The following is a 72,089-nucleotide window of genomic DNA, read 5'->3' on the forward strand; positions in this document are numbered from 1 at the left end:
CTCGCTCGAGCCATTAAGATTGAGTCCTAGAACGTGAAGATCCCATCATTAGGTCAAAAGTAAATCAAGGTGGCACTTTTTTTTTAGTTTTTTTTTTATGTTTACAGTACATCCCAAATAACTTATAAATAATCACGTACTTGAATTCATTGATTAGATGGTTCTTTTAATTAAACTTTGAGAATTGAATTGCGTACCGAATATTATTTAATTGTAACAGTTAAATTGCTTCGTTTTGAATGACTCAAAATCTAAAAAAACATGAAAGATATTTTTTTGAAACTAATAAGCAATAAGATAGAACACAAAAGTTGTTCCATACCTTCCATTGTTTTTGGAAGCGTTGCTAAATTGTCTTACGTGCAGTATTTTGATGTTTTTAGTAAACATATAAATGAAACAGATTAATATTGAATTATTTCTTGAAAAAAAATAATAATTTTTGTTCATGCAACTCATCGTCATTATTATTTTATTTTAAATTCGACATTTTTGCATACTTTATTCACTAAATAAAGAATGGAAGAATTGTTTTCCCCTGTTTCTAAACATTTCAACATTTCCCTTGTAAATGTCTCGAATCAAACAAATCCGTTATGGGTCCCCATAAAAAAGAATAAAAATACGATGATTATAATACAGCCTTGACTGCTTTTGAATATTACTGATCTATTTCTTTTTAAATGAAACTTATTCTAATTTTATACAGAACTTTTTTGAATAGCAATGCATTCGAAAAATGGTATAAACTAGGAGCACTTCACAAAAACAATATAATTATCAGCTATTCCAAGCATACATATGTGGGTCATGAGTAGGACTGGGCGATATTAGAAATTATATATCGTGATATATCGTCAGTTTTGCATCGCGATATAGCGATGTATCGCGATATAGTATTTTTGAATTTCATTTACTTTAAGGCACAGAAAGTCAGATTTCTATCAAGACTTCATACGCATATTGATTTAAATCAATTTATAAATTTGAAAATATATATGTTTTGCTAAAGAAAGATATTAAATAAATTGACTAAGATGTACAAATCTTACTTAAAATATTTATTGAAAAAATGTGTGTAGATACAGAATGAAATATTTGCACTTCTTTATCGTTTATAAGGTATAAGCAGTCTTAATTTAAGTTCACCCCTAAAACACCCTTAATGAAAAAAAAAATTGTTATTAAACAAAAGCTGATTTCAAAATTTCAAAATATATTTTAATTAAAATAAAAGTTAGATTGACTAAAAGCCGAAGTTTAAAATTAAAAATGTTCGAATTTTAAACTAAAAAGTAAACATAAGATTTGTAATAATTTCTTAAAATTTTCGTTCTCTGAAAGATTTCTCAGTTTAAAAGTAAAAAGGGAATTTTATAAAGATATCTAGCTGAAATTATTGAAAGAAAATTTAAAAAATTAAAAAAAAAGTTTGTTAAGAAATTCATTATACACTTAAAACAAAGTGTTAAAAATATTTTTTTTTTTTTAAAAAAAAGAAACTTTTTTTAACAAATTAATATTTGCTTGTACTATTATGCGTAAATAATTACAGAATTATTTAGTTCGATCGTAATGTTCAAATTCTTAATGAAGAAGTAAACACAAGTTTTGTTATATTTTCTAAAGATGATCACGCAAATAACAAAAGATTTCTTAGTTTAAAAATAAAAAAATAAATAAAAGTGAAATTTATCAATATATTTACCTAACAGCATAGGAACAAAATTTAAAAAATAAGTTCGTTAAAAAATTATTTGTATGCTTAAAACAAAGAGCTAAATAAATTTTAGAAAAAAAATGCTTCTTAAACACTATTTTTATTATTATTTCATATAAATAATTAAATTAAATTAAATAATGACCGAATTATAAACGAAAAACAAAGTAAGGCAAAGTTTCTTAATTAAATTCTTAAAAATAAAAACAAAAGAATTGTGATATTCGGTAATATATTTAGCTAATTAACTAATAATATAAAACGAAAATTAAAAAAAAATAATGATTTTACTCTCTAATAAAACGAAGTAGTAATTAATAAAAAAAAAAAAGAAATTAATAAAATTCGCAAACTTTTCAAATTCTTTTGAACAAATAAAGTTTATTGACTTATGTCCAAAAAATAAGTTTTGTTTTAACTTTATTTCTAAAAATAAAAACAACGCAAGATTTATAAATTTAAAATCAGTAATAGAAGCCCATTAAATAATTAGAAGTTTTATCCGAAAAGTTTTTAATAAATTTAAAAAAAGTAAAAAAATAACCTAACAAATTTATTTACTTTGTAATTTAATTCCTTATGGGTGCCTTAAATTAGATTTCCGATAATTTTCACATTTAAAAATATAAAAAAAGTTTTGTCAGAAAATAAATAAAAAACTTACCTAATTAATGAAGAAACTTTTCTTTATAAATTCTTTTCAATAATAGATTGCGTTCAGAACAAGGTTACGACGGCGATCACGAAGTTAATCCCATTGAAAATAATCTACAAGAAACGATTTCAAATCGCGAAGGTGCGAAAACGAACATGTGATATAACGATATAAGGTCTCAAAAGTGATTCTGATTCTACCGCTCATCAGTCAAGGCCGTCTCAACATAACGAAACAATATCGTCTTCCACAGCGCGAGTTGGCATCGGAACGTAAGAGAAAGTCCTTGCGTGTATCGCTATATCGTTATATCGTCTTCTTCACTCGACGGCTTAAATCACATTTCTGATGTATCGCTTGGAATGAAAGTTGCTGTATCGGTTTGCCGATATAGGCGTTAAATCGATATGTCGCGATATATCGATTTATAGCCCAGTCCTAGTCATGAGCATATCAAAGGTATATGCCCTGATGGCTCAGAGATACAGCGTTCGTAATCCAATGAGGTGAACCAAGTTCGAATCCTAGCGATGGCTGGTCGATACGAAATTGCGTATGCACCGTCCACAGTGCTGACGTGAAATATCCTCAGTGGTAGACGGATCATGGGTTGGAGTACCTTCGCCGCCAGGCTAATCGTGGGAGATTCTCTTGGTCTTCCTCTCCATGTAACGGAAATACTGGTTAGTTCCATTAAAAAGTCCTCCACGAGGTCAAATTTCTCCTAATACTTGATCCAGGAGTTTCCTTGTCTTCTGGATTGGGTTCAAAATGACAAGGACCGTATGGTCGTAAACCCAAAAATTGGATCGGTTGTTCAGTGATGCTTAGAAAATGAAATAAAGCATCTGAATATGTAGTCCTCTTCGGCAAAAGATGCAATCAGAATGGCGCAAAGATCCACAAAAGCGAAACCTAAATCGAGTCATATAATTCATGAACATGAATCGACTCATATAGTTCATGAACATCCTTGAACCCTAGATTCTCGTGTCAAGCAAGTTAACAGTGTTTACATCAATTGTTTTAAATTATCTTGACATCATTCAGTGTGTGAGTTAACAACATCTGCAGGAAATTTTTATCGTTTTCTTGGTAAGTATTTAGAATTATTATTATTACAATTCAAGTTTTGATTCAAATAGTTAATAAATGATTTGGGGCAGTGAGGGGTCCAGAAATAGAGCGTTCACCTTCCATTGAGGTGAACCTGGTTCGAATCCCAGAGGTAATTGGTCGAAACGAATTCCTCAAACAGCTTTCACCGACCCCAGTGCTGACGTAAAATATTCTCAATGGCAGACGGATCTTGGAATAAAGTCCCCTTGCCATCAGGCTAACCGTGGAAGTTTTTCGGGGTTTTCCTCTTCGTGTAACGCAAATGCGGGTTAGTTCCATCCAAAAGTCCTCCACAGAGGCAAACTTTCTCACAATACTTGATCCAGGAGTCCACTTGTCTTATGGATTGGGTTCAAAATGACAAGGCTGCGGATTAGAACGTTAGTAGTCGTAAACCCAAAAGATAGGGTCGGCTGTTCAACGACGCTTATAAAATATAAAATTATAAAAAAAAATGATTAGTGATAGATAATTTTTTTTAAAAAATAGTGCGTGGAGTCCCTCCGCGCGGAAGAAGTTAAACTTCGTAACCTGCGACGTTAATTGTAGAAGAATCAGCAGTCGTAGAAGGATCACTAGTTCTATTCAACGACTCTTTTTCCTGCCTCTCTCGCTTCCGTGCTCTGTGATCACGGTAATATTGTGCACTTTTCCCTCGTGGACCTCTTGCACTAGTGGAAGTGCTTGTGGTTGCCTCATCGTCTTGCCATGGAAAATGTATTTGTATTAATAATGTATGTGGATGCGTCATAATGTAATTTCAGAAGAGAAACAATCAATTGATATTCACAAGAGACGTACCTTGACATAACCTTAAATCCGTCGCATTGTCCGTGGGATTGTTTTCAATCATTTTTTACAATTGTTATCCACTAAGTTTGAAAATAAAAAATACTATCCTATTAAATTATATGTGTATCAAATCAAATTAAAAAAAAATTTATAGAAAAACAATACTTTTATGACTTTTATTATTTTTATGCTAGTGAGAACCAAAACAATATGGAAATGAATGAGGGACAACTGGATCCTACCACGTGTTTTCCCGGTTATTAAAAATGTAGTGTTAAACGTTTAACGCAAAATTGTTTGAAGTCGCATAAGAAGACATTCAAAAATACATTTCCTTGTTTTTTGTTCAATAGAAAATACGTCTGCTTTCCTGTTTGCATCCCTTAACAAACATTTAAAGAAACTGCAGATGTTCTTTTTTTTAAAACGCATTATTGTTGCAAAATTATAAAATGTTCGTGATTTCTGTGAAGCTCCTAAATCGGAACTGAAAACAATGAAAACAAAGCATGCCTTTTGAAAGAGGGAAAAATTTTTCTTTGTCTTCATAGGAAAAAAAAGTACATTTTTAAAATTCGAGAACATTTTCCTTCTTTTAAAAAGATTCATATGTAATGAATTTGTATAAATACATTTTAAAAATAGCATACCGCAGATTACAGAATTAATATATAGAAAAATATAGCCAAGATGAAACTCATCATTATTTTGTGCCTGACTGGTGTGGCTGTTTCAGCTCCCAGTCAAGAATATATTTGTCCTTGCTATAATTGGTTCACCTGTGATAGCGGTAAGAAATAATAACTCTTAAGCTAATGTTTGAATTATTCTACTCTAAGGACTTAATGATCAACCTTAAATGTTCTAATTAAAAAGTGTTTTTTCAGTACCTGGCCATATTAATAAGACGCACTATAAGATTCTGTGCAAAATTATAAGTATCAGGTGATACTATACAGTTGCATTGTTTTTACACGGTTGAAACCGGTTTACGCTCCTTTATCAGTTGGTTTACATTTCACTGCAATACGTTAAAAATAAATACAAGTACAAAATATATAAAAAGTCTCCAGAATAAAAACCCATTACATGTACGTTTAAATTTGCATAGTAACTCGTGCAAATCATGCTATTATTAAAAAAACTACAGTGCGTCTAATAATTTGATCTAATTATTATAATATACTAATATAGTGCTTGATATAATAAATATTCTATATTTATATAATACATAGGCTAATTTATTCTATCGTCAAATTTATATTATGTATCGTCCAATTTAACCAATTAATATTTAAATTTGCATAGTAACTCGTGCAAATCATGTTATTATTAAAAAAAACTACAGTGCGTCTAATAATTTGATCTAATTATTATAATATACTAATATAGTGCTTGATATAATAAATATTCTATATTTATATAATACATAGGCTAATTTATTCTATCGTCAAATTTATATTATGTATCGTCCAATTTAACCAATTAATATTTAAATTTGCATAGTAACTCGTGCAAATCATGTTATTATTAAAAAAAACTACAGTGCGTCTAATAATTTGATCTAATTATTATAATATACTAATATAGTGCTTGATATAATAAATATTCTATATTTATATAATACATAGGCTAATTTATTCTATCGTCAAATTTATATTATGTATCGTCCAATTTAACCAATTAATATTTAAATTTGCATAGTAACTCGTGCAAATCATGTTATTATTAAAAAAAACTACAGTGCGTCTAATAATTTGATCTAATTATTATAATATACTAATATAGTGCTTGATATAATTAATATTCTATATTTATATAATACATAGGCTAATTTATTCTATCGTCAAATTTATATTATGTATCGTCCAATTTAACCAATTAATATTTAAATTTGCATAGTAACTCGTGCAAATCATGTTATTATTAAAACAAACTACAGTGCGTCTAATAATTTGATCTAATTATTATAATATACTAATATAGTGCTTGATATAATAAATATTCTATATTTATATAATACATAGGCTAATTTATTCTATCGTCAAATTTATATTATGTATCGTCCAATTTAACCAATTAATATTTAAATTTGCATAGTAACTCGTGCAAATCATGTTATTATTAAAAAAAACTACAGTGCGTCTAAAAATTTGATCTAATTATTATAATATACTAATATAGTGCTTGATATAATAAATATTCTATATTTATATAATACATAGGCTAATTTATTCTATCGTCAAATTTATATTATGTATCGTCCAATTTAACCAATTAATATTTAAATTTGCATAGTAACTCGTGCAAATCATGTTATTATTAAAAAAAACTACAGTGCGTCTAATAATTTGATCTAATTATTATAATATACTAATATAGTGCTTAATATAATAAATATTCTATATTTATATAATATATGGACTAATTTATTCTATCGTCAAATTTATATTATAACTCGTCCAATTTAACCAATTAATGTTTAAATTTGCATAGTAACTCGTGCAAATCATGTTATTATTAAAAAAACTACAGTGCGTCTAATAATTTGATCTAATTATTATAATATACTAATATAGTGCTTAATATAATAAATATTCTATATTTATATAATATATGGACTAATTTATTCTATCGTCAAATTTATATTATAACTCGTCCAATTTAACCAATTAATGTTTAAATTTGCATAGTAACTCGTGCAAATCATGTTATTATTAAAAAAACTACAGTGCGTCTAATAATTTGATCTAATTATTATAATATACTAATATAGTGCTTAATATAATAAATATTCTATATTTATATAATATATGGACTAATTTATTCTATCGTCAAATTTATATTATAACTCGTCCAATTTAACCAATTAATGTTTAAATTTGCATAGTAACTCGTGCAAATCATGTTATTATTAAAAAAAACTACAGTGCGTCTAATAATTTGATCTAATTATTATAATATACTAATTTAGTGCTTGATATAATAAATATTCTACATTTATAAAATATATGGGCTAATTTATTCTATCGTCAAATTTATATTATAACTCGTCCAATTTAACCAATTAATGTTTAAATTTGCATAGTAACTCGTGCAAATCATGTTATTATTAAAAAAACTACAGTGCGTCTAATAATTTGATCTAATTATTATAATATACTAATATAGTGCTTAATATAATAAATATTCTATATTTATATAATATATGGACTAATTTATTCTATCGTCAAATTTATATTATAACTCGTCCAATTTAACCAATTAATGTTTAAATTTGCATAGTAACTCGTGCAAATCATGTTATTATTAAAAAAAACTACAGTGCGTCTAATAATTTGATCTAATTATTATAATATACTAATTTAGTGCTTGATATAATAAATATTCTACATTTATAAAATATATGGGCTAATTTATTCTATCGTCAAATTTATATTATAACTCGTCCAATTTAACCAATTAATGTTTAAATTTGCATAGTAACTCGTGCAAATCATGTTATTATTAAAAAAACTACAGTGCGTCTAATAATTTGATCTAATTATTATAATATACTAATTTAGTGCTTGATATAATAAATATTCTACATTTATATAATATATGGACTAATTTATTCTATCGTCAAATTTATATTATAACTCGTCCAATTTAACCAATTAATGTTTAAATTTGCATAGTAACTCGTGCAAATCATGTTATTATTAAAAAAACTACAGTGCGTCTAATAATTTGATCTAATTATTATAATATACTAATATAGTGCTTGATATAATAAATATTCTACATTTATATAATATATGGACTAATTTATTCTATCGTCAAATTTATATTATACATCGTCCAATTTAACCAATTAATGTTTAAATTTGCATAGTAACTCGTGCAAATCATGTTATTATTAAAAAAACTACAGTGCGTCTAATAATTTGATCTAATTATTATAATATACTAATTTAGTGCTTGATATAATAAATATTCTACATTTATATAATATATGGACTAATTTATTCTATCGTCAAATTTATATTATACATCGTCCAATTTAACCAATTAATGTTTAAATTTGCATAGTAACTCGTGCAAATCATGTTATTATTAAAAAAACTACAGTGCGTCTAATAATTTGATCTAATTATTATAATATACTAATATAGTGCTTAATATAATAAATATTCTATATTTATATAATATATGGACTAATTTATTCTATCGTCAAATTTATATTATAACTCGTCCAATTTAACCAATTAATGTTTAAATTTGCATAGTAACTCGTGCAAATCATGTTATTATTAAAAAAACTACAGTGCGTCTAATAATTTGATCTAATTATTATAATATACTAATATAGTGCTTGATATAATAAATATTCTACATTTATATAATATATGGACTAATTTATTCTATCGTCAAATTTATATTATACATCGTCCAATTTAACCAATTAATGTTTAAATTTGCATAGTAACTCGTGCAAATCATGTTATTATTAAAAAAACTACAGTGCGTCTAATAATTTGATCTAATTATTATAATATACTAATTTAGTGCTTGATATAATAAATATTCTACATTTATATAATATATGGACTAATTTATTCTATCGTCAAATTTATATTATACATCGTCCAATTTAACCAATTAATGTTTAAATTTGCATAGTAACTCGTGCAAATCATGTTATTATTAAAAAAACTACAGTGCGTCTAATAATTTGATCTAATTATTATAATATACTAATTTAGTGCTTGATATAATAAATATTCTACATTTATATAATATATGGACTAATTTATTCTATCGTCAAATTTATATTATACATCGTCCAATTTAACCAATTAATGTTTAAATTTGCATAGTAACTCGTGCAAATCATGTTATTATTAAAAAAACTACAGTGCGTCTAATAATTTGATCTAATTATTATAATATACTAATATAGTGCTTGATATAATAAATATTCTACATTTATATAATATATGGACTAATTTATTCTATCGTCAAATTTATATTATACATCGTCCAATTTAACCAATTAATGTTTAAATTTGCATAGTAACTCGTGCAAATCATGTTATTATTAAAAAAACTACAGTGCGTCTAATAATTTGATCTAATTATTATAATATACTAATTTAGTGCTTGATATAATAAATATTCTACATTTATATAATATATGGACTAATTTATTCTATCGTCAAATTTATATTATACATCGTCCAATTTAACCAATTAATGTTTAAATTTGCATAGTAACTCGTGCAAATCATGTTATTATTAAAAAAACTACAGTGCGTCTAATAATTTGATCTAATTATTATAATATACTAATATAGTGCTTGATATAATAAATATTCTACATTTATATAATATATGGGCTAATTTATTCTATCGTCAAATTTATATTATACATCGTCCAATTTAACCAATTAATGTTTAAATTTGCATAGTAACTCGTGCAAATCATGTTATTATTAAAAAAACTACAGTGCGTCTAATAATTTGATCTAATTATTATAATATACTAATATAGTGCTTGATATAATAAATATTCTACATTTATATAATATATGGGCTAATTTATTCTATCGTCAAATTTATATTATAACTCGTCCAATTTAACCAATTAATGTTTAAATTTGCATAGTAACTCGTGCAAATCATGTTATTATTAAAAAAACTACAGTGCGTCTAATAATTTGATCTAATTATTATAATATACTAATTTAGTGCTTGATATAATAAATATTCTACATTTATATAATATATGGACTAATTTATTTTACGTCAAATTTATATTATACATCGTCCAATTTAACCAATTAATGTTTAAATTTGCATAGTAACTCGTGCAAATCATGTTATTATTAAAAAAACTACAGTGCGTCTAATAATTTGATCTAATTATTATAATATACTAATATAGTGCTTGATATAATAAATATTCTACATTTATATAATATATGGGCTAATTTATTCTATCGTCAAATTTATATTATACATCGTCCAATTTAACCCATTGCTACACTAACCTAAACAAGTGCAAACATTTGCGTAAAAACACTCAAGCTGTGATAATAAAGAATCTTGTTACATAGAATCTTATAGTGGGTCTAATATTTTTATCCAGGGATTGTATATTATGAGGTTATACTCCTAAATATTTACTTTTCTGGTTAGAGGATGGTTTCGTTTCATTTTTTGTAAATCGACCTTTAAGGTTTCGTACTTAGTTTATCTTACTATTCAAAATTTTTGTCTATTATTATTAGTTAAAGTAATTAAAATGTAAGAAATTATGAAAATAAAGTTGTTTTTCATGGAAAATTATCTTTTAAATAAACGTATTTTGTAACTGAGTGTAAAAAATTTTCCGATTCGTTTAAAAAATTCGTTTGGCGAAATATGCAAAAATAAAATTACGATTAAAAGGGGGAAACGTTATCCTTATTGGGAACCCTATTTCCCAGATCACAGTTAGAGACATCTAGATCTTAAGTTTTTTTTTTCATTTGCCCGAGGTAACAACTTTGTAAACTGATGGTAAATTAAATATTTTTTACACATAAAAGATTAAAACTTGTGAATTATGTTTTGTTTTTAGTTCCTTGTATTTATTCCTTATATTAGTTACTTGTATTTATTAATAAAATAAAAAATATTTTGATTCTTTCTTTTTTTTCTTTCAAACAAATTGATAAGGAAAGCGGTTAGGTAGCTTGCATTGGGTCGAACTGAGGTGAAAGTTTTGATTGACAGTTTTATGATAAAATCATAATAAAATTTTATCAATGAAAGGTAAATGAAATTATATTCATAAAGCTGTTCGAACTTGTATTTTCCGCGAACTCTAAGTTCCGAAAGAATTTCGCAGCGTTGTTCTCTCTAATGCTTCCTTTTATATTTTATACCCGTCGTTGAACACACGACCCTGTTTTTGGGTTTACGTTTACTAATAATCAACTCCGTAGCCTTGTATTTTTGAATCCAATTAAGAAGACAAGAAGGGAACTTCTGGATCAAGTATTGGGAGAAATTTTGCCTTTCGTGGAGGACTTTTGGAGTTCGCGTTACACGGAGAGGAAAACCCCCGTAAACCTTCTACGGCTAGCCTGATGGCAAAGGCATCCATCGGCTCCCCTGCGGCACAAGGAAATTTCTATATCAGTACCCCCAGAGGTATGATTTGCTATGGGAACATGGAGAAGTTTGTGACTCCGCTAATTTAGCTTGCATCAGTCACCATTTACTACAAGGGGAGTCTCCGGCCGGCGGGGATCGAACCCACGACCTCTTGCACATGGCCCAGTGCCCTACCAACCAGGCTATCTCTAAAGCTACTTTACCAATATCAACAAGCCTGCTTGGTGAAACCAAGCAAATTTAAGGGAAAGGGTGGGTTTCTTGGTTTTCAGCAGTACCATATATGGCCAAGACTTCAGCCACACACGTCACAACCAGTTTTAAAGGGCTGACACATTTATACATCCATCCATTCACAGATCGTTATTTTGATCTGAAACAGCGAACAATTCATCTCCAATTCATTACCCCCAGAAGTGTTCATTTGTTATTGGGACGTGGAGGACTTTGTGACCCGACACATGTAACGATTTGAGAATTTAGACCACAAGATACGATTCTTACAGACACGAAAGCAAGTTAGTTATAATGTAGCAGCAAATAAGTCATGAAAAAGAAACTTGAAGAAATAAGATCAAAACAAGAACGAAAGGAGACGCCTGATTGAATGTCATTTAATCTGATGCGATTATCTATAAAGTTCATAATCAATGAACTAACTTCAAAGCGGTGTTTGGGAGATCCAAATGATTAGAAAAAGACTTTTTCCAGAGTAGTTAGAGTGTAATTGGGCTTATTTGTCATGGAAAGATTTTACGTACTGTTTTGTTTCCATTTTAACGTTTCAAAGCGCATGCGCGAAAATTTCAACCTGTGGAAAATACAGTAAAAGCAAGAATAATGAAAAAGTCTTTTCCTTATTTTTCAGATACAGAAAACTATCAATTATATTTCAAGACATTGTGGAAACAAATTCCGACCAAGGTAAGAACTCATAAATGTTTTGATGATTGAAAAGCATTTCTGTGTCAGAATAAAACATTCTTCAACACTAAACATATCAGGACCCAGGGCTAAAGAGAATAGAAGGGCTAGTTCACTCCGCTCTTAGAACTGAAGCTACGATTTCCCTCCTCATGACGTCACTGTGTCCACACATCTCGGAGATCGCAAGCAAAGATATTATGATAACTTTGCATCTTTCTCTTTGTAAAAATAAGTTTAGACATTTTCTGGTCATTAGCTTTCAAACTTTACGTAATTAACACTTTATTTCCGTTCATAAACATGGTTCAAAAAAACTTTCTTGGCCATTATATTAAAAAAAATACCATTTTAAACTTATAAAAATGTTTTACTAGTTGGCGAAAATGACACTATAAATACTTTATTTTAAAAAGTTCAGTTTTAACTTTAATTATTAGAATAATTATAAGACTTATAGAATTAATAATAATTAGAAGAGATTTGTTTGCGGAAAATGCATAATGGAAACACGCTGTATATGTAAAAAATGCGTTGAGCAATGAATTAAAAATTCTTATTATTTGTGTTTGCAATACATAAAAGTTGGCTATATACAATTTTGTTTAATTATAATAAAGTTTTTTTTAGTTTATTTCCTTCCTAACATCCATATTTCCTACATTCAATCAAGAAGCATGAAGTTCGGTCATTTGATGGGCTATGGTAGAAATAGATATATATTAAGTGTTGGCATGTTTAGTGTTAAGCATATTTTCTTTTTCATCCTTTTCTCTTTATTCGAGCAGTAATACGAGTAAATAGTAGTTGAAAGCTGTCCACCCCCCCTACCGTTCTTCCGAAAATGTCACCCTTCTCTGGCGATATCGTAGACAGCTCGCCTCACGCGTTTTAAAACTTTCTTAAAGTATTTGTAGTACATAAATTGCAGTTTTTACGTACTTTAAAATAATTAATAAACAATAATTATTAAATAGTAAATTATAAATGATTATAATCAATTATATAAATAATAATAGTTTATTATAAATCTAAGACAAATAGTAAATTGAAAGGACAAAATAAATACAACCAATATGAAACTTTAAGAAGCATTTAAATACAGTAATTACCTAAAAATGTGAACAAAGTATTCATCAGTCTCAAAACTTGAGCCACTTTACTTTACAAACACCCTTAAAAATGCGCCAAAATAAGCATAAAAAGGTTTTAAAAAATTCCCCCTTCATTATGAAAATAAATTCATGAAACCCGTGCTGCCATCTGTAAACAGTAAAATTAACTAAATTTCGAGAGTAGGATTCATTTATAACATAATCAATGCAGAATAATAATGGCGAACGGGCTCAGCTCGTCAGCTCGCATTGGGGAAAATTTCCACTACGCGAGTAGTGCTCGTTTCTAACCATTTCGGTCGAAGTCTTGCTTCCGGGATGAACTCGTTTGCGCTCAATATGAAGCACGATTCGATTGCGAGCTGAACCCGTTAATAACTGTGGGGGCGAAGTTATCGACCATGCCAACCGTCATCTATCAAAAGGTACCTCGTGATTGAATCGAGTTAGCATGTCTTATATACCAGTGAATTGATGTTTAATATTCGTAGTGGTAGTTACGACGCAATACTCACCCACCAGAATTTTATCAGGGATAGAATTCGATGAACGGATACCACTGGTTACTGTACTTGTGAATTACCGGGAGAGAGAGTCACCGGGTTTTTGAGTGCTGAATGTGAGAGGTGTATTAACTCCACAGTCGTAGTCGCTCCTGTGTTGCCATTAGCAGTTGAGTGTATGCAGGCTGACGTTGTGTTTAATCGAGACGAGACTGAGTAGCAACAGCGTGAGGAGGATTGGATAATGTCGCAGTCACAAGTAGCAAGTCAGCTGTTTAATGTGGTCTATCCATTGAAGTAGGCGTTACCGTCAAGTTATTTCGCGAAGTGGGTGTTACTGCGTGTACAAATCACGTCCGGACGTCAACAATGAGGGGGCGGAGTTATCGACCATGCCAACCGTCATCTATCAAAAGGTACCTCGTGATTGAATCGAGTTAGCATGTCTTATATAATTTTTTTTTTTAAATTGGTAAGGTAATCGGTTTATAATTTAATGCCAATAATTAGCTTAAAGAATCATGTTTTTTCCTAGGACATTTAGAACACACATGATTAGTTACGAAATAAAGGAATTTCTTTTTTAAATTCTATGTTAAACTTATATGTTTGTCATTACAATATTAATTTCTTCTATTTAGGAAGTCACCAAGATTAATCAAGAATTTAAAAATAATGGGGTTGTTTTCAAAAGTGACGTCATCGAAGGCATTATAGAAGAGTTCTGCTTATTTAGCAAAGAAAAAAGGGTAAAAACGAATTACATTTTAAGGCATACAACGATAGCTCAGATTTTAACAATCACGTGATTAAGCCTACACTCCCTGAGCATATTATTAGACACACTCTTAAGACTCTATGTAAAATCTTAATTATCAGGTGATACTGTACAGTTTTATTGTTTTTACGCGGTTTGCACTTGTTTACGTTAGTGTATCAATTGGTTCAATTAAACGATATATTATATAAATTCTACAATTGGATACATAAAAGACGATATAAAGATAGAATATTTATTATACCAGGTATTATATTAGTATATTATAACAATTCAACAAAATTATTAGACGCACTATAAGACTCTATGTAAAATCTTAATTATCAGGTGATACTGTACAGTTTTATTGTTTTTACGCGGTTTGCACTTGTTTACGTTAGTGTATCAATTGGTTCAATTAAACGATATATTATATAAATTCTACAATTGGATACATAAAAGACGATATAAAGATAGAATATTTATTATACCAGGTATTATATTAGTATATTATAACAATTCAACAAAATTATTAGACGCACTATAAGACTCTATGTAAAATCTTAATTATCAGGTGATACTGTACAGTTTTATTGTTTTTACGCGGTTTGCACTTGTTTACGTTAGTGTATCAATTGGTTCAATTAAACGATATATTATATAAATTCTACAATTGGATACATAAAAGACGATATAAAGATAGAATATTTATTATACCAGGTATTATATTAGTATATTATAACAATTCAACAAAATTATTAGACGCACTATAAGACTCTATGTAAAATCTTAATTATCAGGTGATACTGTACAGTTTTATTGTTTTTACGCGGTTTGCACTTGTTTACGTTAGTGTATCAATTGGTTCAATTAAACGATATATTATATAAATTCTACAATTGGATACATAAAAGACGATATAAAGATAGAATATTTATTATACCAGGTATTATATTAGTATATTATAACAATTCAACAAAATTATTAGACGCACTATAAGACTCTATGTAAAATCTTAATTATCAGGTGATACTGTACAGTTTTATTGTTTTTACGCGGTTTGCACTTGTTTACGTTAGTGTATCAATTGGTTCAATTAAACGATATATTATATAAATTCTACAATTGGATACATAAAAGACGATATAAAGATAGAATATTTATTATACCAGGTATTATATTAGTATATTATAACAATTCAACAAAATTATTAGACGCACTATAAGACTCTATGTAAAATCTTAATTATCAGGTGATACTGTACAGTTTTATTGTTTTTACGCGGTTTGCACTTGTTTACGTTAGTGTATCAATTGGTTCAATTAAACGATATATTATATAAATTCTACAATTGGATACATAAAAGACGATATAAAGATAGAATATTTATTATACCAGGTATTATATTAGTATATTATAACAATTCAACAAAATTATTAGACGCACTATAAGACTCTATGTAAAATCTTAATTATCAGGTGATACTGTACAGTTTTATTGTTTTTACGCGGTTTGCACTTGTTTACGTTAGTGTATCAATTGGTTCAATTAAACGATATATTATATAAATTCTACAATTGGATACATAAAAGACGATATAAAGATAGAATATTTATTATACCAGGTATTATATTAGTATATTATAACAATTCAACAAAATTATTAGACGCACTATAAGACTCTATGTAAAATCTTAATTATCAGGTGATACTGTACAGTTTTATTGTTTTTACGCGGTTTGCACTTGTTTACGTTAGTGTATCAATTGGTTCAATTAAACGATATATTATATAAATTCTACAATTGGATACATAAAAGACGATATAAAGATAGAATATTTATTATACCAGGTATTATATTAGTATATTATAACAATTCAACAAAATTATTAGACGCACTATAAGACTCTATGTAAAATCTTAATTATCAGGTGATACTGTACAGTTTTATTGTTTTTACGCGGTTTGCACTTGTTTACGTTAGTGTATCAATTGGTTCAATTAAACGATATATTATATAAATTCTACAATTGGATACATAAAAGACGATATAAAGATAGAATATTTATTATACCAGGTATTATATTAGTATATTATAACAATTCAACAAAATTATTAGACGCACTATAAGACTCTATGTAAAATCTTAATTATCAGGTGATACTGTACAGTTTTATTGTTTTTACGCGGTTTGCACTTGTTTACGTTAGTGTATCAATTGGTTCAATTAAACGATATATTATATAAATTCTACAATTGGATACATAAAAGACGATATAAAGATAGAATATTTATTATACCAGGTATTATATTAGTATATTATAACAATTCAACAAAATTATTAGACGCACTATAAGACTCTATGTAAAATCTTAATTATCAGGTGATACTGTACAGTTTTATTGTTTTTACGCGGTTTGCACTTGTTTACGTTAGTGTATCAATTGGTTCAATTAAACGATATATTATATAAATTCTACAATTGGATACATAAAAGACGATATAAAGATAGAATATTTATTATACCAGGTATTATATTAGTATATTATAACAATTCAACAAAATTATTAGACGCACTATAAGACTCTATGTAAAATCTTAATTATCAGGTGATACTGTACAGTTTTATTGTTTTTACGCGGTTTGCACTTGTTTACGTTAGTGTATCAATTGGTTCAATTAAACGATATATTATATAAATTCTACAATTGGATACATAAAAGACGATATAAAGATAGAATATTTATTATACCAGGTATTATATTAGTATATTATAACAATTCAACAAAATTATTAGACGCACTATAAGACTCTATGTAAAATCTTAATTATCAGGTGATACTGTACAGTTTTATTGTTTTTACGCGGTTTGCACTTGTTTACGTTAGTGTATCAATTGGTTCAATTAAACGATATATTATATAAATTCTACAATTGGATACATAAAAGACGATATAAAGATAGAATATTTATTATACCAGGTATTATATTAGTATATTATAACAATTCAACAAAATTATTAGACGCACTATAAGACTCTATGTAAAATCTTAATTATCAGGTGATACTGTACAGTTTTATTGTTTTTACGCGGTTTGCACTTGTTTACGTTAGTGTATCAATTGGTTCAATTAAACGATATATTATATAAATTCTACAATTGGATACATAAAAGACGATATAAAGATAGAATATTTATTATACCAGGTATTATATTAGTATATTATAACAATTCAACAAAATTATTAGACGCACTATAAGACTCTATGTAAAATCTTAATTATCAGGTGATACTGTACAGTTTTATTGTTTTTACGCGGTTTGCACTTGTTTACGTTAGTGTATCAATTGGTTCAATTAAACGATATATTATATAAATTCTACAATTGGATACATAAAAGACGATATAAAGATAGAATATTTATTATACCAGGTATTATATTAGTATATTATAACAATTCAACAAAATTATTAGACGCACTATAAGACTCTATGTAAAATCTTAATTATCAGGTGATACTGTACAGTTTTATTGTTTTTACGCGGTTTGCACTTGTTTACGTTAGTGTATCAATTGGTTCAATTAAACGATATATTATATAAATTCTACAATTGGATACATAAAAGACGATATAAAGATAGAATATTTATTATACCAGGTATTATATTAGTATATTATAACAATTCAACAAAATTATTAGACGCACTATAAGACTCTATGTAAAATCTTAATTATCAGGTGATACTGTACAGTTTTATTGTTTTTACGCGGTTTGCACTTGTTTACGTTAGTGTATCAATTGGTTCAATTAAACGATATATTATATAAATTCTACAATTGGATACATAAAAGACGATATAAAGATAGAATATTTATTATACCAGGTATTATATTAGTATATTATAACAATTCAACAAAATTATTAGACGCACTATAAGACTCTATGTAAAATCTTAATTATCAGGTGATACTGTACAGTTTTATTGTTTTTACGCGGTTTGCACTTGTTTACGTTAGTGTATCAATTGGTTCAATTAAACGATATATTATATAAATTCTACAATTGGATACATAAAAGACGATATAAAGATAGAATATTTATTATACCAGGTATTATATTAGTATATTATAACAATTCAACAAAATTATTAGACGCACTATAAGACTCTATGTAAAATCTTAATTATCAGGTGATACTGTACAGTTTTATTGTTTTTACGCGGTTTGCACTTGTTTACGTTAGTGTATCAATTGGTTCAATTAAACGATATATTATATAAATTCTACAATTGGATACATAAAAGACGATATAAAGATAGAATATTTATTATACCAGGTATTATATTAGTATATTATAACAATTCAACAAAATTATTAGACGCACTATAAGACTCTATGTAAAATCTTAATTATCAGGTGATACTGTACAGTTTTATTGTTTTTACGCGGTTTGCACTTGTTTACGTTAGTGTATCAATTGGTTCAATTAAACGATATATTATATAAATTCTACAATTGGATACATAAAAGACGATATAAAGATAGAATATTTATTATACCAGGTATTATATTAGTATATTATAACAATTCAACAAAATTATTAGACGCACTATAAGACTCTATGTAAAATCTTAATTATCAGGTGATACTGTACAGTTTTATTGTTTTTACGCGGTTTGCACTTGTTTACGTTAGTGTATCAATTGGTTCAATTAAACGATATATTATATAAATTCTACAATTGGATACATAAAAGACGATATAAAGATAGAATATTTATTATACCAGGTATTATATTAGTATATTATAACAATTCAACAAAATTATTAGACGCACTATAAGACTCTATGTAAAATCTTAATTATCAGGTGATACTGTACAGTTTTATTGTTTTTACGCGGTTTGCACTTGTTTACGTTAGTGTATCAATTGGTTCAATTAAACGATATATTATATAAATTCTACAATTGGATACATAAAAGACGATATAAAGATAGAATATTTATTATACCAGGTATTATATTAGTATATTATAACAATTCAACAAAATTATTAGACGCACTATAAGACTCTATGTAAAATCTTAATTATCAGGTGATACTGTACAGTTTTATTGTTTTTACGCGGTTTGCACTTGTTTACGTTAGTGTATCAATTGGTTCAATTAAACGATATATTATATAAATTCTACAATTGGATACATAAAAGACGATATAAAGATAGAATATTTATTATACCAGGTATTATATTAGTATATTATAACAATTCAACAAAATTATTAGACGCACTATAAGACTCTATGTAAAATCTTAATTATCAGGTGATACTGTACAGTTTTATTGTTTTTACGCGGTTTGCACTTGTTTACGTTAGTGTATCAATTGGTTCAATTAAACGATATATTATATAAATTCTACAATTGGATACATAAAAGACGATATAAAGATAGAATATTTATTATACCAGGTATTATATTAGTATATTATAACAATTCAACAAAATTATTAGACGCACTATAAGACTCTATGTAAAATCTTAATTATCAGGTGATACTGTACAGTTTTATTGTTTTTACGCGGTTTGCACTTGTTTACGTTAGTGTATCAATTGGTTCAATTAAACGATATATTATATAAATTCTACAATTGGATACATAAAAGACGATATAAAGATAGAATATTTATTATACCAGGTATTATATTAGTATATTATAACAATTCAACAAAATTATTAGACGCACTATAAGACTCTATGTAAAATCTTAATTATCAGGTGATACTGTACAGTTTTATTGTTTTTACGCGGTTTGCACTTGTTTACGTTAGTGTATCAATTGGTTCAATTAAACGATATATTATATAAATTCTACAATTGGATACATAAAAGACGATATAAAGATAGAATATTTATTATACCAGGTATTATATTAGTATATTATAACAATTCAACAAAATTATTAGACGCACTATAAGACTCTATGTAAAATCTTAATTATCAGGTGATACTGTACAGTTTTATTGTTTTTACGCGGTTTGCACTTGTTTACGTTAGTGTATCAATTGGTTCAATTAAACGATATATTATATAAATTCTACAATTGGATACATAAAAGACGATATAAAGATAGAATATTTATTATACCAGGTATTATATTAGTATATTATAACAATTCAACAAAATTATTAGACGCACTATAAGACTCTATGTAAAATCTTAATTATCAGGTGATACTGTACAGTTTTATTGTTTTTACGCGGTTTGCACTTGTTTACGTTAGTGTATCAATTGGTTCAATTAAACGATATATTATATAAATTCTACAATTGGATACATAAAAGACGATATAAAGATAGAATATTTATTATACCAGGTATTATATTAGTATATTATAACAATTCAACAAAATTATTAGACGCACTATAAGACTCTATGTAAAATCTTAATTATCAGGTGATACTGTACAGTTTTATTGTTTTTACGCGGTTTGCACTTGTTTACGTTAGTGTATCAATTGGTTCAATTAAACGATATATTATATAAATTCTACAATTGGATACATAAAAGACGATATAAAGATAGAATATTTATTATACCAGGTATTATATTAGTATATTATAACAATTCAACAAAATTATTAGACGCACTATAAGACTCTATGTAAAATCTTAATTATCAGGTGATACTGTACAGTTTTATTGTTTTTACGCGGTTTGCACTTGTTTACGTTAGTGTATCAATTGGTTCAATTAAACGATATATTATATAAATTCTACAATTGGATACATAAAAGACGATATAAAGATAGAATATTTATTATACCAGGTATTATATTAGTATATTATAACAATTCAACAAAATTATTAGACGCACTATAAGACTCTATGTAAAATCTTAATTATCAGGTGATACTGTACAGTTTTATTGTTTTTACGCGGTTTGCACTTGTTTACGTTAGTGTATCAATTGGTTCAATTAAACGATATATTATATAAATTCTACAATTGGATACATAAAAGACGATATAAAGATAGAATATTTATTATACCAGGTATTATATTAGTATATTATAACAATTCAACAAAATTATTAGACGCACTATAAGACTCTATGTAAAATCTTAATTATCAGGTGATACTGTACAGTTTTATTGCTTTTACGCGGTTTGCACTTGTTTACGTTAGTGTATCAGTGGGTGAAATGAGATAATATATAATATTTATTCGACGATTGGATAAATAAGACGATATATTATATAAATATAGAATATTTATTATATCAGGTAATATATTACTATGTTATAATAATCAGGCAAAATTATTCGAAGCACTGTAGTGTTTAATTAATTACATGTTTTGCACGAGTTTGTATGCAATACTTCTATATTCAAACACACATGTAATGGTTTTTTATTTAAGAGATTTTTTATATAATTCCTACTTGCAATAATATTTTATTTTTTAACGTATTGCATTACAATGTTAACCAATTGATACACGAACGTAAGCAAGTCCAAACCGGTCTCAGTGTCGTAAAAAAATAAAGCTGTATAGAGTATCACGTGATAATTAAGATTTTACATAGAATATTAGAGTGCGTCCAATAATATGGCCAGAGACTGTACAATAATAGATCTCGTCAAAAAAATTCCGCGTTTGCGACGTACAGTGCTCAAAATTAAAAACTGACCACCCTGAATAACTTTTGATCAAATGATTGGAGCTTCACGTTCTAGGACTCCATCTTAATAGTTAGAGAGAGTAACTTCAAATATGATAATTAACGAAAGGAGACAATGTTTTAAGTTAAGAAATCAGACACAAAAATCTACTTTCTAACATACCGTAAAACATACTTTTATTTCCAACGGATTCGGATTTCTGACACCCAAAATATGCGGGGTAATTGCAATCTGGAAAATCCTGTCCCTATAAATTGGTCCGGAGAGCACTTCAAATTTTGGTCCCCTTAATGTAAATTTCACTTTTAGCGTATATCACCATATCTTGAGAACTTTTTAAGCGTATTGAAAAATTTTTGAGCACACTTCTAAAATTCGTTTATAAATGCAAAAAATATTTCTCTAAAAATACTTATTATTTTTAATAAATGTTTTTTATATTGGTCGAAAAATTCTTAATTGTAAAGTGTACAATTTTTTGCATCATTAGAACCCTATTTCCCAGATTGCAGTTACCCCTTATATTTTGGTGGTCAAAAATCCAGACCCCTCGAAAAAAATAGATGTTTAAAAATAGATGGTTGTGTTATTATAGATGCATAGATGTTTGTAATAATAGATGTTATAGATGTTACGAGAAAAGGAGTTTTTGTGTCTGATTTCGTAACTTAAAATATCATCTGCTCTTATTGATTGGCATATTTTAAGTCGATAACACCCATCATTAGATCAAAAGCTATTCAAAGTAGTCCGTTTCTTTACCCATTGGCAAAATGGGTCTTGGTTTGGATTTGATGGCGTTCACACACTTTTCAACTGCGTTCAAGAGTAAGAGTAAACAGTGCGCGTGCGTTGCTATGGCGACGGCTGCTGTTTTTATTTTATTTTTCACTATCAGGCACTTTTAATGTATTTACATGATAATAATTTAAAGTATTTTAATATTCTTTTTATTATTAACGTATAATCACTGTCTTGATGGTGATTTCAATATAAATATGAATGCTCACGAAGGAAAAAATATTTTGTGACGTCTTGAAACACGTGCATAGGCAAGATTTGAAAACCAATCCGACGGCAAACATCAATGGAGATAGTTTCTGCACTCAGTTTTTAACGGAGTCAATCCCGAAAGAAAAGGCCTTTGACCAATGGGTAACCACAGATAGTAAGAAGGCAATCACATCTTTTATTTTTAATTGGTAATTTTAACTTAATGTTGTTTTCATAATTTCAAATCGTAAAATGTTTTAAGAACTTTACTAAGTAGTTTTTGTACTTCTTTTGTGTGTGTGTGTACTGTACTACATATTTTTTTTTTAAATTTATTTATTAAAAAAATCTGACGTTAAAAATTTATTGAAATTCCCACTAACATTCATAACCGTTCTTCCATTGCAGATGAATATATGTGAAGACTTAGGGGTTGTAGTTTTAGATTATTATGCAGTAAGTATTTACTTTAATTCTGTTAATTAAGTATTTAATTGCCGATCGGCCTGTGTAGGGAGCAGGGAATTGTCCTTGCATCAGAGAGGTCCTGGGTTCGAATCCCGGGTAAGGCATGGATGTTTCTTTCTCTCTCTGTGTTTTCTACGTCCTTTCTCCTTAGTGTGTGAATTTGACCCGCCCTATAAACGGGTTGTGGTTGTGTGAATGGCGTGGCAGAAGTCGAATTCCTGGCCATAGATGGCGCCACTGAAAAAACAGGAACAATCGCACCCCCACTACCTAAACAGGCATACGACAAAAAAAAGTATTTAATTTGACGAGAATAGTCTGTTGTAGGGTGCCACGTCACAGTAGTGAAGTATTCTATGGAGTGCGTTTTTGCTTTTCGTATTGTTTTAAACGTTCTGTTTTTAATCAATCATAGGTTTTTTGTGTTTTGAAAGGTTAAAAAATCCGATCGTTATTGTTTGTGAAAAGATATTTAACACTAGAAAGACTGAAACTTAGTACCTATGTTGCCCCAAAGCAGTCAAAATGACTAGATTGTAAAAGAATAAAGAAATTTTTTAAAAATCAATTTTTAATATTTTTTATATTATTTACAGTTATATAACAAGTTTCTAGTAAATATTAACTATAAAAAAATTATAATGTTGTACAAAATTCTAAGAAATTGTGTCATTTGCAGCATGGTTTTTCTAATTGAAATTAAAAGCAGTCAAAATGACTTCCTTAGGCAATCTAGTGTTAAAAACATAATCAAACTATTTTTTATTATTTAATCACTATTATTGTTAAATTAAACTTCTTCAGTTTCTCGGGACATTGTAATTCCTAAATGATTATAGGACGAAAAAGGGGTTAAACTCTTAATTATATCATTTAAAAATGGAATGCAAAGGCTCTTGTTTTTATTTCAGCATTTTTCATTACATAGGGAAAACAAACGGGACTGTTAATCTCTTAAGGTAAGAATACAGCCCGGACAGCAAAACAGAGTTATTTACACTCAGCAATAACCTTTTACTGTAAACCTAGTAATGCTTGTTATGCTGCATACTTGTAAACCTTCTAACCTTAAAGCAATATCTGTGACAACTTGTTCTATTCTACGCACATTACCCTTATTCAAAACCTTGGAAAACAACCTTTTATATAAAAACCTTAAATCGAGGTTGATTTAGGGATTTCAAGCGAGAAAAATTCCTTGAATAAAGTTAGTCTTAAGGTGAAAATAATCATAAATCTAGGTCATTATAAGGTCGCAAAGTCTTGTATGCTCAGCTAAACTCCATCTTGTCATGAAATTTTAATGGCCAATGCAATTTGATCCTATCGCTAGTGTGATCTCAGCTAAAATATCATTATAAACCTAAGCCCAGAAAGCCTTATGGCAACGTTGAGACAGAATTTTCTTTTTAATTGTGACGAAAATACTGCAATTTCAAACCTATCATCCTAAAAGGATTAAAAAGTATTTTTTTTAAAAAATATTCTCACTTAGGTAAAATGGTCACTTCTGTTATAGGAACTGTTATAGGAACCGACTAGTAATAGGATCAAACTGCATTGTCCATTAAAATTTCATGACAAGATTCAGTTTAACTGAGCATACAAGACGCTACGGAAAGAAACCTTATAATGACCTAGATTTATAATTATTTTCAGCTTAAGACTACCTTTATTCAAGGAATTTTAATTGCTTGAAAACCCTAAGACAACCTTCATTTAAGATTTTTTTTTATAGAAGGTTGTTTTTTAAGGTTTTGGAGTAGGGTAATGTGTGTACATAGAATAGAGCAGATAGTCGCAGATCTCGTTTTACGATTAGGAGGTTTACACCTATACCGCATAACAAACCCTTTTAGGTTTTCATTACAAGGTTTTTGCTGAGTGAAAATAAACCTTTTCCTGCTACCTGGGATGTGTGTAATGTTGCCTTCTATGTTGTCAGAGAGAAATGTGTGGACTCGTTTAGACAAATTCAACAATCACACTGACTGTAAAAGAGACAGCTCCATGAAAATTGCCCGTCTCCGTTTTAAGTTCAGTCACCCAGCTTTGACCGACTACGTACGTATTAGTCTCACCGAAATAAATCCTCCATGGTTATACACTTGATAGAAATTAATAAAAAGGATACAAATGTTTTTAAGGGAGTTGACAAACTGCGCGGCAATCGTTACCGTATTTAGATGCTGTTTCCGGAATAGACTAAACAATCTGCGTAATTTACACCCTGCATTACAACTACTTCTATTTTACATGAGTATTTTTCTTTTATTATTATTTTAGAAAGCTTGCTCAGACCCAAGTCAAGCTCGACTATGCGGTATTTTAAATAAAGTTTGGGTAAGTTATTTTTTCTTTAAAAGTATATTACTTACACAAATCATTTTGCAACTCTCTTTTTATATATCTCATAATATTAAAAGGATTATTTACGTGATTTACTCCCAAAGTCTGTGCATATATATATATATATATATATATATATATATATATATATATATATATATATATAATGAAACAAAAAGTTTCATTTATTGCGCATAAGCTGCAAGTAAACAGAACTCATTAGATAAGTTCAAAATGAAGATAAAACAAAGGAAAATTATAGACGTATGAAGAAAAAAAAAGGGGGGGTGGGAATAATAATGAAAAAAAATAACATACAACTAATTTAAAAAAAGAAAAAAATTATGAAATTTTTTTTTTTTTTTTATTTATGTTTTTTTTTTTAAAAAAAAAACAGAAAATAAAAGATATAATCTTTTTTTCATCAGCCCACACGATTATATCTAGGTGTTACATTATATAATAGTGCTCCTCACACTATTGTATTAATATATTTTGCTTTGGCTATATTGATACAATATCAGAAAGCACTCTTTTTGGCGGATATAATCGTGTGAGCTGATGAAAAAATTATATCTCTTATTTTCCGGTTTTTTTAAAAAACTAAAACATTTCATCATTTTTTTTTTAAATCAGTTGTTTGTTATTTTTTTTCTCACTATTATTTCCCCCCCCCCATTTTCTTTCATATGTCTATAATTTTCCTTTGTTTTATCTTCATTTTTAACTAATATATATATATATATATATATATATATATATATATATATATATATATATATATATATATATATATATATATATATATATATATATATATATATATATATATATATATCATCATAGTTGGCCAGACAGCCCAATGTGAGCCATTGCCTTCTTCTGAAGATTTCTCCATGACGACTTCCGATTTACCTTTGATCTTCAATTATTTTCATTAATTGTCAATAAAATCAGACTCCACTGATTCAGCCCATCTTAACCGCTTTCTTGTTCCAGTGGGTCTAAAAAGCAGTTATTTTTTATTGTATTGTCATCATTCACTCGAATCACGTGGGCCATCCAATTCATTCTATTTATTTTTATGTATTTAATAATATCAGGTTGTTTATAAATCTTGTACAGTTCAAAGTTAAATCTCCTTCTCCAGTCATTGTTTTCATTTACACCACCAAGTATACTCCGCAAAATCATTCTCTCAAATGTTGCGATACAATTTTCCTCCTGTTCTGTCATCGTCCAAGCTTCAGAAGCGTGTGTCAAGACTGGCCCGACAAGAGTTTTGTAGATAAATAACTTTGTTTTTCTAGAAATAAACCTAGATTTACTAAGTCTTCTCACCCCATAGACAGCCCTATTTGCCAGATAGAGTCGGTTTTTTATTTCAGGAGTAATTCTGTTGTCAATGGTAATAATTGATCCTAAGTAAGTAAAACTCCTTTCTGTTTCAAATCTAAACGAATTTATGTCAAGATAGGGGTCTAGGACTCTATTTCTTGAGAGTAACATATATTTTGTTTTTTCTACATTTATGACTAAGCAGATTTGCCTTGCAGCCACCTCAAGGGCTAGAAATGCCTCTTTCAATATATATATATATATATATATATATATATATATATATATATATATATATATATATATATATATATATATATATATATATATATATATATATATATATATATATATATATATATATATATACATATATATATATATATATATATATATATATATATATATATATATATATGTATATATATGTATATATATATATATATATATATATATGTGTATATATATATATATATATATATATATATATATATATATATATATATATATATATATATATATATATATATATATATATATATATATATATATATATATATATATATATATATATATATATATATATATATGAAGGTTAATGAATTCAAATACCTTGGAACAATGATCAATGACCAAAACAGCATAAAAACAGAAATAGACAACCAAATTAAAATGGCAAACAAGTGTTACTTTGGACTAAGAAAGCAATTAAGATCAAGCCTAATCAGTCAAAAAACCAAAATTAAAATTTATAAAACTCTTATTCTACCTGTATTGCTCTATGCATTTGAAACATGGACACTAAACGCAGACACTCAGCGTACTCTTGGTGTTTTTTAAAGGAAAATCCTTAGAAATATTTTTGGCCCAGTACAGGAAAGAGGCTGTTGGCGAATCAGATACAACTTTGAATTATATAGACTCTATGGACAGCCACAGATAGTGCAGGTCATCCGAAGCACTAGATTAAGATGGCTTGGCCACATCTGGAGAGGTCCAGAAAACAATGCAGTACGAATCGCCACCTTTAAAAATCCTTCTGGATCTCGGGCCAGAGGAAGACCTCCAACTAGATGCCTGGGTGACACTACTCAAGATCTCAAAGTAATAAGGATTAACAACTGGAAAAAAATCGCCATGGATAGGAGGCGTTGGAGGCTACGCGTGGTTGAGGCAGCCAAGGCCTGTAAGGGGCTGCCGTGCTGAAGAAGAAGAAGATATATATATATATATATATATATATGTGTGTGTTTGGAAAATCTGAGAATTATGTTGTTGCGCTGTTTATACCATTTTTCGAATGTATTGATGTTCAAAAAAGTTCAATATAAAATTAAAATAAGTTAAATTTTTTTTTAATAAAATAGATCTGTAAAACGAAATTCAATCAATGTTGTGTTATAATCATCGTATTTTTATTCTTTTTATAGGGACCCACAATGGACTTATTTGATTCAAGACATTTACAAGGGAAATGTTGAAATGTTTAGAAATTCTTTTATTTCTTTATTCTTTTTCTTTTTCTTTAATCTTTTATTTCTTTATTCTTTTTTAAAACAACTCTTTTATTTCGTTATTTTGTGAATAAAACATGCAAAATGTCGAATTTAAATAAAATAAGAAGGACAATGAGTTAGCAGTTGCTTGAGCAAGTTTTAAAAAATGATTATTTTTTTTCAAGAAATAATTCAATATTAATCTGTTTCATTTATATGTTTACTAAAAATATCAAAATGCTGCACGTTAAGACAACTTAACTACGCTTTTAAAAACAATGGAAGGTATGGAACAACATTTGTGTTCTGTCTGTTTGCTTATTAGTTTAAAAAAAAATATCTTTCATGTTTTTTTTTAGGTTTTGAGTCATTCAAAAAGAAGCAATTTAACTGTTACAATTGCTCCATTAAATTCAATAATATTCTGTATGCAATTTAATTCTCGAAGTTTAAATTGCATAAAAAAATAAAAGTGTTAGTCCATCTAATCAATGAATTCTAGTACGTGATCACTAGTTAAAAGTTATTTAGGATGTACAGTACGCATAAAAACGGGTGAACTTGATTTACTCTTGATCTAGTGATCGGATCTTTATCAATATAATTCTCAAAGTTTAAATTGCGTAAAAAAATAAAAGTGTTAGTCCATCTAATCAATGAATTCTAGTACGTGATCACTAGTTAAAAGTTATTTAGGATGTACAGTACGCATAAAAACGGGTGAACTTGATTTACTCTTGATCTAGTGATCGGATCTTTATCAATATAATTCTCAAAGTTTAAATTGCGTAAAAAAATAAAAGTGTTAGTCCATCTAATCAATGAATTCTAGTACGTGATCACTAGTTAAAAGTTATTTAGGATGTACAGTACGCATAAAAACGGGTGAACTTGATTTACTCTTGATCTAGTGATCGGATCTTTATCAATATAATTCTCAAAGTTTAAATTGCATAAAAAAATAAAAGTGTTAGTCCATCTAATCAATGAATTCTAGTACGTGATCACTAGTTAAAAGTTATTTAGGATGTACAGTACGCATAAAAACGGGTGAACTTGATTTACTCTTGATCTAGTGATCGGATCTTTACCAGTATAATTCTCAAAGTTTAAATTGCATAAAAAAATAAAAGTGTTAGTCCATCTAATCAATGAATTCCAGTACGTGATCACTAGTTAAAAGTTATTCAGGATCTACAGTACGCATAAAAACGGGTGAACTTGATTTACTCTTGATCTAGTGATCGGATCTTTACCAGTATAATTCTCAAAGTTTAAATTGCATAAAAAAATAAAAGTGTTAGTCCATCTAATCAATGAATTCCAGTACGTGATCACTAGTTAAAAGTTATTTAGGATCTACAGTACGCATAAAAACGGGTGAACTTGATTTACTCTTGATCTAGTGATCGGATCTTTACCCAGATAAACTCAGCAAAAACCATTTAATGTAAACCTAAAAAGGTTTGTAATGTGGTTTACGTGTAAACCTTCTAACGTTAAAGCGAGATCTGTGACAATCTACTATATTCTACGTACATTATCCTAATCCAACACCTTAGAAAACAACCTTCTATATGAGAACCTTATATCCAGGTTGATTTAGGGTTTTCAAACGTGAAAAAATATTTTCACAAAGCGAAAATAATCTCCAATCTAGGTCATTATAAGGTTTCTTTTCGCGAAGTCTTGTATGCTCAACTAAAATCCCCCTTCTTAATAAATTTTAATGGACTACGCAATTTGATCCTATACCCAGAAAGCATGTAACCTTACGACAACCTTGCTTTGGAATTTTCTTTTCACTGTTACGAAAATGTTGATACTAAAAACCTTTTTTCAATAAAGCAAAAATATTGCAGTTTCAAACCTTTCATCCTAAAAGGATTAAAATTCAGTTTTTAAAGCTTTTTAAAAAGTATTGTCACTTCGAAAAAATCGTCACTTAGATTCATAATGACGTTTTAGCTGACGTCACAATAACGATAGGATCAAATTGTATTTGTCCATTGAATATTCAAGACAAAGTGGGTTTTTTGCTGAGCATACAAGACTTAGCGAAAATAAACCTTATAATTACCTAGATTTAAGATTATTTTCACCTTGAGACAGCTTTATTAAAGGATTTTGTCACGCTTGAAAACCTAAAGGCCTGGTTTCTTAGGACAGGACGCCGTCAGCTGGAAATCAGCGCTAACCTCTGATTGGTCCATTTGTGAGTTTGATAGTATACGTCATCGAACGCTCATCTTGAACTACAATTGCCGTCCAACTCAACTGCAGTTGGATTACAACGTGACGTTAACCACAGAAGCAATGGCGGACAACATCCAACAGCACATTGAAATCAGCCAAGATTCTGATTTTGACATTAAACATAGCTTCTTCATTAATCATAGCACTCTTCATTTAGCTCAGCTATAATGTGTTTTTTCTTGGACAAAGTCATTATTTGTTCTCTAAAACACTGGTCGACAAAAACAAAATCAATACAAATTCAAAATAAATATTTGTTTACGTTATTAACGCATGCGCAATGAGAGATAATGTCTGCGTTGGACGGACTGCTCACGCTGAGCTAACAAAAAAGTATTTTTTTGGCGTCAGCTCTACATCAACTTTCCGCTGACGCCCAGATAAAGCGCTAGTCCTAAGACACCAGACCTTAAGTCGACCACGATTTAAAGTTTTTATATAGAAGGTTGTTTACTAAGGTTATGGATTAGGGTAATGTGAATAAAGTAGAGCTGATTGTCACAAATCTCGTTTTAAGGTTATAAGGTTTACACGTAAACCGCGTGACAAACCTTTTTAGGTTTACATTAAAAGGTTTTTGCTGAGTGAAAATAAACCTTACTTTATTATCTGGCATAGCTAGTGTGACGTCAGTATGAATTTAAGTGACAATACTTTTTAAAAAAAGCTTTACAAAATAATTTTTAATCCTTTTAGGATGAAAGATTTGAAACTGCAATATTTTTGCTTTATTGAAAAAAGGTTTTTAGTGCAAACATTTTCATGACAATTAAAAAAAGTTTACGACATAAGTTTGCCTTAAGGTTACATGCTTTCTGGTTTACATTCTAGGACTCAATCTTAATGACTCGTGGGAGTGATCTCAAATGTAAAAATTAATGAATGGCGACAATATTTTTTAAGTTACGGAATCAAAAACAAAAACGTACTTTCTCTGAATAAGCATGCTTTTTTTTTTTTTTACGAATTTGGATTTCTGTTCCCCAAAATATAGGGGGCAGTCGCAGTCTGGGAAATACTGATCGAATCGCTTGGTTAGGAGAGAGATCCAAAGTTTTGCCCCAATAATGCGAATTTTACCTTTCGCGTATTTCGCTATATTTCAAAAACTTTTAAAACGAATTGATAAAAAAAAAATTATAACATTCGTTAAATTCATTTTAAAAAACACAATTATAAAATTCGTTTCTCCAAAGATTTTTCCATACAAGAAGTAACCTCTATTAAATATTTATTATTTTATTTAATAACAGTCAAAAAAGTTTTGAATTGTAAGTTTATAAAAATTTTTGCGTCATTTTAAAGAGCATAATTTTACGTGGCAAAATACAAAATGTGAGCAAAATGGGTTGAACAGTCTCCGAGAAATAGAATTTCGAAAAAGGCAGACATTTGAAACTCGATTTCTCAGGAACTATTCAACAGATTTTGCTCAAATTTTGCATTTTGCCGAGTAAAATTATGTTCTTTAAAATTTTTTCTCTAATGGCAGGCACTGAACTTGCCTTAGAAGATGCCGGAAGTATTACTCATTTAACGTTTCTCAGTGGGCACCTGTGAACCTGAGCCGAACAACATTACCCACACTGCCACAGATACTCGTTTATAGCAGTGTTTCTTAACCTTTTTAAGCCGCGACCCAAATTTGAGAAATATGTTCATGTCGCGACCCAAAAAAAAGTCACAATTAGGCTGAGTAAGCCACAATGACTTCTTCTAGAAGGTGTTAGTATTACTTATTATTACTAACTTTTTTGGTTCGACTCAGCGCGACCCAGCGCGACCCAAAATTGGGTCGCGACCCATAGGTTAAGAACCGTTGGTTTATAGGGTGGGCCACATTTACACTTCACACAATAGAGAACAACACTCTGAGAGAAACATACGTGTCCTCAGAGGCCATTGGCTTCACAGTCAGGCTCACTAACCGCTCGACGATCTGGCCAGCATATTCTTTAAAATTAAAATAGCAATTATACTTTTTAGTAAAAAATTACGTAGAATATGCTTAAGTAAAATAATTTCTGAAAGTATTCTTTAATAAATGAAGTATATTATAACAGACGCCACAAACTGGAACTCATAAGTTAGCGCTAATGAACTATGCAAAATTCTTCAAGGATTTTTCTAAAAAAAGAAAATATTTAACCCTTTGGGGATGGGTGATTCAGAAAAGCATTCGTACAAAATCAGGATCAGGACGTAATTAAATAAGAAACGGCAACTTAAATGTAGTCGTTTCTAATTTGACAGACTTACTTTGCTTTTACTTTAATTATTGTTAGTTTAATCATGTATGTAATCAATGTTAATTCAAATTATAACTAAATAGTTTTATTTTGAACAAAGTAATGGTGAATTAAATAAATCAAACAATTCTCCACCCACAAATAAAGTGCTAAAGAATTACTTTGATTACCAGTTTTATCTTTTTACCCTGGTTGATACGGTTTTATGCTGTCACGTATTTGTGACAGTGGGCGCGAAAGGGTTAAAGGCTGGTCATTTGTCTTAAGTCTAAGAAAATTAAGAACTAATAAAAAAAATCGTTTGCACTATATTTATATATTAACCCAGACTGCAATGAAAATATCAGCGACATTCATTTGTGAGGTCACGTGAGAAGATGTTTTTGATGAGTCGGGGAATTTCACCAGCAGAAAAGGTTAAGTTAAAAGAGAAAAATTATAACTCTGGAAACCTTTTTCATGAAATGTTTGCTAAAAAACGAAATAATTTGCAAGTCTTTATACTAGAACTTTCTGGTGAAAGATTGAAACTACAAGATCTGGACTAAAAGGAATGTGGACCTAGTTATCAATTGTTCTACCAACAGCTGCCAAGAACACCAGGCGATGTGTTTTTTTTCCTTCAACGGTGACATCGATCCAATGAGAAAGAAAAAAGCATCGAAGTTCTCTTTTCTTGCAGGTAACGAAGATCAACTAACAGATGTGTCTGTTCCTTATTTCTGTCTGATCTATTATTACTTCGATATACACTCTTATCTATAGACCTTTTGCTCTTTTTCAATACCTATTATTAGTTCACCTTCTCCCTATATCTTGTTCAGATTTTCAATCCTTAATAAAATACTTTTTATTCATCCAAGTAAATAAAATAAAATACTTAATATTCATCAAGTATAATACTTAATAAAATACCTTAATAAAATACTTTTTATTCATCAAGTGGAGGACACTTGATGTTAAGACAGTTTTTTTTTAAAATTATTATTTCATTCTTTAAATTTAATGAATCAGTTTTAGTTTCATATGAAAGAAAAAAATGTTAATTATTAAATAAAAAGTAACAAAAATAAAATGTTTCTTTGTTGATCTAAGTAGGAATTGACTTTTAAAAAATATTATTACTTGTTTCTGTTATATTCGAATGTGGGATATCCCATCACTACAGAAATTTTTCGCTCTTCTAATTTGAATGAACCTCCAGCCCCCAGGATGCATTCAGAGAAATCTCTTTTTGATAGCAATTTTGTGACACCTTCCATGCTTCAGAAATATCTAGTTTTCATCTATTCTTGGTGAATGCTCTGGATCATTGTAGTGTATCTACCACTATAAATATACAATTCCAATTCACTAGTATATAAGGCATGTTAACGCGATCCTATGGTGAAGTACCTTTTCATTCGATAGCTACCATCCCCACATGGATGATATTACAACATGATGTGAACACGGCTACCTTGACACAGAAGCTCCCACTTCGATAGGAACGCGCCTACTTCGATGGATGGTCAACAATGAACAGTTGACTTGCTACTTGTCCACCTCCTCGAGTCGTTGCTACTCAGTCTCTATCACAACGCCGGATTGCATACACTCGACTGCTAATGGCAACACAGAAGCGACCACGACCGCAAACATAATACAGCTCTCACGATCAGCACTCAAAAGTACGGTGAACTTAATACAGTACTCCCAGCTTCTCACAAAACAGCAATGAATCAACTAGTGGTATAACGTTCATCGAATTCGGTAGCAGATAAAATTCTGGTGGGGAAGTACTGTAGTGTATCTACCACTACAAAAATACAATTCCAATTCAGTAAGACATGTTAACGCGATCCTATTTTGTGGGACCTTGTCATAGATTAAGGTTGTCGATAGCTACCATTACCACAATCATCAAATGCACTTTTGTCATCAAATACTGATAAGTCTTGGGAAGGGGAGTCTATTTTAGAGCGCTCGGGCTATGTCGACTTTTTTTACTCAATTTTATAATGAACTAAATAAAGCATCTACATTTTTAAGTAATTTTGCGTTAATTTTTTTGCTTTTTGCGTTAATTTCTTTGGATAATTCTTTTCATTTGAGATTCATTTAAAAGTGAAAACCTTCTTTATTAAATCTAAATGTGCAATAAAACGGAAGTTCTTGAATTATTAAATTTTTAAAAATTTATATACTAAAAAATGAATTGGCAAGAGCTGTTGACTGATTTTGTTCAAATTTTATTATTTGTCGTAGTAACTTAATATTGTTTCAAACGATGGGAAAGTTTGTATACCTTACAATTCAAAATTTTTTCGACTAGCATTTATTAAAATAATAAAACGAATAATTAATTATTAAAATGTATTTTTTGAATGGAATTATCTCTTGATAAATGCATTTTACAATTGCGAACGCAAATTTTTGATTCGAATAAAAAGTTTTCGACGCATGGCGAAATACGCTAACAGTAAAACTAACATTAAAGGGTCAAAACTTCGGACCGCTCTCTTGATCAAGCTATTGGGACTCATTTTTTTAGATTAGGGCTGTTCCACCCCCACATTTTGAGGGTCCAAAATCTGAATTCTTCGGGGGGGGGATATTTATTCGAAGAAAGAATCTTTTTGTGTCTACTTTCGCAACTTAAAATATCGCCTGCACTACTTATTGGGTGTACAAATAAGTTCCCGCCTTTCGTCACAAGATGGCGCCACCAGAAGATTACGTAGAAATAGACTGGTGTTAAACGTTTAATTGTAAGTGTGTTCATCTGGTAACAACATAAACTTAAAGTATTAGTGATTCCGCACTAGCATTACGTAATTTTTTTCATTCAAAAATTTCAAGTTTTGTGCCAAATAAGCTTCATTTGCGGGAACTACCTTTTTCATTAGAAGAAATCTGCAGCTGAGAAAAATCGATTGCTTGAAGAAGCATAGGGTGAGGCTGTTCTAAGTGGGAATAGTTGTCGTGAGTGGTTTCAGAAGTTTGAAAACAGTAAGTTTGACGTGGAAGACAAAGAACGCAATGGAAGGCCGAAATTGTACGAAGACCATGAATTGGAAGAATTACTGGAAGAAGATTCATTCCAAACGCGCAAAAAACTTGTTCTTACATTACAAGTGACTCAGCAAGCAATTTCACATCGTTTAAAATCGTTGGGAAGGACCCAAAGGCAAGGAAACTGGTTTTCATACGAACTAAAGCCAAGAGACATTGAAGTTCGATTTTGCATGAAAATTGATTCTGCTACTTAGAAATACTTCAATATGAAGTTCAACCCCACCCGACGTAGTCACCAGACCTTCCCCCTTCAGATTATCACCTATTCCGGTCGATGTCACATGGTCTGTCTCAGCAGAAATGTACACCATTTGAGGAAACCAAGCAATGAGCCACCTGGAGAGCCATGGTATCTCGACAGAGCGTTTGTCTTCCAATGATATGAACCGGGTTCGAATCCAGCGATGGCAGGTCAATACGAATTCCACACCCGGCTGGCACCGACCACAGTGCTGACGTGAAATATCCTCAGTTGAAGACGGATCATGGGTTTGTCACCTTATGGGGTCAGGCTAAACGTGGGAGGTTCCTGTGGTCTTCCTCTCCATGTTTACTATGTAAATGCGGTTTAGTTCCATCTGAAAATCCTCCACGAAGGCAAATTTCTCCCAATATTCAATCCAAGAGTTCTCTTGTCTTCTGGGTTGTCTTCAAAATTGCAAGACTACGACGTTGAACATAAATAGTCGTAAACCCTGAAATCGGGTCTGCTGTTCAGCGGGGGCTATAAAATAAAATAAAATTGCTTTAATCATTGTATGTGGATAATCATGCATTGTAATCATGCAATAAAATTGCTTTAATCATCTATATTTAATGCAGATAGTTTTTAAGAAGAACATTTCCTTCAGAATCATTTCCAAGAAATAGGAAAAAAATTAACTGTAAATCTGACCTATTATTCCTTATTACACATATTTATTTACTGTGTAAAATAACTATTTATTTACTGTGTAATATTGCAAAAACTGTGGTGTTTATCTGTAAGAATTAGGTGTTTAAAAACTCAAAAAATTGTGAAAGTTAAAACTTTGTTTCAAGTTAAAACCGAATCGAAGGTTTATACACATTTTTACCCCTTAACGATCGGTTCATTTTCAAGAAAACGGTCATAAAAGTGCGTCATTTTTTGGTTTTTGCATTTGTATTACGTATTTGATTAGTGCTGATATCTATTTTAAAATAAACTAACTAGCTACATTTACCTTAAAAATATCCTGGTACTGCCGACTGGTGTGTAAAATGAGAAATAAAATGTTCTCCGGGTAAAAGAAATGAATTAGTTTTATTCTTATTGGCGCGTTACTACTGAACACTCCAGCCCGGAAATATCACGGAAGCGAGAAATAGAGGGCGAAACCTCACCCCGTCATTTTCACGGGAGCGAGAAGGAAGGGGTGAAAGGAAATAGTTAAATCTAAACTCGAATGAAGAAAGGAAGCTTGAACCGATATAAGATGCATTTACTACATTTATGAATTATTTGTAATAAATTATTTTGGTTCAAGCTTCCCTTGTTTATTCGAGTTTAGATTTAACTATTTCCTTTAAATTGTGTATAGACCCTCGATTCGGTTTTAACTTGAAATGTTTTAACTTTCACAATTTTTGGAGCCGCGATGGCTCAGGAGATAGAGCGTTCGCCTTCCAACGAAGCGACCCAGGTTCGAATTTCAGCGATGGTGGGTAGACATAAATCGGTATCCAGCTTGCACCAACCAGTTCTGAGGTTAAATATCCTCAGCGGTAGACGGATCATGGATTAGAGTCCCTTTGCCGTCGGATTAACAGTAGAAGAATTTCGTGGTTTTCCTCTCCTTGTAACGCAAATGCGGATTAGTTCCATCAGAAAGTCATCCGCGAAGGCAATTTTCTTCCAAAATTGGATTCAGGAGTTCCCTTGTCTTCTGGGTAGTGTTCAAAACAACAAGCCTACGGAGTAACATTAGTAGTAGTAAACCCAAAATTCAGCCTGCTGTTAAGCGACGGTTACAAAATCTCACAATTAATCATTTTATAATATTTACTTTCTATTCGCTACTGTTGTTTGTTTGTTTTTTAATCCAAATTCGTATTCCTCTTATTATTCTGGCTGTCTGGGCTGTGCTTAGGGTTGATAAACAATCTAATTTAATATTAAGAACTGATTTAGATACTGTAAGAATTTTTCGTGTGTCTGAACACCAAAACTGGTGTAAACTACATTGCACCAAATTTTTGCCTGACAACACCAAAATCAGGGATAGTTCATGGTGACACCTAGTATGTTCTTTTACTACTTGATATAAATAAGCCAACTACCCTATTTGTTATTTAGTAACATACAATTTTATATTACTACAGTAAGATATGATACATATAAGAAGTTACTTTAATTACGAAATGGAATTTTCTGATTGGTTATGAGTTATTCATTGTTTTAAATTTTGCTGTTAGCGATTCAGTTTCTCACGTATTTTAAAAATAACATCAGTGATCATTTCTAATTTATAGCTCTATTTGAAAAGAAATAGTTTATCGCGCACTCTTAAATACTTCATTATTTCATATTCGATGTGTCTATTAATTCATTCATTAAATATAATGAATTTATTTTAGTTTTATATGTGAGAAAAAATTGCAATTATTTATTAGAAAGTAACTTTAAAAAAAATTTTTTTGTTGACCTTAGTAGGAATTTACTTTATATATATGTATATATATATATTTTATATTACTTTTTTTTAGAATTGGAAATTAACTTTTAGATGGCATCAGAATGATAGTAATGAAAAGAAAGAAAAAACGAGGATAGTCTTGGATGATTCTTATTATCAAAACTAATTTATCAAAAGAGATTATTAAAGTTAGGTCTTTTCATATTTTAGGGAAAGGAGAGGTTCCTATTCATGAGACGACGTTATGGATTGCGTTTAATACCTGTCAATTGGGATCATTTTTCAGAGCCGGTGGATTAAATTTCAAACCGATTTGCCTGCTTTGTCTTCGATTCAATTCAAAACATGATTCTTAGACCTTTGGGACGACGGTTTTCGGTTGCCAACTCCGCCAACTAAATATAATATGTTTAAACAATGCTTATCGACTAAAAAACACAAAGTTCACCAACAAATATTTGCGCATTAACATTTTGCACGAGGTTAAAGTAGTACCCAAAGATTCATAATTTAAGGATGTTTACAGTGTTTTGGCTAATTAATAGATATGCTTTTCAAATGAGAACGGATATATATATATATATATTTTTTAATTTGATTTGAAAACAGCAAAATATTTCATGTTGATGATAAAATGTTACCTTTAGTTTTAATAGTGCACTTAATAAAAACACCAAGATGAATAGTATTTCATTAAGAAATTTTAACACTATGAGGTTATTTATGCAGAGAAATGTTCGTTTTCATATAAAACGAAATTTTCTTACATATGTGAATCAGAATTAAAATAGGAGAGAAAAATTATTATAATATGATGTATTATAATATGTTACGTAGTTAAACTATTGTGTGTTTACTAAAAAATATCTTGATCATATATATATACATGGAATCACTATCTAAGTCTTAATCCAGATCAACAATTGTATCACAGTTATGGCATTTAGTACATGAGCATAAATCAGAGCAAGAGATTGCGTTTGCTTTGTGTGTACATTTATTTGTTAAACTGGAGCATTTTTGGCATGCACATACAATGATTTTAGCAAGATATTTGATATACATGGTTCCAACAAATGTTCTATGCTCTGTAGGATTCTTAAACAGACACAATAAATGCTACTCCTTTAATATGACGCATGAAGACAGGAAGTAGAGCATTATTAGTTTGAACCTCTCACTTCATTTACTGAAGTGTTAGTAGGCTGCCCATAAAATCCACGAATAAATATTTCAAGAATATTGAAGATGTTCTTTAAATATATCATCAATATATAATTTTTTACCTTTCCTTATCTTGCTTTAATCTTTCACTTTAAAGACTATTTAGGCCTACTAAACTTTCTCTAATACATGGCCCTAGAGCTGTAGTAATAGATGAAATATTAATCAATTCTAAGTTACATGGTGCCAAAAAGGAAATATAACTGTTCAGAATTATCGTCTGTTTAATCTTTAACTTTGATCTAGTTCATAAAATTAAGTTGCTATGGTAACGGTTTGTGTTGCCTTTTTGAGCTTATTCGTTCTTTTTTATGGAGAAGAAACAAAATGACTTTGAGTTAATATATATTAATTTTTTAACAACAGTATATTTACGCCATTTTATATATTTGTTTCGACTTTTATTGATGAAGCTAGTATTTTATATTTTGTAAATAGAACTGTAAAATCAATCATTTTGCCTGTTGTAAGTTGTTTATGGAATAATCAGTAACACTGATATCATTAACAAATTCTGATTCCAAGTGCACAACAGAATGAAACTGTGCTGTGCTCATTAAGATGAAAACATCTGCGTCCATGCTCTTAATAACCACACTCAATAGCATTCTTGTATCCACTTACTTATAATTGGGTATACTATAGCCTACGTCACAGATCGTGCTATTCCTACTAAATTTAACTAGTAAACAGTATTTTCTGCGAACCTGATTTCTAGCAACAAGTAAAAGCATCAAACGAAGTGTCTTGTTATAAGTCGCTACTCGCCAGGTTGGAATTGTATTAGTCTAGTTCCTATGGAAATAATTTATATTGTTGTTTTACCGAAGTTTATGAATTTAGTAAGCATATTTAAAATTCAGTTTATTAATTAAACTAAAAGGTAAATGTTATTCCTAGTAAGTGGAAGTAGTTGTGCTTTTTTCATATTATACCCAATTGGGTATAATATGAAAAAAACACAACTACTTCGATTTAGTAGGAACAACATATGACGCAATGCTAAACGAATGGAATTTAGTTGTTGTTTATTTAGTAATTGTTATTAGTAGTTGTTGTTATTTGTTTTAGTTGTTGTTGTTTATTTAGTTGTATTTAGTTTTAATAACTTTTCTTTATAATGCAATAAAATCTGGCGAGCAGCTATTTAAACGATCGAACACTTCGTTTGTTTATTTGTGGCTTGAAGTTAGGCTCGCAGAAAATGCCGTTCATGGGTTAAATTTAGTAGGAACAACACAACCTGTGACGTAGGCTATATTATACCCAATTCGCGATCGCAACGAACTATAGGGGGCGTTGTTGTATGAGACTAATACCTGCGATTTCTATATGAACAGTCATTTAGTTACTCTGGAGACGTCTTTAATGTAGCGTGTAACATTGTAACGTTCCTTCTTTATCGTGGCTTATTAAATTTAAAAAAGAAAAATGTTTGATATCCTTTCTTATGCAACCAAAAACAAGATGGTATCTCTTTTTTTTTAAAGAGGGAACATACAAAACACATCTGAAAAATATTTGTAAATAAACAGAAAAAAATATGTATCTTCTTATTAGAGTTAAAGTTAATGCCTGAGAAATAGTTTTACTAAATTTAATGATGTAACATGAAAGGCCTATTTAATCTTTGCATTCCATAGTTTTAAGAATCATATTACTTCAAACATTAAAATAAGCAAAAAGTATAAATAAACTTCATAATTTTATATAATTTAATTTTGTAAAAAAAGTTCTTTGACAACAATTTTCATCAAAAAATTTTAAATTTTAATAAAAATCATTATTTGGAAACTAAAAAACGTTAAATGAAGAATGCTTACGATACAAAGCAAAAAAGAAAAAACCAATTCTGAAAATTCTTAAAATAAACAACTTTCATGTTTTTTCTTTTTTGATTCATAATGACGCAGAAAACCATTCTATAGAAAACTATCATCATGTTAGAAAAAAATTACTACTTAAAAGTAAAATTTTTTATTTTATAAAAATTAACACTTACCTGCTTTATAAATCAGAAGAATTCCAAAATGATTTGCTCTTCGAATTTTATTACCATTTTTAGTGCTACGAAAATGCGTCTTTGGGATTTGCCAAAGATGCAATTTTACAACAAGAACAAGATGCAATTTTATTTTTTCAGGAGCGAAATATTTTGCCCATTGTCCACCGAAATCCGATATACTACTTTGATTTTAAATAAGGTGTTTTATTTTATGACTTGTCGCAAAAATTTTGGTGTAGATTGGTGGCACTTAAAAACCGCCAAATCTGTAGTTGCGGTGGCGTTATTACGTAAGTACCAAATTTTTATTCCATACTTTTTGAATCATATTATTTCAAACATTAGAATATGCAAGAAGTATACATTAGCACATAATGTTATACCATTTAGTTTTTCAAAACAATTATTTTAACAACAATTTTTATCAAAAAATTATAAACTAAAAAACGTTAAAATAAAGAATTCTTAGGATAAAAAAACGATTTTAAAAATTCCTCATATTGAAATAAAAAAACCTTCCATATTGTTTCTCTTTTTATTCTTATAGTTCTTAATCAGACGTGAAAAAGCATTCTGTAGAGAACTATCATCAAATCAGAAAAAAAAATATTAACAAGTAAATTTTTTATTATAAAAATCATAACACTTACCTGATTTATAATTCCGGAGAATTCCAAAATGATATGTTCTTTGTTTGAAAACTTTATTCTCTCTCAAATAATAGATACATAATTTATCCCTTCATTACTTTTAGATAACATACTACACAGCAAAATTTTATAATTGTAAGAACTTGATATGAATTTGAATATGTAGCTAAAAACAGAATAGCTGAATTCTAGTTGAAATTATTCTTTCAAAACTAAAAAATACTTATCAATAAAACGATAAAAATTAATTAAGAATCAGAACAAATGGCACTATTTCAAGTAATTCGGATAATTTTTTATTGTTGTTTTCCGAATTATATGGATACGGAAATATATACTATTCTATAACGAAGAAGAATATGCTATAACTATTACAATTCTGTATGTTCTGAATTCATATTTATTCACTGGAATGACGAAAGCAATGTTGACTTCACTTTAATTCGTAATGAATTGAAGACAGAAGAAATGCATTTTACCTTAATACACACATCTGTAACAGTATCCGAAATCGGAAGTCATCAGTTGCAAGTTTGTTGATAATAGAAATAAAGAATTATTGCGGAATTTTTCTTCAAATGTTTGGCGTGTTCTGTTCCTGAAAGATTTACTAATATTCTGGAGATTTTTTTCAAGTTCTTCGGCCTTTTCCTTAGGGAAATTTTGTTTCTTATTTGCTGCTAAAAAATGGCGTCTGATTCTGTCAACGATTTCGATGGAACTAAATGAAAACGTGATAAATTAATGTCTGATATTTACAGGCTCCCGCTAGACGGCGTACTCGAGCGTTGCGATCGCGAATAAGGAAGATATGGATATTTTTATAAGGCACTAATTATTTTCTGCTTAGGTTTTACAATAAGTGCTGAAAAAATAAATAAAATTAAACAAAAACTTTTAGTTAAAAATAAAAATATCCTTTTAAAATAAATATCAAAAGAATACGTTAAAAATTGCTCGAGATATGAGTTAAAATGAATTTCTTTACGCTGCGCATGCTCGGAAATCTCAATCACCAATAATTATCAATAATTATCTTCAAAATCGTATTTGGTAACTAAGGAAAAAAATCAGATTTAAATATCTTGAAAATGTAAAGGACTTTTAACAACTTTCTACGTTGCCTTAATTGCCTACGTTGCCTACGTTGCCAGCAATAGGTATTGGAACAGTGGATATTGCATTAAAAAACAGTACTATCACAGCTAGTGATGTTATACATGCTCCGGAACTCACCACTAACCTGCTCTCCATTTCTCAAATCACCAAAAAGGGTAAGTCAATAATTTTGGACTCTGACGGATGTAAGATATTGGATTCCAAAATTATAATTCCAAATAAAAATGTAGTTGCTACTGCATCAGAAAATAATGGACTATATGTGTTAGACACTGCTAACTTTTCTGTATCAACTGCCATACTAAACTCTCAAAACATCTGGCACCGTAGACTTGCTCACTTAAATAGAAGAGATATGAACATTTTAATTAATAAAATGTCCACTGGAATTATCTGAGACACTAATAAATCTGACACCTGTATTACATGCATCGAAGGAAAACTTTGAAGAACACCTTTTCCTAAAGAATCTAAAACCAAAACTAACTGCATTCTAGAACTTGTGCATTCAGATCTGTGTGGCCCAATGCAAACATTGTCTATTGGAGGAGCGCGTTATTTTCTAACATTCACTGATGATTTTTCACGAAAATCTTTTGTCTATTTCCTCAAAAGTAAATATCAAGTAAAAGAAACTTACGTGAACTTTAAAGCTCTTGTTGAGAATCAAACCAACAGGAAAATAAAAACCTTAAGATCTGACAATGGAGGTGAATATGTCAACACTGATCTTAAGAACTGCCTAAAGATTTGTGGCATCAGACATCAAACAACTGTGCCAAGATCTCCAGAACAAAATGGGACATCAGAACGCTTGAACAGAGCTTTAGTTGAGAAAGCACGTACTATGTTAATTGATTCAGGACTCTCAACTGAACTATGGGCTGAAGCTGTCTACACAGCCAACTACTTAAAGAATAGATCACCCACAAAAGCATTGAAAAACATGACACCTGAAGAGGCCTGGTCAGGAAAGAAACCAAACCTCTCCCACCTAAAAGTCTTTGGATGCAAAGTCATGGTATATATCCCTGATGTGAACAGAAAAAAGTTTGATCCAAAAGCCAAAGTATTTTTAGTCCTTCTACAAAGAAAGTTTTCATTAGTCGAGATGTCATATTCCTTGAAAATGACTTTTTAAATAAAGCAGATGACTCAACGTCAACAGAATCCCAAACTGCAGACATGACTGAAATCGAAAACATTTCCAATCCAACCACAACAGAGGAACCAGACACCACAGACAAGTCTTCAGACTGTGAAGATGAAGACCCTTACAACCAAGACACAAATAGATACCCGAAGAGAGCTACTGTACCTAACAGAAAAATCTTTAACGATGACTTCATTGTGTATCAAGCAAATCTCTGTAGAGCTCAGGATCCAGAAACTTACGAAGATGCTATGCAATCGGACGAAGCTCAGAAATGGAAAGCTGCCCTGGAAGAAGAGATCGAAGCTCACAAACTAAATGGTACATGGGAACTTTGTGATTTACCACCTGGTAGAAAAGCCATTAAGAATAGATGGACATTCAAAACAAAATTCAAACCAAATGGCGAAACAGAAAGACATAAGGTACGCCTAGTAGCTAAAGGATGCTCTCAAAAATATGGAATAGACTATGAGGAAACCTTCTCATCTACAGTCAGAAACAGTTCTATCCGTTTTCTCATTGCTCAAGCAGCTAACTTGGATCTTGATTTAGATCAAATGGATGTTGTAGCAGCCTTCCTACACCCAAAGTTGGAAGAAGAAATTTACATGGAACTCCCTGACCTCCCTGAATATTTTCCTCACAGATACTGCAAACTGAACAAATCCATATACGGACTAAAACAAGCAAGTAGAACTTGGTACATGGAACTAGCTGAAACCTTCAAAGACATAGGACTTTCCAGATCGAAAACTGATCCTTGCATCTTTGTTTCAAACAAGAAAGGAAAAATTTTAATAGTTGCCGTCTATGTAGACGACTTGTTGATTCTGTCGAATGACCATAAGCAAAAAGAAAACCTCAAGACGAAGCTAAAACAACACTTTAAAATGAAAGATCTCGGAAAAGCTCACCACATTCTTGGAATGACCATAACAAGAGACCGTACAGAAGGAATCATCAGTTTAGACCAAAGCACCTATATCAGAAACATGCTCAAAAGATTTAACATGCAAGATTGCAAAGAAACAGCAACACCTTTCCCAACTGATCAAGTACTATCCAAAGAAATGTCTCCGAAAGACGAAAAAGAAAGGCAAGAGATAGGACAGATACCATATAGAGAAGCAGTCGGAAGCCTAATATATGCAGCTCAAGAAACACGTCCAGACATTGCATTTGCAGTGGGGGTAGTTAGTAGATATGCCAACAACCCAGGAAAACCTCATTGGATGGCTGTCAAAAGAAGTTTTAGATACCTAAAAGGTACATTATCCAAAAGGCTAACTTTCCGGAAAAATGGACAACTACAAGGTTACACTGACTCGTACTGGGCCAACGACAAAGACGACAGATAATCAACAACAGGTTTTGTCTTCTGTGAATCAAATTGTGCCATAATTTGGAACTCCAAAAAACAACAAACAGTCGCCTTATCAACAGCAGAGGCTGAATACATGGCCATTTCTGCAGCATCACAAGAATTACTGTGGATTAAACAACTCAAGGAGGAACTGTTCAACCAAAAGATGGATGCAATAAAATTACACTGTGACAATCAAAGTGTTATAAAGATCAGTACCAACCCCATGCTATCATCTAGAGTGAAGCACATAGACATTCGTCACCATTTCATAAGAGAAAAAGTCGAACTTGGACTGACCCAGTTGTGCTACATTGATTCGAAATCAAATGCTGCTGATGTACTCACCAAACCGGTGACTAGTGAACAACTTAAGAAGTTCAGTATTATATTGGGACTTTCGTGAAGTGGGGGTGTGAGAATATCACTCAACCCCATTGTAACTTTCAGACACTGAATCTGGCAACGCCGAGACTCATCTGATCAGTCTGTTTACAAACACCGCGTCGTTCATTCATTCGTAATTTCCATTTTATTCTTATTTACATCAAATAAATATTTTCAGTTGATACCTGTTTCCTACGTATCATTGCTCAAATTAAGCTCTCGCTAACACTAAAAACTACATTGAACATAGTTCCAAAAAACAAAAGAAAGTCATGGAAATTTTAAAAATTACTTTTCACATTTAAATAGGAAAATATTAAGAAAGGGGAAAATATAGTACATTCGTATACAACTGAAAAGAGGAGGAGAAGAAAGGCTGAGGGTTAATACATGGAACCAATCATCCCAGATAGCAATATAAGGTTTTTTCAACACAACAAAAATCTTTTCATGCAAACCTAAAAGGGGTTTTTTACACGGGGTTTTCAAGCGGGAAAAAAAACCTTGAATAAAGCTAGTTCTAAGATGAAAATCATCTTAAATCTACATAATTATAAGGTTTCCGTTTGCAGCGTTTTCGTATGCTCAGCTAAAATCTACCCTGTCATAAGATTTTCATTGACAATGCAATTTAATGCTATTGCTAGTGTACGTCGGCTAAAACGTCATTCTGATGTCATCTTTGATGTCATCTCTCCCACGATTGTATGACGGCGCGTTTCATTATTTGTTTTATATTTTACTTCTTATAGCTTTCCCAGTCCGAGGAAAATTCTCCTTCCCATCAATTTTGCTTGATTATTTTGGGGAAAATAGTCGTTTTTTATCAGTCTGACTTACTTTGATGTAGGAACTTAATGATTTACAAGTTAAAATATCGTTTAATATGAAATTTTTTATTTTATTTAACGATTTGATAAATAAAAACACAAAATAAATAGAACATATGTAATACTCAAGTCCCGCAGTGGACTGATCGTTAAGACACAGATCACCGAAGTCAAGCATGACTGGCTGCGGTCAGTGTGCGGATGGGTGACCCTCTTGGATCAGTCTGCGTAGGGACCGAGGGTGTGCGGTATTGGTCCTCGTTAAACTTTGCTACCGTAAAGTGCTCGACTTCGCGTGCAGGTCGTTGGGCTACCGAAGCGGGGGTGCCATCCCCTCTGCAGAGGATCAAAATTGTTATGGTATGTCTTCGGATCATCCTCAGGGATGTTTCCCAGACCATAAATGAACAAAACAAACAAACAAACAATGTAATACTCAAAGAGGGTCTGCGTATTTTCTTCTTTCTCATTCAGAAATTTATGCGGTGTGAGAAATTTTGATGAGTCAAAAGTGTTCAGTTTTTTGTATATCAAAAAAAATTAACATGAAATATCTTCTTTTGTCAAAATAAATAAAATGCAACTGATTAATTATCTCTTACTTAATATGCATGATATGATAAATGTAGGAAATTTAATGATAACAAAATATTTTTTTTAAAAAAATCGTTTAATGAATGTAGAAATTCCAAACATATTTTTTAATGCACAACAACAAATAAATATTATGATTATCATAACAATTAGTATATGACAAGTGCATTTGTACAAATCAGATATGCCATAATTATATTAGGTATTTTGTTAATATATAAAAATATTATCTGTATAATAACCATTAGTGAATAATACAAAACAGATGTACCATAATTAAATCAACTATTTCGTCAATACATAAACAAATGATATTATAGGTATAATAACCACCAGTGAATACGTAACATATTTAACATGAAGGAATTAGCGAAACAATCTTCATTCAAATAAATGACTTCCTCGTCAGATATGCTCCTTTCTCTGAAAAATAAGAGGAAATTTTTGTGTGCGTACTTGCGTATATTGAATGAAATTTTATGCATATACATATGAATTGTATGTACAGTCCGCAAAAAAAAAAAAGATATCACCCTGAATAACTTTCGTTCTAATGATCGGATTTTCACGAACTAAGTGTTAATCTTTATGGTTCCTGGGGGTGACCTCAAATATGCTAATTAATTAGTGCTAACTATTAATTAAGTTACGAAATCAGACACAAAAACGTACTTTCTCTGAATAAACATATATTTTTTCTTACATATTTGGATTCTTAACCTTCAAAATATAGGGAGTAGCCACAATCTGGGAAATATGGTCCCCATAGTTTGGTCAGGAGAGCGATCCAAAGTTCGTACCCCTTAATGTTAATTTCACTTTTTACGTTTTTAGTCATATTTTAAAAACTAATAAAGCAATTCGAAGAAAATATCACCCAGTCATAAAACTCATTTACCCAAAGATAATTTCACGAAAAAAATAATTTTTAATAATTGTTAATTATTTTTTATTATTTAATTAAATTAAGGATGAAAAATTTTTGAATTATAAGGTATGAATTTTTTTATACCATATTAATCTACATATTTTTCAATTGAAAAATCTAAAGTTTCAACTGTTTTTATTTATTAGAAGCTGAGAAAAATTAAAATTAATTATTTTTAAAAAAATAATTTGGCGACAATAAAGAAATGATTAAATGGGGCGAATAATATTAAAATGTGATAAACTTGCGAGGAACTTGACTTCGCGCGCGTTGCATAAAATTTCATTCATATTTTTTTCGCTAATAATCGTTTGCTTATCTTTTCATTTTTATTTTTTTAAGCTATAAAATACGATGTTTCTTTTTTAGTGGTCTAAAATTCTATTTGCAATTTAGTAAAGAAATTTGAATAAAACATTTTGTTGAATAAAATACATTTTATTCAGAGAATGTGGAGTTTTATAAAAGCACGCTTCTGATAGAATATGATTATACAACAGATTGTGCTTATTTAATGTGATTATTTCTTATTTTTTAGTTTTTTTTTCTCTAACTGATAAAATTTCAATAATATGCATACGAATGAATAAATTTGGAATAAAATAATCATCAGTTTCTTGAATATATATTTTATAAATATTAATAAAAATACGTAGTCAACATTTTTAAGCATCTCTCACAACATCGCAAATTTCTCAAAATCTTATAGGATAAACTAACCAGTGAAGGAATACTTAATCTTAGATTGTCTTTAAAAAAAAATCATAAAATTTTCAAAATTTGTAATTTTAGAAAAATGACGTATTTGTTATTAAATGCATGTCGACATATTTGTTATTAAATGCAAATTATGTAAAAAAAATTTAGATAACTTACATAATATTGTTTTAAGCTTTTGGTGGTTTAAATAATAAGTAGTAAGATAACCAAGTGAAGGAACAGTTCTTAAATTGAATAAACACTAAATTTTCCAGTGAATGAACACTTAATTTTGAGAATGTTTGATGCTCGTTAGGAATCCTTAGGCCACACAGATATCTGTCGCCCTGTAGATGCCTGAACTGACGGATGTTAACACAGGCGGGCATTAGGAAAAAAAATTTTATAAGTTTTCGTGCCCCCATTTCAGTATCTTAAGTGCCTTACGAGCTCTGTTTAAAAAGAGAGTATCATATCAGATATATATATAAGAAAACAAAAATAATCATAGTGGCAGTATTTGGTGGTAAATGTAGCTTATCGTAATTGAAGAATATGCTGTGCGACATTTTATGGTGAATTTGCGAACGTAAGTTTCAGAATGTATCGAAACATGGGGATGCTATTTGCTAATCATCTTTATCCAAAGAAAACCATGTAACGTAAATATCTAGCAAAATGAAGCAATTTTTTAAACAATGAATCATACAATATGCAACATATTATTTCAATATCTTATTCTTAAACATAACATATTTCAATGTTTTTAAAATGCCACTAAACATTCAGCAATTCATTGAGTTATAGAAAAAAGAAATATCGTAAATTATAGAAAACCTTGTGAATGTGCATTAGAATTACTATACAATCTACATTTTATTTTTCAAGCACTTTTTTTTTCTTCAAACTTTCATGCCTAGAAGACTCGATTAAAGCTGTAAAAATCATTATCCCTAAAACTTTGTATATAGCTATTATAAGTTATGTTAATTTGATTTTAGTATGAAATCCTCGAATAAACATAGCAAAAATAGCATAATCTAAATAATATCAGATAAAAAGTTCATGTATTTAAATTCTAAAAACTTATAAATCAACTCAAACTTATAAATTACTTCAAATTTTCTTGTCAAAGGAGATTAAAATAATTTTTTTTTTTTTTGTTTTTTGTTTTTTGGACATAAATGAACTTAAAAATTGTCTATTGCCTAGAAACTTCGAGATGTTTTCTATTAACTATTAATTAAACCTCTCAGAGCAATCACAAAACATTATTTCAACTTTTTTACAGTCAGAAATTGGTTGCCTAGCAACCTAGTAAAATTAAGCGTTTCTCTTTTGAATCAGTCAATGGGTTATCTTAAAATATTTATTTGCGCCGGCGACTTTTTTTGGCGGTTTTCTGGACTATCGCCAAATATATAAACCTTTATTGCAACCCAATTTACGATCTAATTGTTTTAAAATTTTGTCTACCCCCCCTAATTCAAGTGTCTAGATTCCAAATATGTAAAAAAAAATATATGTTTATTCAGAGAAAGTACGTTTTTGTGTCTGATTTCGTAACTTAATTAATAGTTAGCACTAATTAATTAGCATATTTGAGGTCACCCCCAGGAACCATTAAGATTGACACTTAGTTCGTGAAAATCGGATCATTAGAACGAAAGTTATTCAGGGTGATATCTTTTTTTTTTTGCGGACTGTACATACATATTGTACGTACAGGAATACATGCCTACATTATATGTATACAGGTACATGCACACGTATAAATAAAAATACATGAATACACACGCAGTATATAATTATATATCTGTGGTTACTTTACCAATCGTTGTATGAATAACATTGTTATTAGACAGTACATGCATATAGTACTTGCACACGTGAGTACATTGTATGTCATATGGACGTAGAATGAATAAATTACTTGTTGAAAACAAAAAGCAGACTAATCTGAAAATTTTTTGATCTAACGATCGGTTGTTTTTGGTGGTCTATGTCGTACTAACGATGAACAATGGGCTATTGGTGTACAGTTGGGAAACATTCTTGAGGATGATCCGAAGACATGTCAACACAATTTTGATCCTCTGCAGAGGGGATGGATCTTCTCCTTGACGACCTACTCGTGAAGTCGAGCTCTTAATGGTGGAAAAGCTTAATTAGGATAGATACCGCACACCTTTGGTTCCTTTGTAGGTTGATCAAAGTGATCACCCATCCACCCACTGACCGTAGCAAGTGATCTTTGACTTCGGTGTTCTACTGGGAACCGTATCTTGAAGTTCACTCTATTGCGAGTTGATCTAATGATCGGATATTTACGTTTTTGAACTCAATCTTAAGGGTTCAAAGGATCTCAAATATGTTAATTAATTAATGCAAACCATATTTTAAGTTACGAAATTAGACAAAAATAAAACGCATTTTCTCTGAAAAACATACCTTTTCTCGACGGATGCACATTTCTGACCCACAAAATATAGGGGATAGCCGCACTCTGGGAAATATGGTCCTAATAATAGGTTGGTCAAAAGAGCCGTCCAACGGGTATTCGCAATCCGAAATAAATCGTCCCAATAGTGAGGTCTGAGTCCAAAGCTTAGACTCCTTAATGTTAATTTTACTTTTTACGTATTTCAACATGTCCTGAGAACTTTTAAAACGAATTAAAGTAATTTTGCATACAAATATAAATTTCGTTTATCCAAAGATAATTCTTTGCAAAATATAACTTTCAGTAAATATTTACTGTTTTTAAATTTTATTTTGTAATAGCCGAAATTTTTTGATTATTAAGTATATAATTTTTTATAACATTTTAAAGAAGGAAATTTTAAATGGCAAAATACAACATTTGAGTAAAATGGATCGAATAGTTCCTGAAAAATTGAATTTTGAAAAAGTCGCATTTTTAAGAGCTATTCGATTGATTTTGTTCAAATTTTGCGCTTTGCCATTTAAAATTCTTTAACTTAAATTCAAAATTTTTTAGACTATCATTGAATAAAATAATAAAAAATGATTATTTTGACTAAAATTTATATTTTGCATGGAATTAGCTTTTGACAAACGAATTTTTTAATTGAGTGCAAAAAAATTTTCAATTCACATAAGATGCTCTCAAGATGTGGTCTCATACGTAAAAAATATTAACATTAAGGGGTACAAACTTTTAACCGCTCTTCTGACTACAACTATTGGGATTATTTTTTTCCAGATTGCGGCCATCTCTATAATTTGAGAGACAAAAACCCAAGTAACACCATAAAACAGGTATGTCTGTTCAGAGAAAGTATGTTTTTGTGTCTGATTTCATAACTTAAAATATCGTGGGCACAAATCAATTAGCATATATGTCATCCTCTCGCACCTTTAAGATTGAGTCCTTAAATGTGAAGATACGATCATTAGATGAAAAATTATCTAGAATGGACCATTTATTTTATGCGTATCGTACATACGTATATATACTTTAAGTATTAAATATAAGTATGTATAATCTTATGTACGTTAATTCACATATATGTAGATGCACACATACTTTGTTGTTGTTGTTGCAGTTGTAGTTAATTAACGTCGCACTAGAGCTGCAAGATGGGCTATCTGCACACTGACCGTAGCCAGTGATGCTTGACTTCGGTGATCTGCTGGGAACCGTGTCTTAACGATCAGTCCACTGCGGGACACACATACTTTATATGAATAAACATATAATGTATATATGTATCTATGTAAATGTGAGTATATTTGTACTCCCGTATGTTTGTACGTATATACACAATTTATGTTCAATATATGTACGCATGTATTCATGTGTTATGTAATAACGATGTATGCATTTATGTATAAACAGGGAGCAAGAAAGGGAAACCCCTGAAAATATTTTATCTATTGATCGGACTTCAATGTACATACTACAACTCGATCTTAGTTGTTTGAATGTCTAACTTTATGAGGAATTCAGCTCCTAGACCCTTAAAACAGGAGAAGCACCTGCCATCTGCAAAATATGGTATCAACAGTTTATGAAGGAGAACTGTAGAAAGTTTGAATCACTTAATGCTAAAATTCCTTCGCCTTGTATAACTTTTGAAGCAAATTTAAAATTTGAATGAAATCAATCGAAGAGTTCTTCAGAAATCGAATTTTACATAAAAAACTTTTTTTTAAAATTGGACTAATTGGAAACTAGTAGTCCGATTTCATTCAAATTTCTCATTTTGCCTTTAAAATTACTTTCTTAAAAGTTATGAATTTTTTTTCTATATTTTGCAATGAAAAGTGTTTTCGACAATTAGCAAATAAAATAAAAAATAAAATTTATTTAAGGTCATTTTTTGCATAGAAATCTTCGGAAACGAATCTTATAATAGTGTGCAAAAACTTCATGATTCGCTTAAAAAAGTTTTTCAAATCTAGCTAAATGCTCAAAAAGTTTTGTTAGCATTAAGAGATCCAAACATTCAATCGCTCTCCTGCCTCAACAACTTTGGCAATATTTTCAGGCTGGAAAACTTTTAAAATATTGACTACCTTGTTGAGGATCAAAAATTCAAATCCTTCGGAGAAGAAAAAATCGTTTTTTTTTTCTGGTTTTGTAACTTAAAATATCGTTTACATAAATTAATTAGCATGTACAAGATTATGTCCTCGAACAAAATAAAATTGAGACTCAAGACGTAAAAAATTTACATATTAGATTGAAAGTTATTTAAGCCGAGTAATTTTGCTTCGCACTACCCTTATGAAAAAGTCGAGGTATAAATGAGGTATAAACGTGGTATATTTTAAAGGTATAAAGGAGGTTGTTATTTAAATACGTCGTTAAGGTTGAAAAGGGTGCAAATGAATACCTAAAAATCAACCTTGCATATACCTTAAATATACCTCCAGAGGTATGCATGTTTCAACCTGAGGTGTTTAATTTTACATCTGTAGAGAGGTAGATATTTACTACTTTAAAGTGTTTCATTTTCAACCTTAGGTTATTACTTATCAGCCTGAAGTATATTTTTTTACACTTATGGAAGTATTTATTCAACAACCTAAGGTGTGTCGTTTTTCACTTCTGGTTGTTATAAGTCAACCTCAGGTGTATTTTGTTCTACTTCAGGTGATTATTTTTATATATATAATTATTTTTATATATATAACACTTTATTCACGTTGAAATATCGAAAAATAAATTTTAAAAAATAAAATAAAGTAAGTAGAAAAAATATTAAAAATTAATCCGCGACCAGGACCGAAACCCTGACCACAGAGTCTACAAACGTCTTTACCCATGGCGCAAACAACAACACCACGACTCACATGTTGCTTCCACGAATATATAGCTTAAAGAACTTCCTTCCGGCTAATTAACAAAATCTATTTCGGCACATTATGTGCCCCCTAATTAGTGTATAAAAATTTCCTTTGGTACGATTGTTTGGTATATAAAACTCTAATTTCTGGCAGAGTTTGAAAATTTTAAGCTAATATTAAAGGGAGTTACGTAGTGATTCGTGTGCGTAGCTCCGGAGTCGAAATTTATCCGTTTTTCAGTTATTATTCCCTCTTTCCCAAAGAAAAATAATTATTTTTATATATATAACACTTTATTCTCACTGAAATATCGAAAAATAAATTTTAAAAATAAAATAAAGTAAATAGAAAAAAAATTAAAAATTAATCCGTGACCAGGATCGAACCCCTGCCCACCGAGTCTACAAACTTTTTTACCCATGGCGCTAACAACCACACCACGACTAATACGTTGCTTCCACGAATATATAGCTTAAAAAACTTCCTTCCGGTTCATGAACAAGATCTATTTTGGCCCATTATGTGCCTCCTAATTAGTGTATAAAAATTTCCTTCATAACGATTGTTTGGTATATAAAACTCTAATTTCTGGCGGAGTTTGAAAATTATAAGTTAATATTAAAGGGAGTTACGTAGTGAGTCGTGTGCGTAGCTCCGGAGTCGAAATTTATCCGTTTTTCAGCTATTATTCCCTCTTTCCCAAAGAAAAATAATTATTTTTATATATATAACACTTTATTCTCGTTGAAATATCGAAAAATAAATTTTAAAAAGAAAATAAAGTAAATGGAAAAAAAAATTAAAAATTAATCCGAGACCAGGACCGAACCCCTGACCACCGAGTCTACAAACTTCTTTACCCATGGCGCTAACAACCACACCACGACTCACACGTTGCTTCCACGAATATATAGCTTAAAAAACTTCCTTCCGGTTCATGAACAAGATCTATTTTGGCCCATTATGTGCCTCCTAATTAGTGTATAAAAATTTCCTTCATTACGATTGTTTGGTATATAAAACTCGAATTTCTGGCAGAGTTTGAAAATTATAAGTTAATATTAAAGGGAGTTACGTAGTGAGTCGTGTGCGTAGCGCCGGAGTCGAAATTTATCCGTTTTTCAGCTATTATTCCCTCTTTCCCAAAGAAAAATAATTATTTTTATATATATAACACTTTATTCTCGTTGAAATATCGAAAAATAAATTTTAAAAATAAAATAAAGTAAATAGAAAAAAAAATTAATCCGTGACAAGGACCAAACCCCTGACCACCGAGATTACAAACTTCTTTACCCATGGCGCTAACAACCACACCACGACTCACACGTTGCTTCCACGAATATATAGCTTAAAAAACTTCCTTCCGGTTCATAAACAAGATCTATTTTGGCCCATTATGTGCCTCCTAATTAGTGTATAAAAATTTCCTTCATTACGATTGTTTGGTATATAAAACTCTAATTTCTGGCAGAGTTTGAAAATTATAAGTTAATATTAAAAGGAGTTACGTAGTGAGTCGTGTGCGTAGCTCCGGAGTCGAAATTTATCCGTTTTTCAGCTATTATTCCCTCTTTCCCAAAGAAAAATAATTATTTTTATATATATAACACTTTATTCTCGTTGAAATATCGAAAAATAAATTTTAAAAATAAAATAAAGTAAATAGAAAAAAAATTAAAAATTAATCCGTGACCAGGACCAAACCCCTGACCACCGAGTCTACAAACTTCTTTACCCATGGCGCTAACAACCACACCACGACTCACACGTTCCTTCCACGAATATATAGCTTAAAAAACTTCCTTCCGGTTCATGAACAAGATCTATTTTGGCCCATTATGTGCCTCCTAATTAGTGTATAAAAATTTCCTTCATTACGATTGTTTGGTATATAAAACTCGAATTTCTGGCAGAGTTTGAAAATTATAAGTTAATATTAAAGGGAGTTACGTAGTGAGTCGTGTGCGTAGCGCCGGAGTCGAAATTTATCCGTTTTTCAGCTATTATTCCCTCTTTCCCAAAGAAAAATAATTATTTTTATATATATAACACTTTATTCTCGTTGAAATATCGAAAAATAAATTTTAAAAATAAAATAAAGTAAATAGAAAAAAAAATTAATCCGTGACAAGGACCAAACCCCTGACCACCGAGACTAAAAACTTCTTTACCCATGGCGCTAACAACCACACCACGACTCACACGTTGCTTCCACGAATATATAGCTTAAAAAACTTCCTTCCGGTTCATAAACAAGATCTATTTTGGCCCATTATGTGCCTCCTAATTAGTGTATAAAAATTTCCTTCATTACGATTGTTTGGTATATAAAACTCTAATTTCTGGCAGAGTTTGAAAATTATAAGTTAATATTAAAAGGAGTTACGTAGTGAGTCGTGTGCGTAGCTCCGGAGTCGAAATTTATCCGTTTTTCAGCTATTATTCCCTCTTTCCCAAAGAAAAATAATTATTTTTATATATATAACACTTTATTCTCGTTGAAATATCGAAAAATAAATTTTAAAAATAAAATAAAGTAAATAGAAAAAAAATTAAAAATTAATCCGTGACCAGGACCAAACCCCTGACCACCGAGTCTACAAACTTCTTTACCCATGGCGCTAACAACCACACCACGACTCACACGTTCCTTCCACGAATATATAGCTTAAAAAACTTCCTTCCGGTTCATGAACAAGATCTATTTTGGCCCATTATGTGCCTCCTAATTAGTGTATAAAAATTTCCTTCATTACGATTGTTTGGTATATAAAACTCTAATTTCTGGCAGAGTTTGAAAATTATAAGTTAATATTCAAGGGAGTTACATAGTGAGTCGTGTGCGTAGCTCCGGAGTCGAAATTTATCCGTTTTTCAGCTATTATTCCCTCTTTCCCAAAGAAAAATAATTATTTTTATATATATAACACTTTAATCTCGTTGAAATATCGAAAAATAAATTTTAAAAATAAAATAAAGTAAATAGAAAGAAAATTAAAAATTAATCCGTGACCAGGACCAAACCCCTGACCACCGAGTGTACAAACTTCTTTACCCATGGCGCTAACAACTACACCACGACTCTCACGTTGCTTCCACGAATATATAGCTTAAAAAACTTCCTTCCGGTTCATGAACAAGATCTATTTTGGCCCATTATGTGCCTCCTAATTAGTGTATAAAAATTTCCTTCATTACGATTGTTTGGTATATAAAACTCGAATTTCTGGCAGAGTTTGAAAATTATAAGTTAATATTAAAGGGAGTTACGTAGTGAGTCGTGTGCGTAGCGCCGGAGTCGAAATTTATCCGTTTTTCAGCTACTATTCCCTCTTTCCCAAAGATAAATAATTATTTTTATATATATAACACTTTATTCTCGTTGAAATATCGAAAAATAAATTTTAAAAATAAAATAAAGTAAATAGAAAAAAAAATTAAAAATTAATCCGTGACCAGGACCAAACCCCTGACCACCGAGTCTACAAACTTCTTTACCCATGGCGCTAACAACCACACCACGACTCACACGTTGCTTCCACGAATATATAGCTTAAAAAACTTCCTTCCGGTTCATGAACAAGATCTATTTTGGCCCATTATGTGCCTCCTAATTAGTGTATAAAAATTTCCTTCATTACGATTGTTTGGTATATAAAACTCTAATTTCTGGCAGAGTTTGAAAATTATAAGTTAATATTAAAAGGAGTTACGTAGTGAGTCGTGTGCGTAGCTCCGGAGTCGAAATTTATCCGTTTTTCAGCTATTATTCCCTCTTTCCCAAAGAAAAATAATTATTTTTATATATATAACACTTTATTCTCGTTGAAATATCGAAAAATAAATTTTAAAAATAAAATAAAGTAAATAGAAAAAAAATTGAAAATTATTCCGTGACCAGGACCAAACCCCTGACCACCGAGTCTACAAACTTCTTTTCCCATGGCGCTAACAACCACACCACGACTCACACGTTGCTTCCACGAATATATAGCTTAAAAAACTTCCTTCCGGTTCATGAACAAGATCTATTTTGGCCCATTATGTGCCTCCTAATTAGTGTATAAAAATTTCCTTCATTACGATTGTTTGGTATATAAAACTCTAATTTCTGGCAGAGTTTGAAAATTATAAGTTAATATTCAAGGGAGTTACGTAGTGAGTCGTGTGCGTAGCGCCGGAGTCGAAATTTATCCGTTTTTCAGCTACTATTCCCTCTTTCCCAAAGAAAAATAATTATTTTTATATATATAACACTTTATTCTCGTTGAATTATCGAAAAATAAATTTTAAAAATAAAATAAAGTAAATAGAAAAAAAATTAAAAATTAATCCGTGACCAGGACCAAACCCCTGACCACCGAGTCTACAAACTTCTTTACCCATGGCGCTAACAACCACACCACGACTCACACATTGCTTCCACGAATATATAGCTTAAAAAACTTCCTTCCGGTTCATGAACAAGATCTATTTTGGCCCATTATGTGCCTCCTAATTAGTGTATAAAAATTTCCTTCATTACGATTGTTTGGTATATAAAACTCTAATTTCTGGCAGAGTTTGAAAATTATAAGTTAATATTCAAGGGAGTTACATAGTGAGTCGTGTGCGTAGCTCCGGAGTCGAAATTTATCCGTTTTTCAGCTATTATTCCCTCTTTCCCAAAGAAAAATAATTATTTTTATATATATAACACTTTAATCTCGTTGAAATATCGAAAAATAAATTTTAAAAATAAAATAAAGTAAATAGAAAAAAAAATTAAAAATTAATCCGTGACCAGGACCAAACCCCTGACCACCGAGTCTACAAACTTCTTTACCCATGGCGCTAACAACCACACCACGACTCACACATTGCTTCCACGAATATATAGCTTAAAAAACTTCCTTCCGGTTCATGAACAAGATCTATTTTGGCCCATTATGTGCCTCCTAATTAGTGTATAAAAATTTCCTTCATTACGATTGTTTGGTATATAAAACTCGAATTTCTGGCAGAGTTTGAAAATTATAAGTTAATATTAAAGGGAGTTACGTAGTGAGTCGTGTGCGTAGCGCCGGAGTCGAAATTTATCCGTTTTTCAGCTACTATTCCCTCTTTCCCAAAGAAAAATAATTATTTTTATATATATAACACTTTATTCTCGTTGAAATATCGAAAAATAAATTTTAAAAATAAAATAAAGTAAATAGAAAAAAAATTTAAAATTAATCCGTGACCAGGACCAAACCCCTGACCACCGAGTCTACAAACTTCTTTACCCATGGCGCTAACAACCACACCACGACTCACACGTTGCTTCCACGAATATATAGCTTAAAAAACTTCCTTCCGGTTCATGAACAAGATCTATTTTTGCCCAATATGTGCCTCCTAATTAGTGTATAAAAATTTCCTTCATTACGATTGTTTGGTATATAAAACTCTAATTTCTGGCAGAGTTTGAAAATTATAAGTTAATATTAAAAGGAGTTACGTAGTGAGTCGTGTGCGTAGCTCCGGAGTCGAAATTTATCCGTTTTTCAGCTATTATTCCCTCTTTCCCAAAGAAAAATAATTATTTTTATATATATAACACTTTATTCTCGTTGAAATATCGAAAAATAAATTTTAAAAATAAAATAAAGTAAATAGAAAAAAAATTTAAAATTATTCCGTGACCAGGACCAAACCCCTGACCACCGAGTCTACAAACTTCTTTACCCATGGCGCTAACAACCACATCACGACTCACACGTTGCTTCCACGAATATATATCTTAAAAAACTTCCTTCCGGTTCATGAACAAGATCTATTTTGGCCCAATATGTGCCTCCTAATTAGTGTATAAAAATTTCCTTCATTACGATTGTTTGGTATATAAAACTCTAATTTCTGGCAGAGTTTGAAAATTATAAGTTAATATTCAGGGGAGTTACGTAATGAGTCGTGTGCGTAGCGCCGGAGTCGAAATTTATCCGTTTTTCAGCTACTATTCCCTCTTTCCCAAAGAAAAATAATTATTTTTATATATATAACACTTTATTCTCGTTGAAATATCGAAAAATAAATTTTAAAAATAAAATAAAGTAAATAGAAAAAAAAATTAAAAATTAATCCGTGACCAGGACCAAACCCCTGACCACCGAGTCTACAAACTTCTTTACCCATGGCGCTAACAACCACACCACGACTAACACGTTGCTTCCACGAATATATAGCTTAAAAAACTTCCTTCCGGTTCATGAACAAGATCTATTTTGGCCCATTATGTGCCTCCTAATTAGTGTATAAAAATTTCCTTCATTACGATTGTTTGGTATATAAAACTCTAATTTCTGGCAGAGTTTGAAAATTATAAGTTAATATTAAAAGGAGTTACGTAGTGAGTCGTGTGCGTAGCTCCGGAGTCGAAATTTATCCGTTTTTCAGCTATTATTCCCTCTTTCCCAAAGAAAAATAATTATTTTTATATATATAACACTTTATTCTCGTTGAAATATCGAAAAATAAATTTTAAAAATAAAATAAAATAAATAGAAAAAAAAATTAAAAATTAATCCGTGACCAGGACCGAACCCCTGACCACCGAGTCTACAAACTTCTTTACCCATGGCGCTAACAACCACACCACGACTCACACGTTGCTTCCACGAATATATAGCTTAAAAAACTTCCTTCCGGTTCATGAACAAGATCTATTTTGGCCCAAAATGTGCCTCCTAATTAGTGTATAAAAATTTCCTTCATTACGATTGTTTGGTATATAAAACTCTAATTTCTGGCAGAGTTTGAAAATTATAAGTTAATATTCAGGGGAGTTACGTAGTGAGTCGTGTGCGTAGCTCCGGAGTCGAAATTTATCCGTTTTTCAGCTATTATTCCCTCTTTCCCAAAGAAAAATAATTATTTTTATATATATAACACTTTATTCTCGTTGAAATATCGAAAAATAAATTTTAAAAATAAAATAAAGTAAATAGAAAAAAAAATTAAAAATTAATCCGTGACCAGGACCAAACCCATGACCACCGAGTCTACAAACTTCTTTACCCATGGCGCTAACAACCACACCACGACTCACACATTGCTTCCACGAATATATAGCTTAAAAAACTTCCTTCCGGTTCATGAACAAGATCTATTTTGGCCCATTATGTGCCTCCTAATTAGTGTATAAAAATTTCCTTCATTACGATTGTTTGGTATATAAAACTCTAATTTCTGGCAGAGTTTGAAAATTATAAGTTAATATTCAAGGGAGTTACATAGTGAGTCGTGTGCGTAGCTCCGGAGTCGAAATTTATCCGTTTTTCAGCTATTATTCCCTCTTTCCCAAAGAAAAATAATTATTTTTATATATATAACACTTTAATCACGTTGAAATATCGAAAAATAAATTTTAAAAATAAAATAAAGTAAATAGAAAAAAAATTAAAAATTAATCCGTGTGACCAGGACCAAACCCCTGACCACCGAGTCTACAAACTTCTTTACCCATGGCGCTAACAACCACACCACGACTCACACGTTGCTTCCACGAATATATAGCTTAAAAAACTTCCTACCGGTTCATGAACAAGATCTATTTTGGCCCATTATGTGTCTCCTAATTAGTGTATAAAAATTTCCTTCATTACGATTGTTTGGTATATAAAACTCGAATTTCTGGCAGAGTTTGAAAATTATAAGTTAATATTAAAGGGAGTTACGTAGTGAGTCGTGAGCGTAGCGCCGGAGCCGAAATTTATCCGTTTTTCAGCTATTATTCCCTCTTTCCCAAAGAAAAATAATTATTTTTATATATATAACACTTTATTCTCGTTGAAATATCGAAAAATAAATTTTAAAAATAAAATAAAGTAAATAGAAAAAAAAATTAAAAATTAATCCGTGACCAGGACCAAACCCCTGACCACCGAGACTACAAACTTCTTTACCCATGGCGCTAACAACCACACCACGACTCACACGTTGCTTCCACGAATATATAGCTTAAAAAACTTCCTTCCGGTTCATGAACAAGATCTATTTTGGCCCATTATGTGCCTCCTAATTAGTGTATAAAAATTTCCTTCATTACGATTGTTTGGTATATAAAACTCGAATTTCTGGCAGAGTTTGAAAATTATAAGTTAATATTAAAGGGAGTTACGTAGTGAGTCGTGTGCGTAGCGCCGGAGTCGAAATTTATCCGTTTTTCAGCTACTATTCCCTCTTTCCCAAAGAAAAATAATTATTTTTATATATATAACACTTTATTCTCGTTGAAATATCGAAAAATAAATTTTAAAAATAAAATAAAGTAAATAGAAAAAAAATTTAAAATTAATCCGTGACCAGGACCAAACCCCTGACCACCGAGTCTACAAACTTCTTTACCCATGGCGCTAACAACCACACCACGACTCACACGTTGCTTCCACGAATATATAGCTTAAAAAACTTCCTTCCGGTTCATGAACAAGATCTATTTTTGCCCAATATGTGCCTCCTAATTAGTGTATAAAAATTTCCTTCATTACGATTGTTTGGTATATAAAACTCTAATTTCTGGCAGAGTTTGAAAATTATAAGTTAATATTAAAAGGAGTTACGTAGTGAGTCGTGTGCGTAGCTCCGGAGTCGAAATTTATCCGTTTTTCAGCTATTATTCCCTCTTTCCCAAAGAAAAATAATTATTTTTATATATATAACACTTTATTCTCGTTGAAATATCGAAAAATAAATTTTAAAAATAAAATAAAGTAAATAGAAAAAAAATTTAAAATTATTCCGTGACCAGGACCAAACCCCTGACCACCGAGTCTACAAACTTCTTTACCCATGGCGCTAACAACCACATCACGACTCACACGTTGCTTCCACGAATCTAAAAAAACTTCCTTAAAAAACTTCCTTAAAAATCTTAAAAAACTTCCTTCCGGTTCATGAACAAGATCTATTTTGGCCCAATATGTGCCTCCTAATTAGTGTATAAAAATTTCCTTCATTACGATTGTTTGGTATATAAAACTCTAATTTCTGGCAGAGTTTGAAAATTATAAGTTAATATTCAGGGGAGTTACGTAATGAGTCGTGTGCGTAGCGCCGGAGTCGAAATTTATCCGTTTTTCAGCTACTATTCCCTCTTTCCCAAAGAAAAATAATTATTTTTATATATATAACACTTTATTCTCGTTGAAATATCGAAAAATAAATTTTAAAAATAAAATAAAGTAAATAGAAAAAAAAATTAAAAATTAATCCGTGACCAGGACCAAACCCCTGACCACCGAGTCTACAAACTTCTTTACCCATGGCGCTAACAACCACACCACGACTAACACGTTGCTTCCACGAATATATAGCTTAAAAAACTTCCTTCCGGTTCATGAACAAGATCTATTTTGGCCCATTATGTGCCTCCTAATTAGTGTATAAAAATTTCCTTCATTACGATTGTTTGGTATATAAAACTCTAATTTCTGGCAGAGTTTGAAAATTATAAGTTAATATTAAAAGGAGTTACGTAGTGAGTCGTGTGCGTAGCTCCGGAGTCGAAATTTATCCGTTTTTCAGCTATTATTCCCTCTTTCCCAAAGAAAAATAATTATTTTTATATATATAACACTTTATTCTCGTTGAAATATCGAAAAATAAATTTTAAAAATAAAATAAAATAAATAGAAAAAAAAATTAAAAATTAATCCGTGACCAGGACCGAACCCCTGACCACCGAGTCTACAAACTTCTTTACCCATGGCGCTAACAACCACACCACGACTCACACGTTGCTTCCACGAATATATAGCTTAAAAAACTTCCTTCCGGTTCATGAACAAGATCTATTTTGGCCCAAAATGTGCCTCCTAATTAGTGTATAAAAATTTCCTTCATTACGATTGTTTGGTATATAAAACTCTAATTTCTGGCAGAGTTTGAAAATTATAAGTTAATATTCAGGGGAGTTACGTAGTGAGTCGTGTGCGTAGCTCCGGAGTCGAAATTTATCCGTTTTTCAGCTATTATTCCCTCTTTCCCAAAGAAAAATAATTATTTTTATATATATAACACTTTATTCTCGTTGAAATATCGAAAAATAAATTTTAAAAATAAAATAAAGTAAATAGAAAAAAAAATTAAAAATTAATCCGTGACCAGGACCAAACCCATGACCACCGAGTCTACAAACTTCTTTACCCATGGCGCTAACAACCACACCACGACTCACACATTGCTTCCACGAATATATAGCTTAAAAAACTTCCTTCCGGTTCATGAACAAGATCTATTTTGGCCCATTATGTGCCTCCTAATTAGTGTATAAAAATTTCCTTCATTACGATTGTTTGGTATATAAAACTCTAATTTCTGGCAGAGTTTGAAAATTATAAGTTAATATTCAAGGGAGTTACATAGTGAGTCGTGTGCGTAGCTCCGGAGTCGAAATTTATCCGTTTTTCAGCTATTATTCCCTCTTTCCCAAAGAAAAATAATTATTTTTATATATATAACACTTTAATCACGTTGAAATATCGAAAAATAAATTTTAAAAATAAAATAAAGTAAATAGAAAAAAAATTAAAAATTAATCCGTGTGACCAGGACCAAACCCCTGACCACCGAGTCTACAAACTTCTTTACCCATGGCGCTAACAACCACACCACGACTCACACGTTGCTTCCACGAATATATAGCTTAAAAAACTTCCTACCGGTTCATGAACAAGATCTATTTTGGCCCATTATGTGTCTCCTAATTAGTGTATAAAAATTTCCTTCATTACGATTGTTTGGTATATAAAACTCGAATTTCTGGCAGAGTTTGAAAATTATAAGTTAATATTAAAGGGAGTTACGTAGTGAGTCGTGAGCGTAGCGCCGGAGCCGAAATTTATCCGTTTTTCAGCTATTATTCCCTCTTTCCCAAAGAAAAATAATTATTTTTATATATATAACACTTTATTCTCGTTGAAATATCGAAAAATAAATTTTAAAAATAAAATAAAGTAAATAGAAAAAAAAATTAAAAATTAATCCGTGACCAGGACCAAACCCCTGACCACCGAGACTACAAAATTCTTTACCCATGGCGCTAACAACCACACCACGACTCACACGTTGCTTCCACGAATATATAGCTTAAAAAACTTCCTTCCGGTTCATGAACAAGATCTATTTTGGCCCATTATGTGCCTCCTAATTAGTGTATAAAAATTTCCTTCATTACGATTGTTTGGTATATAAAACTCTAATTTCTGGCAGAGTTTGAAAATTATAAGTTAATATTAAAAGGAGTTACGTAGTGAGTCGTGTGCGTAGCTCCGGAGTCGAAATTTATCCGTTTTTCAGCTATTATTCCCTCTTTCCCAAAGAAAAATAATTATTTTTATATATATAACACTTTATTCTCGTTGAAATATCGAAAAATAAATTTTAAAAATAAAATAAAGTAAATTGAAAAAAAAATTGAAAATTATTCCGTGACCAGGACCAAACCTCCGACCACCGAGTCTACAAACTTCTTTACCCATGGCGCTAACAACCACACCACGACTCACACGTTGCTTCCACGAATATATAGCTTAAAAAACTTCCTTCCGGTTCATGAACAAGATCTATTTTGGCCCAATATGTGCCTCCTAATTAGTGTATAAAACTTTCCTTCATTACGATTGTTTGGTATATAAAACTCTAATTTCTGGCAGAGTTTGAAAATTATAAGTTAATATTCAGGGGAGTTACGTAGTGAGTCGTGTGCGTAGCGCCGGAGTCGAAATTTATCCGTTTTTCAGCTACTATTCCCTCTTTCCCAAAGAAAAATAATTATTTTTATATATATAACACTTTATTCTCGTTGAAATATCGAAAAATAAATTTTAAAAATAAAATAAAGTAAATAGAAAAAAAAATTAAAAATTAATCCGTGACCAGGACCAAACCCCTGACCACCGAGTCTACAAACTTCTTTACCCATGGCGCTAACAACCACACCACGACTCACACGTTGCTTCCACGAATATATAGCTTAAAAAACTTCCTTCCGGTTCATGAACAAGATCTATTTTGGCCCATTATGTGCCTCCTAATTAGTGTATAAAAATTTCCTTCATTACGATTGTTTGGTATATAAAACTCTAATTTCTGGCAGACTTTGAAAATTATAAGTTAATATTAAAAGGAGTTACGTAGTGAGTCGTGTGCGTAGCTCCGGAGTCGAAATTTATCCGTTTTTCAGCTATTATTCCCTCTTTCCCAAAGAAAAATAATTATTTTTATATATATAACACTTTATTCTCGTTGAAATATCGAAAAATAAATTTTAAAAATAAAATAAAATAAATAGAAAAAAAAATTAAAAATTAATCCGTGACCAGGACCGAACCCCTGACCACCGAGTCTACAAACTTCTTTACCCATGGCGCTAACAACCACACCACGACTCACACGTTGCTTCAACGAATATATAGCTTAAAAAACTTCCTTCCGGTTCATGAACAAGATCTATTTTGGCCCATTATGTGCCTCCTAATTAGTGTATAAAAATTTCCTTCATTACGATTGTTTGGTATATAAAACTCTAATTTCTGGCAGAGTTTGAAAATTATAAGTTAATATTCAAGGGAGTTACATAGTGAGTCGTGTGCGTAGCTCCGGAGTCGAAATTTATCCGTTTTTCAGCTATTATTCCCTCTTTCCCAAAGAAAAATAATTATTTTTATATATATAACACTTTATTCTCGTTGAAATATCGAAAAATAAATTTTAAAAATAAAATAAAATAAATAGAAAAAAAAATTAAAAATTAATCCGTGACCAGGACCAAACCCCTGACCACCGAGTCTACAAACTTCTTTACCCATGGCGCCAACAACCACACCACGACTCACACGTTGCTTCCACGAATATATAGCTTAAAAAAACTTCCTTCCGGTTCATGAACAAGATCTATTTTGACCCATTATGTGCCTCCTAATTAGTGTATAAAAATTTCCTTCATTACGATTGTTTGGTATATAAAACTCTAATTTCTGGCAGAGTTTGAAAATTATAAGTTAATATTAAAAGGAGTTACGTAGTGAGTCGTGTGCGTAGCTCCGGAGTCAAAATTTATCCGTTTTTCAGCTATTATTCCCTCTTTCCCAAAGAAAAATAATTATTTTTATATATATAACACTTTATTCTCGTTGAAATATCGAAAAATAAATTTTAAAAATAAAATAAAATAAATAGAAAAAAAAATTAAAAATTAATCCGTGACCAGGACCGAACCCCTGACCACCGAGTCTACAAACTTCTTTACCCATGGCACTAACAACCACACCACGACTCACACGTTGCTTCCACGAATATATAGCTTAAAAAACTTCCTTCCGGTTCATGAACATGATCTATTTTGGCCCAATATGTGCCTCCTAATTAGTGTATAAAAATTTCCTTCATTACGATTGTTTGGTATATAAAACTCTAATTTCTGGCAGAGTTTGAAAATTATAAGTTAATATTCAGGGGAGTTACGTAGTGAGTCGTGTGCGTAGCGCCGGAGTCGAAATTTGTCCGTTTTTCAGCTACTATTCCCTCTTTCCCAAAGAAAAATAATTATTTTTATATATATAACACTTTATTCTCGTTGAAATATCGAAAAATAAATTTTAAAAATAAAATAAAGTAAATAGAAAAAAAAATTAAAAATTAATCCGTGACCAGGACCAAACCCCTGACCACCGAGTCTACAAACTTCTTTACCCATGGCGCTAACAACCACACCACGACTCACACGTTGCTTCCACGAATATATAGCTTAAAAAACTTCCTTCCGGTTCATGAACAAGATCTATTTTGGCCCATTATGTGCCTCCTAATTAGTCTATAAAAATTTCCTTCATTACGATTGTTTGGTATATAAAACTCTAATTTCTGGCAGAGTTTGAAAATTATAAGTTAATATTAAAAGGAGTTACGTAGTGAGTCGTGTGCGTAGCTCCGGAGTCGAAATTTATCCGTTTTTCAGCTATTATTCCCTCTTTCCCAAAGAAAAATAATTATTTTTATATATATAACACTTTATTCTCGTTGAAATATCGAAAAATAAATTTTAAAAATAAAATAAAATAAATAGAAAAAAAAAATTAAAAATTAATCCGTGACCAGGACCGAACCCCTGACCACCGAGTCTACAAACTTCTTTACCCATGGCGCTAACAACCACACCACGACTCACACGTTGCTTCCACGAATATATAGCTTAAAAAACTTCCTTCCGGTTCATGAACAAGATCTATTTTGGCCCATTATGTGCCTCCTAATTAGTGTATAAAAATTTCCTTCATTACGATTGTTTGGTATATAAAACTCTAATTTCTGGCAGAGTTTGAAAATTATAGGTTAATATTCAAGGGAGTTACATAGTGAGTCGTGTGCGTAGCTCCGGAGTCGAAATTTATCCGTTTTTCAGCTATTATTCCCTCTTTCCCAAAGAAAAATAATTATTTTTATATATATAACACTTTAATCTCGTTGAAATATCGAAAAATAAATTTTAAAAATAAAATAAAGTAAATAGAAAAAAAATTAAAAATTAATCCGTGACCAGGACCAAACCCCTGACCACCGAGTCTACAAACTTTTTTACCCATGGCGCTAACAACCACACCACGACTCACACGTTGCTTCCACGAATATATAGCTTAAAAAACTTCCTTCCGGTTCATGAACAAGATCTATTTTGGCCCATTATGTTCTTCCTAATTAGTGTATAAAAATTTCCTTCATTACGATTGTTTGGTATATAAAACTCTAATTTCTGGCAGAGTTAGAAAATTATAAGTTAATATTCGAGGGAGTTACATAGTGAGTCGTGTGCGTAGCTCCGGAGTCGAAATTTATCCGTTTTTCAGCTATTATTCCCTCTTTCCCAAAGAAAAATAATTATTTTTATATATATAACACTTTAATCTCGTTGAAATATCGAAAAATAAATTTTAAAAATAAAATAAAGTAAATAGAAAAAAAATTAAAAATTAATCCGTGACCAGGACCAAACCCCTGACCACCGAGTCTACAAACTTCTTTACCCATGGCGCTAACAACCACACCACGACTCACACGTTGCTTCCACGAATATATAGCTTAAAAAACTTCCTTCCGGTTCATGAACAAGATCTATTTTGGCCCATTATGTGCCTCCTAATTAGCGTATAAAAATTTCCTTCATTACGATTGTTTGGTATATAAAACTCGAATTTCTGGCAGAGTTTGAAAATTATAAGTTAATATTAAAGGGAGTTACATAGTGAGTCGTGTGCGTTGCTCCGGAGTCGAAATTTATCCGTTTTTAAGCTATTATTCCCTCTTTCAAAAAGAAAAATAATTATTTTTATATATATAACACTTTATTCTCGTTGAAATATCGAAAAATAATGTTTAAAAATAAAATAAAGTAGATAGAAAAAAAAATTAAAAATTAATCCGTGACCAGGACCGAACCCCTGACCACCGAGTCTACAAACTTCTTTACCCATGGCGCTAACAACCACACCACGACTCACACGTTGCTTCCACGAATATATAGCTTAAAAAACTTCCTTCCGGTTCATGAACAAGATCTATTTTGGCCCATTATGTGCCTCCTAATTAGTGTATAAAAATTTCCTTCTTTACGATTGTTTGGTATATAAAACTCTAATTTCTGGCAGAGTTTGAAAATTATAAGTTAATATTCAAGGGAGTTACATAGTGAGTCGTGTGCGTAGCTCCGGAGTCGAAATTTATCCGTTTTTCAGCTATTATTCCCTCTTTCCCAAAGAAAAATAATTATTTTTATATATATAACACTTTAATCTCGTTGAAATATCGAAAAATAAATTTAAAAATAAAATAAAGTAAATAGAAAAAAAATTAAAAATTAATCCGTGACCAGGACCAAACCCCTGACCACCGAGTCTACAAACTTCTTTACCCATGGCGCTAACAACCACACCACGACTCACACGTTGCTTCCACGAATATATAGCTTAAAAAACTTCCTTCCGGTTCATGAACAAGATCTATTTTGGCCCATTATGTGCCTCCTAATTAGTGTATAAAAATTTCCTTCATTACGATTGTTTGGTATATAAAACTCTAATTTCTGGCAGAGTTTCAAAATTATAAGTTAATATTAAAGGGAGTTACATAGTGAGTCGTGTGCGTAGCTCCGGAGTCGAAATTTATCCGTTTTTAAGCTATTATTCCCTCTTTCCCAATGAAAAATAATTATTTTTATATATATAACACTTTATTCTCGTTGAAATATCGAAAAATAAATTTTAAAAATAAAATAAAGTAAATAGAAAAAAAAATTAAAAATTAATCCGAGACCAGGACCGAACCCCTGACCACCGAGTCTACAAACTTCTTTACCCATGGCGCTAACAACCACACCATGACTCACACGTTGCTTCCACGAATATATAGCTTCAGAAAACTTCCTTCCGGTTCATGAACAAGATCTATTTTGGCCCATTATGTGCCTCCTAATTAGTGTATAAATATTTCCTTCATTACGATTGTTTTGTATATAAAACTCTAATTTCTG

At 30.5% G+C, this 72,089-nt stretch overlaps 1 protein-coding gene across 1 annotated transcript; it reads left to right on the plus strand.

The window, feature by feature from the left end:
• Nucleotides 1–4,900: 4,900 nt before the first annotated feature.
• LOC147806593 (uncharacterized) lies at nt 4,901–29,189 on the plus strand. The gene is made up of 6 exons (XM_087149454.1): nt 4,901–5,076; nt 12,301–12,356; nt 14,616–14,723; nt 23,811–23,858; nt 26,157–26,213; nt 28,988–29,189. Exons 1-6 carry the CDS (start codon nt 4,977–4,979, stop codon nt 29,036–29,038), a joined length of 420 nt encoding a protein of 139 aa, XP_087005580.1. The 5' UTR covers nt 4,901–4,976; the 3' UTR covers nt 29,039–29,189.
• The last annotated feature ends 42,900 nt before the right edge of the window (nt 29,190–72,089 follow it).

The sequence above is a fragment of the Parasteatoda tepidariorum genome, chromosome 8 (genome assembly GCF_982258835.1).
Source record: "Parasteatoda tepidariorum strain Cologne lab strain chromosome 8, Ptep-v5.0, whole genome shotgun sequence".
Classification (NCBI taxonomy): Eukaryota; Metazoa; Arthropoda; class Arachnida; order Araneae; family Theridiidae; genus Parasteatoda; species Parasteatoda tepidariorum.

Bases quoted from the DNA above. Each gene is read 5' to 3' on its own strand.
- LOC147806593 (XM_087149454.1), top strand. From the start codon at position 4,977: ATGAAACTCATCATTATTTTGTGCCTGACTGGTGTGGCTGTTTCAGCT. The intron at 23,859-26,156 runs GTAAGTATTTAC...TTATTATTTTAG, and splicing joins TAGTTTTAGATTATTATGCA to AAAGCTTGCTCAGACCCAAG. The intron at 26,214-28,987 runs GTAAGTTATTTT...TTCTTTTTATAG, and splicing joins GTATTTTAAATAAAGTTTGG to GGACCCACAATGGACTTATT.